At 40.5% G+C, this 72,089-nt stretch overlaps 2 protein-coding genes across 4 annotated transcripts; one reads left to right on the top strand and one right to left on the bottom strand.

The window, feature by feature from the left end:
• Positions 1 to 5,614: 5,614 nt before the first annotated feature.
• Positions 5,615 to 48,455, bottom strand: pax7a (paired box 7a). 3 transcript variants are annotated; one of them, XM_017408815.3, is made up of 9 exons: positions 47,898 to 48,455; positions 46,578 to 46,813; positions 45,703 to 45,832; positions 45,126 to 45,254; positions 27,073 to 27,272; positions 20,328 to 20,493; positions 19,689 to 19,885; positions 8,804 to 9,053; positions 5,615 to 7,704 (listed from the first exon to the last, which is right to left on the bottom strand). In XM_017408815.3, exons 1-9 carry the CDS (start codon positions 47,983 to 47,985, stop codon positions 7,589 to 7,591), a joined length of 1,512 nt encoding a protein of 503 aa, XP_017264304.1. In that variant the 5' UTR covers positions 47,986 to 48,455; the 3' UTR covers positions 5,615 to 7,588. The 3 variants fall into 3 exon arrangements, with proteins under 3 accessions (XP_017264304.1, XP_017264303.1, XP_037831215.1); XM_017408814.3 differs by having other exon boundaries at positions 45,688 to 45,832; positions 47,898 to 48,454; XM_037975287.1 differs by lacking the exon at positions 45,126 to 45,254.
• A 15,457-nt stretch (positions 48,456 to 63,912) lies between these two features.
• Positions 63,913 to 67,068, top strand: mrps16 (mitochondrial ribosomal protein S16). The gene is made up of 4 exons (XM_017408602.3): positions 63,913 to 64,105; positions 64,232 to 64,262; positions 65,464 to 65,730; positions 66,301 to 67,068. The coding sequence occupies exons 2-4, from the start codon at positions 64,250 to 64,252 to the stop codon at positions 66,435 to 66,437; spliced, it is 417 nt and encodes a 138-aa protein (XP_017264091.1). The 5' UTR covers positions 63,913 to 64,105; positions 64,232 to 64,249; the 3' UTR covers positions 66,438 to 67,068.
• Positions 67,069 to 72,089: the final 5,021 nt, after the last annotated feature.

Genomic DNA, 72,089 nt, shown 5'->3' on the forward strand with positions numbered 1-72,089 from the left:
GAAATCGCTGCCGGTGCAGCACTGACCTCAGCATTAAGAGGTCAACTATTGAAATCTGATGTGCGCCTCTCTGGCTGAGGGACTTCAACAGATGGAGGGAAGGAGAAAAGGAGGTAAATCGAAGGACAAAGGAGGTGTTTAGGATTAACAAGTTGTTCCTGATAGCTGCTTTGTCTGGGAAAAAGTTAGTCTTTTGTCTCCCAATGAGGTGAGGATTTATTTTCTGAGCAAACGTGTGAGGATTTCTATTTCTTGTGCTCTTATATTGTTTTAATCACATATCAAGCTTGCTTCTAAAATGCATATATTTGCAAAAACCTTACGCTAGACTTTTAAATTTTCTGCACACTTAAGGCTACTAATAGCAATGACAAACTTCACTCTTTTGGCAGCTCTCTTTAAAAAAAATAAAATAAAAAAAAAATCACAAGCCAGAACTTTCTGCCACTGTGCCTCTCAGAGTTCAGCATTTAAAGTCAATTCGACACCTCATCTCAGTATGAATCCTCTCTGAAAGCATATGCGATACGAAGCGTCAGAGAAGTTTGAGGTCTTGTCTCACATTTCCCATCGGCTACACTTTCATCCGCTCGCTCTCCCTCTTCCTCTCTCTCTCTCTGTAGAAGACCACCCCCCAGCAACCTCGCCCAAATAAGGTGTTCTGCCTTCAATAACTCTCTTCTCTGAAGAATCTAAGGAGTTCAGAATCCGTCCAAACTTTGAATCTCAAACACAAACATCTTTTATTCAAAGGGTGTCTGTAATCACAAATAAATAGCTTTTCTGGCGATGAGCACAAGGCACAAGAGAGAGAAAGAGAGAGGGAGAGGAGCCTATCTCAGGAGCAGATAACTGGTAGATATGATTCCTTAGATAAGGAGCAGTAATTTGGCTTTTAGAGATAGCTCTGGGGGCCGCTGTGCTGAGCTGCGCTGATTTACTCTGTGTATGGGAGGTTGTTTTTTTCCCCCCCTCTACATTTTTATCTCTCCTGTTGAAGAGCTTTTCATCTCTGATGATTTTCTCTCTTTTTTATGTATTTCCCCCAGAAGGTGAGATCACAAACCCGCAGAAGGCAGAGTGGCATGTTTTAAAGCGATGGACAAAATACAAATATTTGAAAATGTATTTCATGGTAATTATGTCAGGTTTCATGGCCCTGGCACAGTACTGAGGCACAGCCTGGATGCCTTAATTTGTATAGAAATTGTAATCATTTGTTCATTTCAAGGTGAAAATTGCATTTTTTAATTTAAATTGTATCCTGCGTGATAGGCTATTATCTAGAAAAATTGTCTGTGTGTATGGCGGTCTATGCCCTGCCGTCACGCCTGTTTGGAGCCCACTTCTCCTGAGAGAAAGGGCTTGTATATGAATCTCCTGACTGAATGCACCCAGCTTGTTCTTCACTTAGGGCTGCCACTGCACTCATTTCCATTTTTGTTATTAATATTAATTAGTTTGAGAATGCAGCTCAGATTTTAAATTGAGCTCAGCTTCACAGTGATTTTTATCTCCCTCTGATTTCTTAGATTTACAACTTTACTCTGACTTTTTCCAGCTTCTTTTCTTTCTTTTTTCCTTCTTATTTTGTTTAAATTGCTCCAAGGGAGGTGTGCAGATTTGCATTTGCAGCATTGGTCAGAAACGTCTAGACTGGTCTTACAAAGTAATACTTAAATGATTGAATGAAACATAGGTGAAAGATTTCATGACAGGGACATATTGATGTCTGATAAATCAGATGACTTCAGTCTAGAACAATACTTATTTGAGCTCTTTTTACTTATACATGGCAGATTAGCTGTCTATAATACCCGAGAGGGGAGAACCATGAAATTCAAAATACCTGAAATATTCTGGAAATAAGATTCTCTCCCAGCACAAAATACCTAGTTGGGAAGGAGATATATGCAGTGCAAGCTGCGCGTCTGTGTCAGGGGGATCCTCGAGGTGACGAGCACAAAGCTGAGGCTCAGGTACACAGCGTATGCTGGCATAATTACAGGATTTGGGGGATTATTATACTGTAAGTACTTTCATGGCGACAGCTGGGAGCTTTTTACTCGCTGTGACACATAATCTCAAAGAATAAAACCAAGACCCCCAGAGCATCTCTTAATCATTTCTTAGCATACCTGCACACGGTTCTGAACTCTTTCTGAAGACAAATTTGTAAAATTAGAATATAATTAACATAACTAGTTTAAATAATTCTAAAGTTATGTTCCTAAACACTGTTTTTTCTTTAAAATGAAAATGTCTTTGGTCTTTTTTTTTCTTTTTCTTGCACGTTGAGCTGTTTATGTTATTCAGATTTTTTTCTTCTTTTTCAGCAGCAGTTTTTTTTTTTTTTTTGCAGCATGTTGAGGTTCAGGAGTCCTAAATTAGATCTAAATCACAGTTTTTCTTCCGTGGCTCATTGTGAAAGTAAGTATGGCCAGGCCAAGATTGTGCGGCTCTTCTGTCGCTGCCTCCTGAGCGATAGGGCCTCCTGGTTTCTGCAGAAAAGGCTCAGGAGTTTCATTTCCATTCCTGTGATCTAAACAAACCCATTACCGTCGGCCATTTATGCTCTGGGGCAGTACGCGAGCCCCCGGGGCCTGAGGACACAGCCCGCAGCTAAGCCACCATGACACAGTGCCACCTTCAATGGCCGTATGTCCGTATAGAGGAAGGAGAGGGAGAACGGAGAGCTCAGGCCTCCACATTTTTATCTAAACCACTCCAGAGAGGCGAGTGGAATGGGCTCTTGTGGGCTCTGTTTATCCTCTGCTCCTGTAGTCAATCAATTAGAGGATCAAAGGAGGAGATGTGGGAAGTGTCAGAGAGCTCTCCCACACAACGCCGCCTGAGCCGCCACCTCGTCCGGTCTGAGTGACAGCACACCGGAGGGAGGCGAAACTCCCAGGCCGGCACCTCAGGAGGCAAACTGGAGCAGAGGGGACAACCATAGCACATGCCAAGGCCTAATCTGGACAAGCAGAACACAAACTTATAGAGGAATATATGAGAAATGACACAGAGGAGGCAAAGAGCCTCCCCACAATACACATTTCATGTCTGTCAGCTGCCTCTAAATATACTCAGAGAAAAAAACTTGCTTTGGATTTTTATGACTGACATGTCACAAAAACACACAGTTTTCTTTTTAAATGTATTTTATGACTGGAAAGTGGAGAATCCTTATTTGCATCAAATGAGCTTGGATGATTTAAACCTATAAAGGATTTTAAGTGATTTTAATCTAAAAGAGAATATGAGTAAATATTCTGCATCCGCTTCTTTCTACTTATAAAATACAAATTACATTTACCTCACAATGCCAGACAAGGATTATGAAATTATTCAGATGAATACTGACTGCTTTAGGCATCAGATTTATTTTGTAAAACTTTTTTTTATGAATGAAATAATAAATGTGATTTGTGATTCTTTGTATGTGATTTTAATGGCAGATCAATGGCCCCTGGTTGTCAATTAGCAGTATGTAAATTGTAAATATATTTCTCATAATGAAACGTTGGTCTTAAGTTTGCTGTTTTTACAAGTTTAGAGAAGATTATGTTTATGTACTGTGTCTGAAGTCACACCCAACGTGCTTGAAATGCTCCTAAAATCAGTCAAAACCATTACAACATACCTAAAGTGTGTTCGACAAATCTCCAGCAGTGCTGCTGGTAAATATATATATATATATATATATATATATATAAATGAGCTCCACTGTTCTGTTGTGTAATATAAAACGCAGCGGATGCAGCCATACCGTACCGGTTAGTTCCCCTACATTCACACCATACCACAGAGATTTGCGGGCGACATTCCCTGACCAGAGGTGGAAGAGACGAGCGCTGCTGGTCAGCAGGCAGGATGAATTACTTCCCCCAGCTGCAGTGAGACGCACTCTCCGCCTGTAACGTCTCTCAGACTTGAACGTCTGCTCTCTCATCGCTCGCTAATCACATCACCAGCGCTCGAGCAGTCAATGGTGCCCCAGTGACTCCACAAATACACTTGGACACACAAAGAGGAACAACCCCGGCACATGGACAGGCTCTGGGTGTACATAGATAAATGATTTGTAGTTGATTTGTTGCAGAATTCACAAGAGGCCTGCAACTAATCTGAAGGTAATATTTCCTTCAGACACGTTTTATTATCTAATGAATCTCAGGAAATTGCATACATACAGTACTTGTTACTTGTCCCAGGGTCCACCACAATATAAACTAAATTAAATATAACAAAAGTTGCAATTACTCATATTCAAATAGCTTGAAACCCTCAGTAATTATTTAAATTATGAATTCGTAATCAAACATCTATTAATTCACCTTTTTCAAAGTGAATAATGAGTTAAATAGGCAGTTTAGATTTTTTGAAGTGGGCTTTTGTGGACAGGATATTAAGAAATAAAAGACTAGTTATTGCATCAAACTAACGAACGGTTAACAAAGTTCATTTTAAACTGACTTTAATCTAAAAAGTTTCATCATGGTTCATAAAAACATTATGTTTTAAACCATTTTACATAGTTATTTACATATAATGTTATAGTATTTACTTTCAGTGCAGTGTGGGGTACTTCCAGCAGAAATACTATCATATTTTTAACAACATACAAAAAACTGAAAGTAGTTCAAAGGTCTATAAAATAAATTTTGTACATATTACTTTAAAATAATTGAGACTGGAGCCATTTTAAGTCTTGACTTTGCTCAAACAAGCACTTATCTTATCAACCAAGTCAGAATTAAACTGTTTCTCCAAACTGAGATCATTCAAAGAGCTGGCTACAACAAAATATTAAATCTTCATACCCTCTCCAAAGAGCCCCACTTCAAAACATCTGAACTATCTCTTTAGGTGACAACACATTACAACCAACAAAAAACACTAAAAGCAATAACAATGGAATTAAAACACAACAAAAAATAAAATAAAAAAAAGGGACAAACAACCAAATCAGTTTTGGATCTTTAATTGATAACAGTTACGCCAGTGTTACATTAAACACACCAACAGGCTGAAGGTAGTAAATACCAATACAAGTTTCCCACTACTCTAATACTTCGTACAGCAGAATAAATTATACCATGATAATATACACACATGCGGAACAGAAAAAGGAGGAAAGCAAAGCACAGATGTCAAAAAGCAACTAAACAGGTTAGGGGTCAAAGAGACGGGAGAAAGGGGAAGGAGCTGTAGCCTTAAATATCCAAATGTTTATTGACGCAAGTGTTAGAAATGAGTTTGATACACTAAAGACAATTCTAAAATTCTTCCTTTTTAAAATATACACAAGTGAGGTGTCTAAGTGGAGCAGGTAAAACTGCTGCCGTTCAGTGCGGAGTCAGCATTATTTTGTTCTCCTTAAAGTCTTATTGGTCCAAAAGTCAAACTTGACTCTTCAGTTTTTGTTGGTTTTTATTTTTTCAAGGAGGAGAGGCTGCTGTCACTCGCATCGTTGCTCGAACCATGGGCAGAGCTGCACCCGAAAGGCTCTGGGTGCAGGAGCGTTGGGTCCGTGGTCCAAGCAGAGCTAAAAGTCAGTCTGTAAAACCAGTTGGTGAAAATTCTCCGTTAGGTGACGATGTCTCCTCCAGCCTTTTTTTTTTTTTTTTTTACTTAATATACATTATCATCCAGGGAGTCTCTGAAAGTTCAGCTCTTGTTGATCCTCTCTAACACAGTTTTACTCAAAACAATTTCATTTTATATTTTACTAATTTATACAAATTCATCATCATGTGGGCCAAAAACCAGAAACAATTCTTTTGACTCAAACAAGATAACCAATTAAATACAGTTAAAACAAACCAAACAGAAAACAAGCCAGTTAAAGAAACTCAAATAAAACATTTACTTTCACAGATCCATTACTTATCTTCCACTCAACGTAGCTTTGTTTTAGTATAAAACATACTCTTTATAAAGAAACAATACACAATCTGCTCCTGTTAATGTACATTGTTTTTAGTTGCAATGGCGACAGAGGACCAAGTCTCGTGTTAACAGCTCTGTGAGCATCGATGTAAAAAAAAAAAAGAAAAAAAAAAAATCACAAACACCTCAAGGGAACAGCTGGTCCTGGGTAATGTCAAAAGTCAACTATGAATGCTACACAAATGTTTCATAGCCCCCATTATTTTAGTCATTTTTTTCCTTTTTTTTGTACTTTTTAGTGAGAATGTCAAAGCTGAGGATTACACTCGGCTCCGGTCCAAAGCTAAGTGGGGGGCCAATCAGTGGTGTTACCTGTGCCCTTTCACGACTGACTGGATTAAATGATTTTTTTCCAGAGTGCATTAGAACGGCACAGCTCTTCTTCTCTTTAATCGCAACAGGTAACTCTGGAACGCTTGTAGTGTGTTTTGTAGACGGAGCCTAAGGAATGCTTCGAAGGAATGCTTATTTAGGCAGAAAGCAGAAATGAACTGAAGGTGCATTTACAAAATGTTTGAATGACAGAGTAAAAACTGAAACACTGGCTGATAATGGAAGGGGTCACTGCGAATTAGCTCTGACATTATATTTGTGTGATTTAATCTGCTTTACACTGTTTAAGTCACCCAGGATTCCCTGACAGATGGGATTTGGTAGGACTGAGGGAGGGGGTTCAGTTAGCCCTCCTTGGCAAGGTCCATATTTCAAAATACATTAATTTCCCCAATCCTGTTTTTGCAAACAATGCCCCCCTCCCTATGGGCCACGGCTAAGGATGGGATGGAGGTTACTAAGGGAAAAGCTATTGGCCGCCAAAACGCTGCTTAAATTCCCTGCAGATCCCATCCAGCCAGACTTCCCACAGAGTGGCCAAGTTCTTTAGGAATGTCAAGAGGAATATGAAAGTGAGAAGGTCAAATCGCTCATGAACATTTGAGCTTGGGGAACAGCAGCTTGGAAAACAATCATCCTCTCGTGTGTGAATGTGCCGACACGCAAACACGCACACGCAACAGACACGCGCGCCCAGATCATCTCAGTCATCCGCTGTTTCTTTTTTTTTTCTTTTTTTTTTTTTTAACGCGCAAACATCTAAAAGATAAAAAGAGATACAAATGGAATCAAAGAACAACAAAAATCACATTAACAATAATCATATAACAGCAACAATAATCTGAACAATATCAAAATGGAACGAGAATAAGAAGAGTTGGTCAAATGATATTTGCTTTGTTAACTACTATGAACAGCAAGGTCGAAGTACACGATGTTGATGGCTCTAAATGTGTGCTGGACTGCAGCCATGACAAACAGGAGTCCAGGCCAGCGGAGATCCACCGTCTATGGGGTCCTATCTGGCCCTCTGAGTGAAATAAACAGAGTTTTGGAATTGGGTAGGAGTACAAGTTGCAGGCGAATGTGCCCAAACGATTAAGAGGAGATGATGTGTAGCCGCCCAGGGGTTTAAAACAGTTTGAAAAGTTTAGCTTTATTCCCCAAAGTGACTTCTTGAACCGACGGGCGTCACTTTTTTCTGATGTCATGGCGAGCAGCAAGAGAGCCGAGCTGGAGCTGATGCAGCGAGGAGCGAGGTGGAAGAGGGCGGGACAGAGAAACGGAGGCGCAGGGCGTAGCTTCAGTAGGCTTGCCCGGTCTCCACCTGCAGCAGCCCCAGCACTGCCGAGTGGTCCCCAAGTTTCATCCTCCTCTGGGTGGACAGGCTTACATTCTTAGCAAGGTAGTCTACAGCAGCTGCACAGAAACAAGGAGACGAGAAAACACACATGAGACTCCAGCGACATATGTCCCAGTCACTCTCATCTCATTCCTCTAATTAAGGCTGAAATAAGTTGTGGCAGGAAAGAATGAGTCAAATAAAAAACAATTCAGACAGCGAGAGTGAAAGATAAAAACCCCTCCCCTGTCACTTGTCTGAGGTTGGCATGCTGCTGGCACTGAGCATGTGCATCCTGGTAAAGTCTCCATGCTGTCAGTCACAAGGGTCCCCGTGTGTGTTCTGTGTGCCAGTCTTCATTACTACTGGCATCTCCGATTTCATGCCCTCCACACTCCACATGGCCGATCATTTTCATCGTCAGACGGCAGCTCCTTCCTCTCCCCTCCATTCATTACCCATCCACTGTGCTCAATCACCATCTTAATTAACCTCACATCAGATCACATCCGCGCTGCCATCAGTTTCTTGCTGCCGACGAAAAAAAAAAAAAAAGCTGAAGTGCGTACTCGAAACGTGACAGACTGGCACGAGCTCGTTTTCATTCATGTGCAACACAGGTTTTTTTTTTTTTCTTTTAAATAAAAGAAAGAAAAATCCCCAGATGCACAAAAGACTGACTGGAACCTACACATAAATACAAACAAATGTCGGCGAAGCTGGTGGCGACTGGATTGGTGGGGAAGTGTGCTTCATTTTACCTCTCATGAATGGCTGTGACAGCATCAGTCAATTATGCTAATCTAATAAAGCAAACTCTTTTCCTGCCCCGGGGGTGTGTGAGTGTGATGGAAACAAGAGAAAAGAGAGGTGGGCAAGAGGACACTGTGGCCCCTGAGGGTGTGCCGTTCTTTTGAAGTGGCCCTCTTCTCTCTCCCGTCCAAGCGAAGTGGGGTGTGACTGAGGCAGCTCTGTACCAGGATGGAGGTGGTAGGGTAAAGAAGAGAGGGGTCGGGGTGGGGGGGGGCTTTATCAAGAGCACGTGTCTGCCTCCAACATCCAGGGTGCAAAGGTCAGGAGGTTCTCCTGCCTGAGAGTTGGGCATCACCTCTTGGATGTTTTTTTTTAAAAGTTTAGTCAATTTCAGTTAAAGATATGAAGAAATAAGTGACTTACTCTGGCCATACTGGCTGTACTGGTAGCCCGCGGTGACGGGGTCCACGCTGTAGCTGGTGGCGCTGTAGGTGGGGGGGCAGTATGACTGGGAGGAAGCCAGGCTGTCCACACTCTTGATGGTGTCAGAGCGCTGGCTACAGCTGGCTGAGATGGGGTTGGAGCTCTCCAGGCTGCTGTGCAGGGGGGAAATGGAAAAGTCGTGCTGAGGCTGAGAGGGTACGGCGCTGGGGTTACTCAGGATACTCATCACCTGGAGGGAGAAGGAGAAAAAGATGTTTGAAACTTGGAAAATTGAGGATCAAAGCACTGACAGGGTTGAGGAATAGTACTTTTCCCCCTCCCCTGCAAGTATAGTTGCCATCCTTGCTCTTCACGGTGCAGACGGCAATAGAAATACACAATTTCAACTTTCAAATGGGGAAAAAGAGAAACTTCCTCTTTTTTCTTTTTTTAGGGGACGAGTTTGAAGAGGTTAAGAAAACTGTAAAAGGGAACAAGAGAGACTGATTCCATTAGCTGGCAATGTCAGTAAACGTTCTACTGTGGGACAGAAGGGTCCCAGTATGATAATAGACCCACCATACTTGCCAGACAGCTTGTGTCCCGGAGCCTGAGGCCTGAGCCCAAGCCTACGGCACAACAAGCACCAAGGGAGTCCCTAATCCCTCGCCCCTAGCCTACCCATCTCATGAATAGTAATGGAGTTGGAACGGGTAAACGATCCCCTCAGATCCCCACACAAAGTCGGCTCCACAAACCAAAGTGAAGGGGCCATTGATACTGCAAGTTTGAGTTTGATTAAACATTACAAAATCCATATAATTCATAATGCATAAACGCTTCAAATTTAATCTAGTAGATTAATGTAATAGCATTCCTCAGAAGAAGGTCTCGAGTTGTGTTGAAACAGAAGAAATTACTGCTGGTGTTCATCCAGTCTGAAGCACAGAAAGGTTTGTGTGTGTGTGTGAGAGTAAGAGAGAAGGTGTGGTTTAAACAAAAAAAGGTAACTGTTCCACACATGCCTCCCTTCGATGAATCCTTCCTTTCAACATCAGGTTCATGTTGAGCTTCGCTATGCTGCACTGGCCTTTGGCCCCTTGGCTGCTAAACCAATTAGCCCATCATGGAGGTAGTTAAACAGGGGGTGATACACACCCACACATATGTTTGTGAGCATGCATGCTCAAACATGCACACTCATACGCACGCTCACATGCAGCAATGCAGGGGCGAGCCAAACAGTCCACAAATGATGCTCTATAGCTCAGAAGTATCCCACAGAGAGAAAATTAACCACATTCTGCAAATGAATCATATCTAAGGGCCTCCCTGGAAATATGAAGCACATCAGAAACACAAAGGCCGGTTCGTAATTTCCACATGTTAATTCTATCAGCGAGGAAACCCCCACCGACCCCCTCCACATCTGCGGACAAAGCATGTGACATTTATCTATAAGAGAGAGATTCATTGCCCTCTTCATGTTGGACACATGTTCTGCTCCCTCACATATGGAGCTGAACGCACTGAGGAGGAAGAGGAGGAAACGTAATGATGGTTTGCTTAAACTGAAGGGAGGAGGAAGTATAATGTCCTGAGAGAGACAGCTGGAGGGCAGCAGTCCATTTTAGTTACTGGTTAATTGAGGCTTGATTACATAGTTTCCTCGTGGAACAGAATAGCCAACATTTGGCTCAATTATTATTCATGCTCATAAAAGTTCTTCAAGAGAAGATGACTTCTTATCACCACAATGATGCAGTTTTGCTATTTTAGCAAAATTGTACTTTAGAGTGTGACAAGTGTTGTGCGAGGATATCCTTGAGTTGTCCTCACAAAAAAAAGAGAAAAAAAATGAGCATTCTGGGTTAATGGTTTAAGTTTTCCTTGAAGTGGGGGAAAAAGTACATTTTATTGTAGAAGTTGGATTTTCATTTGCATTGTGTTCACACTGCTGAATAAAAATCAATACAGTTTCACCTCCATTCTAAGTCTGATTAGGACCCAGATAGAAGGTGAGCTCCAGCCAGATTGGAGTCATGAGTATAAGTCAAGTATAATGTCTTATTTTATTATAGTTTTTCATCTTTGTTGGTCTATTTTAATTGCAGGATTCTGCTGCTTTGATGTTTTCAAATGTTTTTTTTTTCAGCTCAGTTAGCACTTAAGCTAAAAAAATACATATGGATACATTCATACATTTCTGCTGCTTGCTTCTATTTTAATAAATGCTAAATTTCTAAGGCACTATCTTTTTGAGACGCCATCTAAAGAGCATCGCTGCACACAGGAGGTCAAATTACACATTTCAGAGCTTTAAGCAAGAACTGTGACGTTCAAAATGGTGCCAAACTTTGGCGTAGAAATAAAACCTAATTTTCATACATGCAACACACTCTTTTGAGGCGACTTTTCTTTCTGCGGCTCCCTTCCTTATACCCCCCCNCACCACCCCACTCCACCTCCCTTTTCTCAGCCTCCATACAGCGTCCCCAGCAGCCTGCAGTTCGTTTGTTGTTCGACGTTGTGTGAGTGCTGGTTTGGGAGATAATGTGAGCCAGGACCCAGTTTAAAGGACAATGCTCCAGGGCGTTCCCTGCCTCTCTGTGTCTCTCTCTCACACACACACATCCCTTCCCTCACCCTCTCCTCTTTTTTTGCTTTCGCTCTCCACAGATAGATTACTTTATAAATAATAATAAAAACGTAATTAATTCTCTCAACTTCTGAGCCCTCCGGCCTGTGGCAGAGTGAGTGTGGAAGTGTAAATTGATACAATGTGCATCCTTTCAGATAAATAAATAGCACACTTGAGACAAAAAGAGGCCCTTTTCGTATCTCCCTAATTTCTTCAACAGCCAAATTACAATTTTTTGTTGTTGTTATTGTTGTTGTTTGTGTGAACGTTTAACTAGTTGTTCTTTGTTGGTATGTTTGCTAGAATAAAACAATGTGGCACAGACAGAGCAGAGCAGAAAACAATGTTAATTATACAAGGAGAACAAAACTGAAAGAAAGATAAAAATGTTGGAAAAAGAAAAGTTTAAGTGTGCTGCTAACCAAAAGCTTATTTGTTGGTCTTTTTCCACCTTAGCTACTTAAATCCCACCTAAAAGAAATTTACATTATTTACGTCTTTTTAAATTTGACAGAAAGCTCCTCGAAGCTGTCAGTCACAAAAATCTTATTTTAACAACCACAAACGTCATGTTTGCACCTGCTCATTTTCAGTGTGTTGTCTAACACAGGATGAACACAACATAAATTCATGAGTGCAAATAGAGAACACGGGGAGCTGAGAACATGACAGACTATAGAAAGAAAGCAAGGAGGACAGAGGAAAGAGTGATACAGAGTAAGTGAGAGGAAAGTGGAGGCTTTGGGAAGTACAAAGACTCCTGTAGGACTGCGTTGGCCTGAGGGCCAGCCTGCCTGGAGAGCTGATAGGAACCCCTTCTGTTCCATTCCCAGCGCCAGCGCCAACACACCCCGCTCCACAAATACTCTTAATCTGCGCAATACTGGATTAGTTCCTCTGTCACCGATACCTCCCCGTTCTGCCCAAATCAAAATGCCCCCGAGATGTACCTTTAAGTTAGGCGGAGGTCACCGGGGCAGACGGGGAAAAATGAGCACTCCAAATGTCTGTAAGTTATCTGAGTGGTGCAGAATAGCATTGTGCACCTTAGCAGATCTGCCCGGCTGATACTCGCCGAAGCAGCGAGCGATTAAAGATCCACAGTGATGACACTGAATTTTAGATCAATATTTGAAGGCCAGTCCAGAGGGTGTGATTACAGGAGGAGAGCGGTGTTTAATTCTGTGACCCACAAGTGACACAGAAACACCTAGCAGTGTCTAGAAAGTGTCTGACTTTGGGAAAAGACAAATATTTGAAATAAAAAGTCACAGAATGTATTAAAAAGTGTTCAAAACCAGCACCTAATGACATGAAACCCAAACAAGAATCAACTGTGCAAACAAATAAAAATATCAGACTTTCTCCCCTCTAATCAGTTGATTCTTACTCCCACAGCCTCCACCCTTGGCCCCCCATCCCCCATATGAGAGGGCCGGCCCAGCGGCAAGTAAGGCCCCTCATCTGAGCAGACAAAATGACTATTTAAAAATAACAGTGATTGCATAAATTGAATTAAAGCGTTTTGGTCACGGTGGAGGTGGCGCGAGGGGTGGCGTGGGGGCCGCAGCAGACAGCCGGGACGGTGGAAGGCAGCAGATGACGGGCTCTGGCCTGCGTGCCACTGCGTTAATTGGCCGCGGCACATTAATAAAAACTGAAAAGTGTCCTCAACCAGCCGCACAGGATGAGGAGACACAGGCGGAGTGTGAGGAAGCGGTGGTACGGCAGGAAAAGGGGAAGGGTGTGGGGGACGATGCTGGCACTGGAGGGAGAGAAACGGGTCTTTGAAGAATGTAACATGGGGGTTGGGGTGGGGCGCTAATTGTGTTCAATTAAGTGGCTGATTGGCAGTGACAGAATCTGGGCATTGACAAGTCAGGCACAGATGAGGACGATTAGCGGGCACTGGAACAAGCTGTCACTCCTCACAACACGTTATCCACTCTGCGCCTGTCTCCTCTATCTGGAGCTGTTTCTGCATACAAAAGGAAGCATAAATGAGTGAAAATGGAATATCATTCATATTTATGTTCAGCCTGTCCACACCTCCTCCTGCGTCTTCTTACAAATTATTATTAGGCTGAATCCATTCTAGTCCACTTCTGCTCATGTTAGCTTTATTGTTTAAGAAAGCCCAGCTGTTCGAGCTGCAGAAAAGCCCCCTCCCTCTTAAATGTCCCACAGTATCAGCTTTAAACTGGGCCCCGCACTAACCAGAGGTTAATATGCTGTCTATTGGACTGCAATTGGAGAACGTGTGGGGAGCAATCCTCTATTCTCTGCTAGTGATATGCTTGAGTAACTATGGGATGGATTCAGCCACTGGGAACAAGAGACACCCCCCCACCACCGCCCCTTTCCCCTTTTCTTTCAGAGCACACACACACACATTCGCACAAAAACACACGCACACACAGACTCCAACTTTTCGCACCTTGCACAGACGCCTCTGCTAAATTAAACGCCAGATTTTCTGATTCCAGGAGAGTGGTTTCAGCGAGGCAGGGCCTGTGTGTGCGCGAGAGAGCAGCTCCAGGAAGGAGGAGAGGCGGATCGAGGAAGGGAGGGAGGGAGGGGGAGGAGAAGAGGTTGTTTGCTGAAAACAGCAGGGGCCAGGTCTAGTGAAAAATGTCAGGTCAAATTGTTCTTGACAGTGTTAATATCTGCACCTCATAGCCATAATTACATGTAAATAAATAGTGAAATAGCTCTCAGCTGGAGACTGAGAGGGAAGAGCTGCTGCATGAGACAACCAGCTGAGGACCCTTCAGACTCCCATATTCTCATCTTATTGTCAGGAGGGAAAGTACAATGAAGTTGCTGACAATAGTCACGTTTCTGAATTAGCTTTTTTTTCTCCTTTAAAAAAAATGATAAGGAAACTATTTTTAAAAGCTTCAAGAGTGGAAACGTAAAGAAAGCAGAGGCGGCCATGCAGAAAGAGTAAAACAAACAGAAGGAAGGAGGGACAGAACGGGTGAGAGAAGAAGTCAGGGAGTATTAATCACAGCTATGCACCTGTCAGACTGGCATCTGGAACTAACAGGAAACACATGCGGCTGGACAACATCCCGAACCTCCGGCGAGCAGGGCAGGTTCACAGCAGACGGGCCCTTCTTCTTCCCTAGCTGTCCCATAACCCTCCACACCCCACCCTGACCCGAATCCCCGAGAAGACACGTAACATGTCCAGCAGCTTCCACAGAAACATTATTATAATAATAATTATTATTATTAAAATTACAGTCACCTTCGCATTGTGCGCAGGAAGCAGGAAATCTCCACAGATGAGCTTGTGACACAGTGTATGTCTGTGTGTAATAAGTGTTTTATTTCGATAGGATCGATGTCTGTGCACATACTTTAATAAAAGCAGTGGCACTCTCCACCTTATAGGCATTTCAGCTGCGTGGGACACACAGCATGTGAATCAGTCGCAGTCATTTTCCTCCTTAAATCCCCATCTTCTAGGATTTACTGAAATTCATATTGGCTGCCTCTGCAAGATAAATGTAAATCACATTCCCTTATATTTACTATTTATCAGGATGCAGCAGCTCACTTTCAGCGGGGAAATATCTCTCACCCGCACACAAACACCCTTGCATTTAAATAGCATTTTTATTGTCCGCCGTAGCCTTTCATCTGGGCGCAGGGAGAAGAGCTGCCTCTCCAGGGGAGAAAGCTGGAGCAGGAGAGGGAAGGTGGGGAGAGGGAGAGAACGCAAAGCACCATTGGCAAGGCGTCGTTGGATGACAAAAAGCCAAGTGGAGGGAAGCAAGGTTGATAGGTGAAAAAATAGATTATGAATACACCGAGAGCCAACCAGAAATATTTTGGAATGAAAAAGAAAATGGCAGCACTCGGCGGCTCAGGAGACTCAAAAGACAGAGCAACAAATGGCTCAGGTGCACAGATGCTTGCAAACTGCAGCACCACCAGAGGAGGCCTACATTTAAAGCTGCAGCTCCGATCGCAGTACGCTGCATAAAAGTGCTCTGAAACTTCGGCTTCACACTGAGAAGCTAAATTATTAGTTATACTCCGGAACAGCTACAGCTGAAACAGCTGTATCTGCAAGCGGCAAAAAAACAAACTCACTGTGCAGAAGGCCAACGCAACACAACTATGTGTCAAGAAAAGGAACGTTTATGGTGAAAATTTTTCTTCAGAGTTCGAAAGTGCTGCAAAACAACAGCAAACACTAATAATCTGTTCAGAAACAGTATAGCCAGTGGATATGATTTACAGCCCCTGGATTTTCTTGGCAACAGCCGACAGCAGGTTTCTTTTTTCTAAAGCCTCTTACATCTTTTTTTATACTTGCCAAATTGAAACAGTATTTGTTTTAATGGGAGTTCTAATTAACCAGTATGTATTCCCCCACTTGCTCTGCGAGTGGCTGAGCTGTGAATGCAGGCTATGTGCTCATCCCCTTTGATTTGTTGTCAGTGGAGGCTGCCAGCTGACACAGTGCCCGGTGAGAGGCTTAATGCCCAAGTTTTAATAATGTGGGGGACTACATGAATCTCCCCCTCTCATTGGTATTCAGGTGCAGGATGTCTTGTTAGAAGTCAGGGAGGGAGGCGGAATGAAGCCAGAGCCCCAGATTGTTCTGTACATTTTTCCCCTCTCCATTTTTTTTTTTTTTTTGGCAACAGCAGAGCTAGCTTCTTAAAAATAATTCATCCCATTTTTAAAAGAAGCGTCTGCGCTAGCTAATGGAAGAGCAGCAGCACAGTTTGGAGTCTCCCCTGGCTTATCTCTCTCAGACAGTTGTGGGGAGTCGCTGGTGAGCATGGTGTCAGCGTGCGTGGTACGGTGCAGCGCCGCGCGGGCAGGCAGGCCTGGGGACACAGATCAAAGGGAGGCAGGGGTGAGAGCCGCTCTGCCTCTGATCCCGCGTACGTGTGTATGTGTGTGTGTGTGTGTAGGCCCGGCCCACTCACACAGCCCAAAGGCCCTCCTCACATACACACATCCTTACCATTCCAAAACACACAACAGTTTCACAAAACTGCAAAACAGGAAGAAAAAAAAAAGTTTCTTATGAAACTTTAAAACTTCCTTCATCCAAACAGCAATAAAAATCTCACCACCACATCTATCAGGGTAACAGAGATCACCCCATCGTGCCCGCTGATCATCCTATAATACATCTTAACATCTTTCTATACCTACATACACTTTTTTTTCAGCTTCTTAATATTTTATTCCTCTATGTTATTTTTTTAAATTTCTTAGAAGAGTAAAGCGCAAATGATGATCCTAGGTGCTTAAATAAATGTTTTACCTCTCATCTTAAAACAGAGACCATTCTCAGAACTAAAGAAGCCGATTAAATAAAAAGTAAAACATTTTTAAAGTACAAGAAGGACCTCTAGCTACCTTCTGCTTAAGCACACGGAATTGCTGTGACCTCAACGATTGAAAATGGACACTACAATATAAACCAAACGATGCCACTCTGCTTCTCATGCAGTTTTTTATTCAGTGCAGTTCTTTTACCAAGTAAATGTCCCTGTCAAGTACGCTGTAATGAGCAACTGAATCTTAATGTTTTTATTCAAAATGCAATGTCCACAAAGTTTGGTTCAAAAATTGATTTAGTAAGAAATATCTAAAATCTTGTTGGAGCCTCATATTACTTGACTATTTGTTGGCTTGTATTTAGAGTTGATTGAATTGTGCCTCTCAACTCATTAGGGATAAGATGGGTATGAGACCAAAGCCTATATACTTAACAAATAAGGATATGGGTTCCATACTTGTTTGTATTGTGGAAAATGTTAAACTGATGTATAACAGTCCTGTAAAGGAAAGGTGACTGAATTGCCCGCCCTTCATGCCCTTGCTTTTCCCTTTTTTCCCCAACACCTGCTGAGCTGCTAAATGAAACAAGACCAACAACAAAACACACTTCTGGTTTCATACCTTTTGCCCAGCCAGGCACAGCTTCACTCTCACCAGCCCTTAATATACCGCCTCCCTCAACCAGCCAAACATGTTGTACATCCAACAATGACAGCAACCAGTTTGGAGTGCGGATGGCTTTTCCACAGCCTGTAATGGGAAAATGTGCGCTGTCGGGAAGGGTTATGGGATTGGGATGGACGCGAGCTCCTGTCGGGACTGCTGAACACTGCAGGATTCCATTACAGATTTGGCACCTCGCCATCGCAGCCCATTTGCTGCGAATCACAGAATTTTTGTCAATCTTTACAGCAACTGCAAGGCCATCGAAGCCAGACACTTCAAGAAATAGCTCGCACATACCAATGCACAGGCATATCTCCTGCAAACAGATTCAATTCTCATTTCCATCTCGACAGAGTTTCACAGTGTTATTTTTTTTCATAACACGGAAGGAGAACAGGAAAAAAAAAATCTAAAGGTGTAGAATGCCAGTAATTTGCCGTTTGTATAACATTTGGTTAAATGTAAGTTAAGGCTATGAGGGGTCTGAATTGGCCCTGAGTGTTTGTTGGGTGAATTTTCTGTGTTGTGGGTGTTATGTAGCTGCATGCTCGTGGAGTGAGAAGGGCTGCCCAGCTCAGCAGGGTGCTGCACCGGGGAGTGAACTCTGATTTTGCTATCAGTGGGAACACTCATCTCCACGCTGAGAAACTGATAGGAATGCCACACAGCATTCTCTATGCATTCAAACAGAATAAATACTGCTGCAGTCAATGATGTATGCTTAGAAAACACACTTTTACTTAAACTTAAAATAACACACAGAGAATGTGCATAATAAGTGCTTCTGTATAAACAGTTTGGTCAATCACGTTTGATTGAGTAATTGAATAGTGGAAATCCACACTTTGCAGTTGTTCAAAATCTCCTGTCCTAATCCTCACTATGACAGGAAATGTTTAATATCCCGGCACATTCATGAATGCCTCTAAAGCGAGGGGGAGAATGCGACAGTTCACCCCATGCCAGTATTAGAGAGAGCCATTAATGATAATAAAAAAAAGACTGCATGTTCCTGGTGTTTTTTTTTCTGCAGGTTTGCAGTGAGAGCATTAGCAGTTAAAACCCCTGTGCCACGATTAACAATCAAACACGCTGTGAGCCTCCATGTTATCCTCCGTCGCTCCAGCAGGAGAGAAAATCTCTTTTTTGTCACAAAATCCTTAATTCTTTCTTCTCTGAAGAAAGAGGGTAATACCAAGAATGTTTCCAATCTGCTTTGAGAAATATTTGAAAAAAAAAAAAAAAAGAAAAAAACTCCCAATAAAACGTGTGAACGACGGGGTAATTGTGGACAAATGCAGCATTGAAATTCATTTTCAACTCTTTACACACCATTTCAATCTTATTTTCTGCCTGTTAACCACATCTTGTTGGTGAGGGTGGGCAAGACTGGCCAGTATTGATGGGTAATTGTGTATAATTCACTCCGTACACACGATTTGCATCAATACAAATCATTTTTCATTCTGTGCTACTTAAATCTCAACCCTTACCACAGAGTCGCATTTAAACGCTCATTAATGGGGGAGTTCAAAAGATGGCAGCAACTGAAATCTTTCCAGAGAAGGAAGCAAACGATCCTTCTTATATCAATCTGTGCATCGAGACAGAGAAGGAGGAGGGATAAGAGCAGAAATGTAATAACTTATTATGCCAAGAGAGCACGAGAGCAGGTGAAGTGACCAGACGGATGAACAGAGAGCTGTCAGTCTGCACACAGAGCTGCCTAGACATCAGTAAGAAAAATGAGGAAAAAAAAAAAAAAGAAAGAAATCACACAAGGCACTGGAGTCTTCTAGCTGCAGACAATTACGTGAAGAAGATTATGGGTCTACATTTATAAGCTTGAGCTAATTATTTCATCTGCATGTGTTCTCACTGCTCGGTGCAGGATTTAGATGTCCCAGGAAAGTAGAAACCGCTGTTTTGGAGCAGCTTGAGCACTTGTGGTGCTATCAAGATGAATTTTAATTTGTTGATGTTAATCCAATTGTTTTACAAATGTAGCAATTTGAAGTAGCTAAAATAAATCCACAGCTTTGGAAACGGCGAACATAAAAGCCCACACTGGCAGTTATTTTGCTGAACATGCGGTTTCTGAATCTTAATTTCAGTAAAATACAATTACATATCCTCAGCAGTGGGAGGAGGAGGAGGAGGAAGAAGAGGTGGAGAGAAGAATGTTAACGCCACCTATGAAGGAGCATTAGAAAGTGCATTGATGTTGTAATGGCACCGGGACCTAGAGCCTGTTGGTCTGACCTGTGGAGAGAGCCCGTTGCCAACCGGGTTCATGTGGTTGCTGGACGCCGAGGGGCTCATGAAGGTATCGGAGTAGCTGGAGAAGCTGTGGCGATTGGAGGACAGGCCGTAAGCAGAGCTGCTGTCAGCACTCAGACCTCCCTGGTGCATGGAGGATGGAGGCAGGGGCTGGGGTCTGTGCAATGTGCTGCTTCCCTCTAAAACAAACCACACACACACACACAAAAACACACAAAAAAACATGCAGATGAGGCAAAACAAGCATCATCAGGATGTGGCCTAAAAAAAAAAAAATTCAACCTCAGTGAATCATAAGTCATTCATTAAATATCCTTCCTAAAAAAAACTTATAATGTATAAACAACTTTATTTTAAAAAGCACCAATGTGACCCCCTACTCATAATGTAATACTCTCCTTTCCATTGTAACAAAGATGTGATTATAAAGCTAACTACTTGCTGCATGGCTTTTATATGCAGCGCATGACTCACACAACTTTATTAGCATGTACATAAAATATGGAAGGCATACCACAAATAAACAGTTCTAATGCAATCTTTACCACAATTGGATTAAACTTGGAGAGCAGAGCACATTGTATGTTTTAGATGTCAGGCTGCAGGCGGTGTCAATTTTACCCTGCGATAGCGTGGTGCTGGGGTAGCTGGACTCCGGTAGCTGGTATGTGGGTAAAGTCGGCATCCCTGTGGGTGGGAATCCTCCAGGAAGAAGGTGGTTAAAAGCTGCGAGCTGATTGGCGCCAGCCTGCTTGCGCCACCGGGCCCTTCTGTTGCTAAACCACACCTGGAAGAAAAGTTCAAACGTAGACATTTTAACATAACGTAATAGTTTATGCTTTTGAATGTTTTATTTTACTTTATTTTTATTCTTGTCTCAGCTTATTCTCCCAGAGGAGCCCTGCAACCTGTGATTATTCTCCTGGTTGGTGAGTGGTAGCGCCTTGACTGCTGCATGCTGACAGTTTGCAGACCTTGTGGGAGCTCACTGGCCCTTAACTGTTGTTCTTAAGTGGTTGAAGCCGTGATCTGTGTAAACAGGCTCCTCTAAGCTCCCTTCAGAGGGAAGAAGTCACTAAAAGGTCACAGACAGACCACTAACCTGGGCTTCACACTCCCCGAGTATGTTGGTGAAAAAAAAAAACAGGGCATTGTTTTTCTGGATATCCACTGAAACTGTACAAATACACCTCTGTATCATTGTGGCTATTATTAAAGCTTTAAAAGACTATTTTAATAGTAGGAAAAAAAGTGTTTTAACTTCAAAGTGGAGAGGAGTTGTGGCAAAAAAAGCACACAAAATGAGCAGCACCAAAAAATGCAGACACACAATGTCACTTTCCTGAATGAAAGGGGGGAAAATAGGACCCTTTAGAACGGCAAAGATTTACACATTTTAAAAAGGCTTCTGCTTCAACAAAACATGAATATAATCAGGCCCTTTTGAAAAGAGCCAGCAACCTGTTCCATTTAACCAAGACAAGGCTCGGGCTTCGCTGTGTGCTTGGGGTTGAAGGACATTGATCTATGCCTCGCACAGGCAATTCATCAGAGTTTAATACACTGTCAGCGCAGTTCATCTACTGTTGTGTTTCAAACGGCCAGGGCTATTGTGAGAGCACATGAAAGAGGGGGACAAAAGCCCCTCCATACGCCACAGAGAACAGTGGACACAAAGAGGGGGCGTCCCTTTTAAACAGGTCTTAAAGAGGGACACTTTCAAGGGGACTTACACAGCGACATACTCTGCATTTTGGGGGCTGCCTCTTTTTGTACGCACAAACATACATAAAAACGCGTATAGGCCCTACAAGGGATCTCAGTCCAACGGAGATCTTAATTCAAATGTGCTTCTTTTCCCCCCACACAGTTGTTGCTTCTAAAAAGACCTTTTTTTCCTGCCTTTTGCTCAGTTTACAAGGAAGAAAATAAGATGCAACAGGCAATGACTGTGTCAGCGATTGAGAATCGGACAATCTAAGTTGAACAAGTGGAAAACCAACAGGAAATCTTTATCTCAAGCTCGGCTGCTTCTAAAGACCCAGTCTGAACCCTTCAGTCTGCTATTTCTAAACAAACGCAAAGTGTAGATCAGTGAAACTTACTACCATTGGGATGTAGTGGAGCGTGGTCCGATGGTCTGAACTAAGCTCCAACTGGGCCAGACAAACAGCTGCCTGGCTGTGGGGGTGGGGGGGGCGCACCCCTTCCCTCCACACACTCCCGGTCACCCCACCCCGCAGTGCCACTTCACCTCCGACCTCATCCACTCACACCACCCTCTTTTCATGCTCACTTTAACTTCCTTTCCTCTTTGTCATCAGAGCTTATGAGGAGGCGCTTCATCACAGCAAACACAAAAACACTTAAGTTTTTAAGTCACTTTTTGCTTTCATTTGTCTAATGTGGCATTTTAGTTTCTGCCCTTTCTACATAATCCTTGATAAACCCTATAAATTTGGTAATAAAAAGGATGCATCCAATACAGTTTACTGTTGGGTGGTGAATATTAAAACAAGGCCTTAAACGTGGTTATTCATATTCTTGTGTTATTATGTTATAATATTCTGAATAGTGAACTAGTTATATAACTCCTCAATAAATGTGTAGTTTTACACTTCATAACTCAATACACATATTTAACATTGTTTTGTCCTAGTTGAAATAAAAACTCATTCAAGGCTGCATCAATTATTTTATTTTTATTTTTTTGTAAATTGTATTTGCTTTTGCAGGCTTTTACATCTTTCACAAGGATTTCAAGCAGCTAGACGACATTAATGAAAGAAAGTTTGGTTTTTAAAAGTTTACTGTACTGTTTTTTTTTTTATTTAAATGCACTAAATTCTGTAACTTTTATTTAAAAAGCAATAGGAGGCTTGTTTAGTCTAATTTGTGAGGGGGGAAAAAAGGTGGAAAAGACCGAGTGGCTTTCTCCAACCGACATCAGACTCTCAGCACAGAGAGGGATAAACATGAACTCAAGTGGCGCCTCACATGTGCCCAGACGCTATCACACACATGCATATATTACGAGCACACATCTCACACAGCCTAACACACAGCCTGAAGCTGAGGATTTGAGGCTGTGCTCTGGAACCTGATCACAAAGTCACCTTGGAACAGAGATTCTCCTCTGCTCTCCCCAATCCGGTTTAATTCTCCGCAGCGCTTCCTCCATGTCTCCCCGCTTACCTACAAGTGTGCACCCGAATTCACGTGGCTCACGTCTGACTCCTTTCTCATGAACTAAATAAAGGTTCCCCTGCATCTACCGAGTGCTTGGACAGGTCTGCGTCTCTGGATCGCTGTGGAGAAAGTTTTGGCAGTGGGGAGGGGAGAGAAGAGTTGTAAACCCTTCAGAAGTCAAGTTTATTCCCGCTCGAGAAAACAGATGAGGAGCAGAGAAGACTAGAGCTGACGGTGTTTTAGAGGAAAAATCACAGCTAACTTCAAACCTACGATCAGATAAAAACCTAAAATATCTAGATTAGCAACGGAATTTCAGACCCTGGGTCATGTTTGGCTGCGTTTATTGCTTCTTTTGTCTCAATCCTCCATTCAGCTTGAGTCAAAAGAATGGATTCCTATAGCGATTAAGTGGCATTTTCTTCCTGATCAGTGATAACACACGCTCACACCAACATTGTGAAGGCGTGACAGTGCACTGCAGTAAAAGCCCCTCCGTGTTGTTTCTCTTAAACAGGATCATTTATATTTCAGAATTGCCCGTTTAGACAATCCTCCATGAATTCTTTCACCAAAGACAAGTCCTGAATGTGTGACGCCTTTCAGGAGCCAATTTGCAACATTCGGTAGATGAATACCAAGAGCTGAGCGATAATGACAAAACAAAATGTGCTGCTGACTTCATAGCCATAAAAACACAGAGGGGTGATGCAACCGACTTCAACATACAAATCCTCTTCGGTCTCATACCACGCAATACCCTCCCCCTGCCTTACACATTCTCCTCCTCCTCTCTTCTTTCCCCTCTGATTCCCTCCCTGCCTGCCTTCCAGACTGGCACTATGCTAATTAAAGTAGCTAGGAGTGTGAATTTGTGAGGAGAGTGGGATTAGTTTGATAAGTATCAGGAGTACAGAAGCACTGTACCAAAGTCATTTAAATTCTAATAATAAGAAAGTGTTAGAACATTCACACTGATGCATTGCAACAATTTCTCCCCGACAATCTACACAAATCCTATTTATTCCTTTATGAAAAGTAAACCCACACTAGCGGGAATACAGCTGCCTGTTGGGTTTGGTTTTCACTGTATGATTCTACTGGGAATTTGTTTTCTTTTAGTGCTGAAACTTGAGTGACTGCAAAACAATCAGGACGTGTTTGTTACCTGCTCATCAGTTGTTTGAAACCTATTTTTAAAAGTACCCGCATGAGGTTGAACTCAGCTTTCCAGCTCTGTAAAGTACAGCTATAGAGGCTAGCACAAACACTACATTCTTTCAGTGTTCTCTTTCAGGCCACTACAAGGCAGAGATGAAGAAACTTTTTTTTTCTCCTTTTACCAAATTGATTTGCATGCTTTGTAAAAAGCTATGCTTATGCCTTATTAGATTCCACTAACTATTATAGCTACATGGGCAATGTTTATTGGTAATGAAAGAGGACCTATGTGACAGCTTTGGTAAAAGGAGCCAGCTGAGATGATGAGCTTCAGCTCAGGACTCAAGCTCTTAAAAAATTCAGTCTGAAGAGGAGCTGGATGTAATTTACTTCATCTGTGAGAGCTGATTTAGAGTGACCTGCAGCCTACTGCCTGCACATTCCACCCTCCCCAGCGTTCCCCCACCTGGTCCCTCTGAGGGAACAAACAATGCGCTCATAGAATGACTTTGCTGCCTGCTCCTGTTAGTATTGAGGGGTTATCAGATGGAAAGTGGCAGAGCACACTGCATCAGCGGAGGATATAGTGAAGGTAGACTTGGCAGCATCCCCTCCTACGGAGACAGCCTGGAACTAATTGCTGAGAGATATGGATCACATCCCACAATTTGTCAGCTGGGGTGATAAAACCATTGCACGGCTTGTGGTGGTAAAGGAGTACCGGTAGCTCGGCTAAAAAAGGGGCAGCGGGCTGATCAAGATAGATGGGGAGAGGGTCTTAAAATGGCAGGCGAGGGCAGACGCGAGGCAGTTAGCTCTGTTTATGAGTTTAGGTTGTGAGTCAGCGCTAAGCCAAACACTCATCACTTCCAAGAGCATCCAGCCTTTTAATTTACAGCTTTAACTGCCAGGGCGGCCTTGTTTGCAGAGGTGCTACCCACGCAAATTACCTCTGTGCCCAACCTAAAAACTGCTTTCCACATTAGCACCATCTTTAATAACAAATGGGTAACAGTCAACCATGACAGCTCATACAAATCTGAGTTAAAATATGAGAGTGTGGGACCCTTCTGCAGCCCCCACCACCCCCACCTCCCCCCTGCCATTTCTCTCTCAGCCTCAAACCGCGGTCAGCCTCTGAACGACATCTGGAAGATGCGTCATTGCAGCTGCGCTGGAGAAGCTTTGCACTCAGGCCAAAGGGTCTCTTTTCTCTTGCCCTGTGATGGACCATTTGGGCACCCATGTCAAAGCCCAGCTGGTGGACAGCTTCTCATGTACACGCCAGCAAATTTACATTTCATCAACATTCTTCCACATCGAGTTTCATGTCAGCTGTTCACGTCTTTTAAAAACAGGGGTTGAATAAGTGTATGTGGAATTTCCAGTGCTCGTTAGAAATTAGTTTACAAGCTTGGGGTACGTTGGAATAAATGCAAAGAAGGCTTAAACAAAAGTTGGAGCCATGTGTTCCTTGAAACATTGAAACTGCAACACCGTTTTGGGTAATGTTTATTTTAGTCTCCAGAACTCTTTGCTTTGTAACCTTCTCAGAAAATCAAGTTTGAGTTGACCTTTTGAGACTTTCAAAGCCTTACAGAATTAGATTATGAGGAAAACAGCATTAACAAATTATAGCCATGACTCAAATTCCTCAGGTTTTCACATGACATCATTTAAGTCTATTATCTAACTGCAAAGAGACAGCAATGACTCTGATGGCTTTCTTCTCTTGCACTCATTTTTAGTCACTTCTGGCACACTGCTGCGTCAACACACAGGCATTAAAACAGGCAAGAATTAGTCTTTTTTTGGATGAGGTGTCTCTGTCCTCCATAATGACTCAGACTAAACATACACATTTGTTTGTATCATTTATCATAATTCTAAATATGAAGCAAAACACTTGGTTTGTTCACTTCTGCTAAATCTTTATAACTCAATGTATAAAATGCCACTTTTAAAATCACCACTCTGACAGAAATCACTACCTCACTGCATTTATTTCTCACACAAGCAAATGGGAAACAAGCAACTTGGTTGTACATTCTTTTCTTCCCCTCAGAAATACTGCATATGCATGTTGGGGTTTTTTAAGATGGACAGTGACATATGTGGAATCGGTTTCCCAAACTGTGATGAACAGTTAGCATGCGGTGAGAAGTCTGGGCGGTTTTAGAGTGAGTGTGAACGACTGTGGTAAGAAGAGAGGGGTGCCCCAGACTTTTTTTTTTTTTTTTTTCTACTAGCGGCTGATTGATTAATGTTGTTGTCGGGGCATGAGGTCCCTAGAGAGGATGAAGAACTCTGTGTGATATGTGGAAGGTTTTACAAGCAGCGGCGAGCTTGAAAGTGGTGGGATGAGATCCTGGCCAAAGGCCGAAATGAGAAATCCATCAGGAATGCATTCCCTTTCTCTCCTCTTCCCCCCCCCCCTTCCCGTCTTTGGAAGAACAGCTGCTGCTGTAACTCTACTGTACACATCTTCCCTCAATCTTACACACAACTGTAGGGAGCTCGGGCTGTCGGTCTCGGGTGTGAAGTGAGGACGTATCTCTGTCAAAGTACTTGAACATGAAGGATAACATAGTACAGCAAACTCCTTGCATTTCACAGTGAAATATGATTTAAAAAAGGGGAAACATGGTCCTGCTTGATGAATATATTGTTGGGGTTAAAAAAAAAGAAAGAACTTTGTTAAACTTTTGGTGAAAGATGTTGTTTTTGCAAGAGAATAGTGGTATTCTGTATTTCTGCAGCACATGACCCTGTGAACGCTGCACGCTGATGGAGTGAGGTGAAGTTTTATCACTTCAGCATTAGTTTCACATGTGCCTAAAGAGTTAGTACACCCATGTTACAGAGGGAAAAAAAACACACACGACAAATACAGCCTGTAGAGGTTTAAAATTCTGTGGATGTGAGGAGTGGACAAACTTTTTGCCACAACCAGCGAAATGTATCAAAGCATAATGTGTGTGCTTCTTAATTTGTGTGCTGATGCTGATTGTCGAACCTGTACTCTTGCTTCTGTGAGTTTTGTCCTCTGAGCCAGCTCCTCTCTGGTGTAGATATCGGGGTAATGCGTCCTTTCGAAAGCCTTCTCTAGCTCCTCCAGCTGCTCAGCAGTGAAGGTGGTGCGGCTGCGCCTCTGCTTCCTCTTCAGGGGCAAATCGGGCTCTGAATCTACATCCGAACCCTCGTCCGTGCGGTTACCTGCGATAAAAACAAAGAGGCAGATCATGTAATTAAAAGCTAGTTGAAAGGACTTTGAGTATGTTCACTGTTTGTAGGACACAGCAGTGTTATCTGCATTTCTAAACGGCCTCATTTTTCACACTCAGGAGTGCAGGGCTTGCATCAGAGAGGATTCAAATGACAGCTACTCATCTCTAAATACACAACTGGGAGAATATTATCTTAATCTGTGGATATTTATTTAATATAGAAGAGGCCCTGGTATACAATCCTGCTTGAGCGAGGGGCCCCAAAGGCTGTGGAGGCTGAGAGCCCAGGAGGAGAGGGGTGATAGCTGGTAGAGGGGTTAATCTGCAGAGGCCACCTTGCTGCTCCTCACCCTGCTTTCTCTCTGTCATTGGCTCAGGGCACACTGCTCATACACAGCTCAGCCAAAGTGTATAAATCTAAGCACAATATCACACCAAAACCATTCAGTCCCATGTGTTTCCACCTGCTGTCACTGAATGAATTAGAGCACATTTTGCTTTACTTTTTAGGCATTCAACTAAGCTGAATTTTTGCTCGAGGAACATAGATACAAGCACAAAGCTGTACAATCCAGGCCGACAGGGAAATTTTTGACAGCAAATACGCATTACCATTGCACATTACCATTATAACTGAATTTAGAAAATTGCATCATTTTCACCTCCTCTGCATGTCTATTCAAACTACATGGCCCTTTTCATTTCATGTCACAAAATTCTTATTTTCATAATTTCTTCATTGAGACATTGACAAGGCAGAGTGATGTGCCAGTGTTGCTCCAGGCCTAGTTGGATTGCATCATGCACAGTCCAGAAAGTGTGGGAGAAGGGAAATAAAGGGAGATATTGAAGAAGAGGGTGCATGAAGAGATTTCTGTTCCTGACAGAGGCCCTTTGCCATCCTGCTCGGATGAAAATGCTCACCTGAACGTCTCGGCTTCCCCCAACTCATTGTTCCACCGCTCCCAACAGTGTTTGTATTTCACTCTAGTCAAATCTTTCAGCATAAGTGGACAAAAGAACACTCAGACCTTGCCTCCAAATAACAACTGTGAGAACAAAAGAGCAACAGAGCTGGCGGAGTCTCAAGGCCAGCTCCAGAGTTTAATTAAACAAGGAATTATGGGATTATATGGAGACTATCATTACAGGCCACTCTATGAGTCTTCTGCGAACATTTTTTGTCCCCCTGAGCTCGTGCTCAACGATTCTGTGCGGATTACATGTGGCCGCAGGACATGAGGCCGCATTCATTAAATCAATTCTTCAGTCTTATCCTTTTTAATAAAGATTGATTCTTGAAGCACAAGCTCACTCTGCTGTCGAACACCCTTGAACATACAAAGTTGAATATGTACATACACCACATATCCCTTTGTTGGTTTTCATGAGGATGCGTATATCCATTTGCTCTGTAACTCGCCGTGACAACACTTGAGACCAGCCCAGCAGCCTGCAGATCATTTTCCAAAGTCACCTCTGTGTCCCTACAGGGAGATGTTGGGGTCAGAGTCGACACATGCTCAACGGGGTTCTGAGCGAAACTCTTCTCCTCCTCAAATCATTTTCTCGTCCTCTCTTTTTGTTCGAGGCGCTTGCACAGACTTTACTTCGCCAGTAAACCTCTGTGGCAATTTGTGTCACATTTAGCATGCCACCAAGCTAATGACTGATAAACCTCAGCAGACAAAGGCTTGTACTCCTGCTCATCATTAAGCCTGCAGAGCCAACACATCTGCTCTTGTACATGAAGCAGAGGCACAAGGTCAAAGGCGCTGCCTGTAATGAGTAAGGGAAAATGGAACACGACACAAGCCGAATGCAGCCAAATGGGGCCGAGGCTGGGCGTAAAACTCATCTATATGCTGACTATATTTAGGAAACAGAGGGCAGAAAATGTCTTAGAAAAACACATGGCTGTTTTCCTCATAGACACGAGACAGAGCCTGAGACAGAAGCTGAACAAACATCAGCAAAAACTACCATTAAGGTTGTTTTCTGCAACAACAAAAGACTAAATAGGACTAAATGAAATCCCTGCAGGACTGTTAAGGTCTTTAATGTTCTGCTGGGCACAAAAAGGTAAATTCTGATTAGACCTTCGCATAATACGACTGCTGTAATTTCCATTCAAAGGTTCATAAGATATTGATAAACCACTCATGCCTTGTCTCATTACTTATTGTCCAATTAGAATCTAATTATGCGCCATCCACTGGGCACGATTAGTGCTGCGTACTCTCCTCCAGGGGCCCTCCAAGGTTTTACCTCAATATTGATTTAAAATTGTGGCCATTATAAATAGGAATTAATCAGGTTTACACTCTGCTTTGTCAAGGTAAATGCCAGATTAGGCTTTAAATAAAAAAACACCAGAGGCAGTGCAAGCAAAAGCTACTTTAATCCCTGTTTTATTACACCTCATGGCTTCGAAAATATACCATTTCAATACAGAAAAGTTCAACTATTCAGCTGACAAATAATAACATTTTATATCCAATTACAAATCCAAATGATTTTTGCAAACATCAGTTTCAGATGTGCTTTGACTGTTCCCTGAGTAATCCTCAATTTACTAACAGGAAGTGATGAAAATCTTTCAATGTAAATAAGGCCATTTATGAAGAAGAAAAAAAAAGAGAAAAAAACATTTTGTTTAGCTTCTGGAGATGTTTCACAACCTTTTACAATTAGTTTCAAATAACTTTCAGATGTGATAAGCTTTGCTTTTTCTCCTTCATTTCCTATGTGCATTGAAATGTTGGAGAATAGTCCGCCTGCTTGCAATCAGACTGCAGTAAAAACTACAGAACAGCTTCAGCAAAATAAATCATAAAAATAAATCTCTACAGCGCATCGTGAGCTGAGGTTCTGTATGTCCATATGATTGTGCACCAGGTCGATTGTCCTATAACTTGCTAAAAATGTTGTTGTTGTTTTCCCTTCAGCTGCTTACTTCTGCAGAGTCGCCACAGCGAGCAAATTCACATGATAGATTTGGCAATTGTTACGCGCCAGATGCCCTCTCAACCTGGGCTCAAACCACCGCACTGACCACCACACTGACCACCGATCTACTGCGCTCCCCTGTTGCTACATGAAAATAAAAATCATACAACTTACATATGTTTAAAAACGAAATTACTGAGTAACAATTTTAAGTGCTGCACTGACAAGAACAAGCAGCTGACTGTGTTTAATTGGTGCAGAGATCCATACTGCAAATGAACTCCGGTCAAGAAAGCACATCATTTCACCCCGCTGTGATTTTGCTTTAATGACACTTTAAATCTGACCAGACCTTTTAGATAAAACACAGTTCTTGCTCTTGAAGGACCCGAACTGCCAGTTAATAGTTTCGAGGTTGCTGTGAGGTTTAAAAGGCCTTTATCTTCCTTCTTGCTCCTCTGCTGACCTTTCAGACAGACCTCAGGCAGATGGGATCCTCATCACACGACGGTTTCTCCGAAACCAGTCATCATGTGGACCCCCATCTCCCTGCTACTCTTCTTTAGGCCTTAAACTCCTCCAGTTCCCCACCTTTACCCCCCAAGATGCTGAGGTAATGCTAATTAAACGGACAGCTGTGCGCTCAATGTGGCAATTAACCAGCAATCTGTAAACGTGCAGGTTTATGATACGTAACAACACCAATAAACATCATGTCTACCAGGCTGCTGAAACACGCTGGCTAAATTAATGCAATTGATAGTTAACCAGTTATATTTACAAGCAATAATGTCAACAAAAACCACAGAAAAATGTGTTGGATCTTTTTAAGACAAACCGTTACGCAAACAATAAAAGGGGTTTAAAAGGTAATAAAATAGGCAAGATAGTAAAACTATGTTACACAACAAGAGTAAAAAGACAAAAATACTTAAAATAAACTATTAGAAAAGTGAAAAAGAAGCGCTGTTTTACAGGAGTGCAGGTGCTTTAAATCCCTCGTCTCTATCTCCCCTGTAAAAGCTTAGAGTAAAGTAGCTCCCATCACAGTCTCTCTTTAATATCAGAACCCACGGCCTCAATATCAGCGATACCTTTGCAAACTATCCAAGACAGAGGGACAAAAACAGACAGGGCTTTGGCAGTGCAGCATTAGCTCATAATGGCTCATTTTGAAAAGCATATTAGTTCCAGCATAATTACAATCGGGCCTCACGCTCTGTGTTTTGCAGGCATTCACAGGACCAGCCTCTGCGCACCGAGTCACACCAGTTGACTGTGACTGACAGCAGATTTAGTTGAAAATGCTGTTTTTTCCTCCCTCTTTTTTTCCCCACAGGACAAAAATAACACCACATCTTTTCTCCCTATTTGTGTTGACTTGTTTATTTTGTGCCTACCTTTTGTCGTACTTGATACTTCAATTATACTTTTTGTCAGTCAGAGGGGGTGAATATCAAAAGGCCTAATTATGCAAACAGGCCTGTGATAAGAGGCATCTGCCTCAGATGGGATCTGCTATCTCTGACATGCATCTGTCTCTGTGCTGTCTTCTCTGCTCCAGGCCTGCATATAAACACGCCTGCCTGTCCCCGGGACTGCATGCGATTCAACCACCAACACTGGAGTGGAGGGATGTATCGGGGGCGGCTGAGAGGGGAGGGTGGAGGGGGGGGTGGGGGGCNGGGGGGAGTGGGGGGTGGAGGGGGGGGGTTCATGCAGCAACATCAAATAACTAACAACTTCTCAATTTGCATTTTTCCGAGAATGGTGCAGCATCTCTGTTTAATGCACTTGCCTGTTCATCCTGAAGGGGTTGCCGAGTTAAAGAAGCCGTGAGATTCAAGGCATTTACCGAAGGATGTGTGAGATAGGACCCTTATGTGAATACAAGATAGACGACAGCGATAAGCAGAACGGTTTAAAGACAAATTGCCTCTGAATAATCTTTTCCTTTGGATATCTCTGTGCAAATGAAAAAGAAAAGTGTGTGTATATATATATTAAAAAAAATCTAAACTCTAAAAGTGAGCAAAGGCTAAGTTCAGTTAGAATTTATTTCTAAATTTTAGATTAAATTATCTGGCCCAAGATACCAGCTGGATTTGAGAGATCAAGTTAACTGCTCACTTGGTCTGGTAACAAGCCAAAATGCATCATCAATTTCCTTTGGTTGTCAGTGACCTTCTCTTGGTTGTAATTTGACATTTAGCTGAAATTGAATCTGGATGAGATTTGTAACAGTACATAAGGGCATTAAAACTCCACGGTGTATCAGAAATAAAATCATTCTCAGCTCACCTTTATGGACAGATGTCAGTGGTTTCAGTTTTACCTCGTGTCGGTTGGTTTGTAGGAGAGAAAATGTGCTGAAATTTATTTAAAGTGATTAAAGGGGAGAAAAAGCTGTAAGATTATGTTTACAACTTTTACAAGCAGAACTCAGACACATTTAAGGAGACTTCAGTCCTACTTAAAAAAGGATCTGATAAAACTGGAAAAGAGTGCTCTGTTTTTATAAGTAAACACACAGCCTCTTACTGTCAGTTTTAGACTTTCTTACATCTACATTCCTCAGGAAAATTCCAACACTTTTCTTCCCTTGTCTCTCTGACAGAATCACAGTCTTTAGAAAAAGGAGGGCTTAAAAAAAAGAGGAGAAAAAGGCAAGAAGGAAGAAAGATGGGAGGCTCTATAATCTTTGGCTCTCACAACAAACAATTAGCCCCCTTCTCTCTGTTTGAGGTGGGGAGAAAGTGGAAAGGGGGGGGCGCGAGAAAAAGCGGAGGAGACAGAGAGGGAGAAGCAGCGAGAGCGATGCTCTTTTATTGCTCTTGTCATATGGATGAAGGCGCAGCGCGTCCATGAGAGCGCACGCTCACCTTCAACAACAGGGCGTCCACTGGGCCTCCCGGCCTTTTCAGCCCAGAGAGACGAGCACCTCAGGGGGCCATTAGAGCATGAATAGAGGACTGACAGCCCTGTGCAGCTCTGCAGGGCATCCATAAACGCTGACATATTGACTCCCCATGCCTCTGCGCTGCCTGGGTTTGAAAGCGTGAAGGGCTTGAAGGGTGGGATTCTTTCTCTTTAAAATACTACTGGCTAAAAGTGGGATATTAGCAACAATTTAAATGTTTGCTTTTGACTTCGAGTCAGTCTCACCGTCTACGTGAAGCACAGATTGTCTTTTTTCAAAGAACAGTTTTGCACGTTCAGGTTTTAAAATGTAAATTCTTATTTTTCAAAGCCTTCACAGGGTGGAGTTGAACTAAAAATGTGCTTTAAAAATATGTCAGTTAGCAATGCAATATCAGATTTTATTTACAAATCTACCAGATCCTTTCCTGCAGTTTCACTTTTTTTAAAACAAAGTCAGATGGAAGAGGATCTAAAAAGGACCGTGTGGACGGTTTAAGACTTCAGAGGATTCAGAATGTGAACCCTCTTTGAGGCTGCTGCCACCCTTCGCTTCTCTACCACGACCGAACCTCGCATAGGTTTTCTCTCCTCATGAGCACAACGTCCCCGCCTGAGCCAAAGACTTTGCTAATTGAGGTACAAGCAAAAATAATGAAATTAGGAGAGTACTAGAAAGTAAAAAGGAGCCCATGGGGGTCTCTGACAAATGGCACTAGAGCCAGAGTCCCGGTCCCCCAACAAAAAGCTCTAAGAGCCTACGAAGGAAATCAAACAGCTACGTCTCAGGGCTGTGAGCCGAGGTCTCCTGGAGGAACAAATCATTTTTCCAACAAAGCCAAGGAGAGATTACTGGGCAGTGTATAGGAATGCACAGCAGACATTTTTACGAGCCCAAGGGAAGTTTTCTAATTTTCTGGACAAGGATGGGCAGCAAATATTGCAGAAAAAGTTTGTGATATTCAGGACACTATAGGACTACAGGAGGGTGAAGTAGTCTCTAAAAGAGAGAAGGATGGAAAACTTGCCCCGAATCATTTTTATTAGAAAATCTAATAATAATAATAATAATAAAAAGATAATTTGATTTAAAATTTCAGAGAAATGCCACTAATGTTCACACAAATTGCAAAATCTTAAAATACAAATGTCCAAAAAAAGACTTTCATGCAAGTTAGTATTCAACAGTGGCATAGAGGATTGAAAGTAAACTAACTGTTAAGAACTTCTTTATACGCAACAATTGAATAAATATTTCCCATAAAAAGCTTTTTTCTTTTTTTTTTCTGCACACAAACATCACAGTGGATGGCAATAATTTCTGAGAGCCCTCCATAGTGAGTGGTTGTAATGTGCACAGTAGAAAAGCTTTTTATACAGAGGCAACATATTCCCCAAGGAGAGAATGACTGACGATGCAGAAATAAGCCCATTAGTTGAAAAGAGGGGACAACATTTGAAGTTGTTATTTTGTCGGCGAGGACAGGAGCTCCACCCCACTGTTTGGACAAGCGCTTTCACATTTTAACTCGGTAGAAGAAAAACACATTTCTGATTTGCAACACTCGGGGAACATGTTTATTGTCTTTGCAGCTAGGAAAAACATGCGCAATTAAAACAAATGACTATTTCAGCGGCGCAGCCTATCAGGAGCATAAAATTTTAAATGTTCTGGCCCTAAGTAGCATAGGCTAATGGCGATTTTTAAACTAGCAGACCATGGTCAATGTTCCTCATTCATCACTGAGGGAGAGCGCGGGCGCACAGTGCTAAACATAATTACTGTTGCACATTATGTGGGCCATTCCTGTATTGTAATAAAATTAGCCACAAATGCTTTTTGTCTTTTCCAATGCAGCTCCATGGAAACCAGCGGATGGTCGTAACGCAACGCGCCGTCCTGATCTGTGCCAGCTGTCAGAGTTTGACAACCTCAGCTGGCAAGGCAAATTGGAGGAAACTACATTTCTTTCAATAAAAGATGTGGCTCTGACCCGCTTATCTGTCACACAATTTAGCATGGACATAATAAAGCCAACGATGTCATGGTGTACTGTACTCCCATTTTTGTTCCCCTTTATTATTTGACACAATAATGACAGCTTATTTGCCAAGAAAATTATCTCTTTTTGCCAAATGTCTTGCTTATTGTTGTTTTTGTTTTTTGTTTTTTTCTATTACCACACAGGTAGACGATTTACTTAAACTACAGATATTCTACACTCCTTAAATCCAAAATTATATTTTTTAAAAGAGTCTAATTTGATCATTTCTCCCCCTCCAATTCTGTCTTGACAGATAATATTTCTAGGCTAAAAACTACATCTTAAAAAATAATATTACACCCAATCCATTTCAGAAATTTCAAAATAGCACAAGGAGACACAACAAAGCAAATAAATAACTGTTTGTTTTTTATTTTGGCTACAGTGAAAGAGCCAATTTCATCTCAACAGTTTTACTGCATAATAATTACTGATCAAGCTTTCACAAATTTGCAGGCCTTCTGTCATTATGTGATATTATCTGCAGTCTGGCAACGGAATTTATGTATTCTGGTAGATAAAGTAACTTGGAAAATTACGACAATCAGTGAAATTACAGACTTAATTTGATATTTGGAGCTGAAACGACCGCAGACTGCGCCCACTCTAAGGAAGTCCAGCCGTACCATACAAAAAGAGCGACATTATTTTACCAAATAATTCGATTGTGGAGGGTTTTCTGTACATTAAAGCATTAGTTCAAATCTTTAAAAAAACCTTTCAACTTCAGTTCAGAGAGAAGGTTTAATTCTGATGAGCTAAAAGCAGGTCCAAGAACAAACACTACTTTATAAACCTTTCCATCGCCATCAGTTCTGCAGTACAGAGCTGCTTACATGCAGTTTTATGGTTATTCGCAAGTGTAAATAGCTGCAGCAGCTAGCTGTAGCACATCTGGTCCTACAGGAATATAATACTATTTCTGCCAAAATAATTGCGTAAAATAAAACTGACAGTCGTAAATGTGGATAATATAGTGTTTAAAGAAATCTTTTAGATTAAAGTTGTTTTAAGACGTCATTAATCTATTTTGGTCTTGGCCTCACTCGGACTAGCCATTAGCTCATCAGTTCAGTCTGAGTTAAACTATTTCTCCAAACTGAGGTTGTCCAAAGAGTCTATCTACAACAGGTTAGACGCTCACTGTTCATAGTTTTCCACAGAGCCTCCCTCGATAGATCTGAACTATGAGTTTAAATGAAGTCCTGATGCAAAAAATACTGGATGCTGTTTGTTTTACTCTCTAAATTTTAGAGAAGCTAACGTTAATTTTGGCTTATTTTTTGCAGAATAACTTCTCCTATAATGCACAGCTGCACCATCGCGTTTGTTTTCGCTATAGGGTGAAAAAAACAGTCACTAAAATGGACATTTCAAAGCAGTTAAATGAGATTTCTTTCCTCAAATAACACACCATATATGTACCAAATACCACAGGTTTTGCCATTAAAACATTTACAGCTAATATCCCCTGCTGGGAACACTTGTCTTTCCTTGTGGCATGGCTGGGAATCAGCAGTGAGGGATAAATAAATGGCCTTTAAAAAAACATTGGCCATCTTGTCAAGACACATATCCACTCAACAGCGGCAAGAGTGCACATGTCAACTCATTCTCTTCCCATTTCCTCATCTCTCTCCCCTATAAGACACTTCTGTCTAATGAATTAGAAGGATTGCAATCCCACAGGGCCGAGCAGGAGCTCTGCCATCCCCGAGTGTTGTTTTCCCTCCGGACAGCCAGTTCATTGTCCACTATCGAAGGCAGCAGTGGCCCAATCAGGATTCATTACAGCACTAACTCTGTGAATGAGCTGCAAACACACAACTGGCCGAGAGAAGAAACGGACCTCCTTGGCACCCCCCCATCCAAAACTTAATTGGATTGCCAATACGGCCCACAGACGTTTGAGAAGTCGGGGAAAAAAAAACAACAAAAAAAACAATGGAGCAGAAAATAAATACTCTAAAGCCACAATGATGACTCCACTTGGTAAACTAACACAATATTGATCGTCTTCTTCTTTTTTGTTTGTTTAGAAAAGCCTCATCCCGGCTAATAGCTGTCTGAGAATGTAATCTCTCCCTTGTCCCCCCCCCCTCCTCTCCTCCCCTCCATATTCTCCATTATGTGGCTCCTTTTAGCGAGCCTCAAATAGTTTCGGTTCAGCGTCGCACTGGGGTATGGGGCATGGGACCGGGGACCAATTGTTTGCTAATGTTGACACCTGCCAGAGCAGGCTTGGTCTATTTGGGGCCCGCCAAGCTGTAAACTGGATGCTCCCCCTCTTTAGCAAGATTAAGTGTGGGTTGCTGGGGTCACAAATCACTGGACTCCCTCTGATGTTGTGAGGCACAGAGCCAGAGACTAAGAGGACTAAAAAGGGAAAGCTGGAGAAGGAGGGACAGAGGAGGGAAGGAGGATAAAGAGTGACAGTCTATTGTTTCCTAAAAAAAAGGGGGGGGGGAAGAATAATGTATCTTCTTGAGTGAGTGCACATAGCCAGTGTGCCCCATTCAGAAAAAGAAAATCAATAGTGAATAAAGCACACAACAGATTTCAGATGAGAAAACTGATAACTGTTTGTTGGAAATTCAGCTTCAACAGGAAATCATCTGTGCTTTCTTTCTTTTTATGTAAATTTACTGCATTAAACCTCAGCTTTGATAGTAAAATTTTTTTTTTTTAAATTTAAAAAAAATAATGGACCGTCATCTTTCATGTTACCTTGCTAGACAGATTTACTCGGACATAACTTGTGTTTGTTTATTTTGTCTTTTAAAAAAATAAACACAAATAAATAACAAAAAAAAATGGGCTTCTGCTCTAATTGCTTTTGGTAAATCTTCAAGCTCTTGTCTTTTCATTTAAACAAACATAAAGCCAAAGAGAAACCTTTTGACCAGAGCAGACAGTGCCCAACTCCTCCTCCTCCTCTTCTTCTTCTTCCTCCTCCTCCTCCTCCCTTCCTCTGCAGATGTACATTAATGCAAAAAGGCAGAGATCTGAGCAGCAGCAGAAGAAGAACCCTGTCTTCCTTTAAAACTGCTGCTGTCCAGCCTGATCGTGTCAGTTTGAAGGCCCCTATTCAAAAGTATTCATGCATCTGCCTTTGAGGCACAATAGCAGCTAGTTTATAAACTGTCTGCCCAGGCACCCAAAGGCTTTGGTTCTTATTGTTTTCGTCCCCTTAATAAACTTTTTGGAGGAGTTCATCAACTTGCCTGAATAGCCGATGCAGCAAGTCTCAAGACTGAAAATAACAGAGGGGTCTACTCTCCTCCCTCTTCTTTCTCTCTTCCTTTTCTAGTGGCTGTTTGGTTAACAATAGCAAGAGGAGGCTGTCAGACATCACAGGGCCTTTTTTTTGTATCAATACAAAAAGGGAAAAAGCTCTTCAAAAAGGGAATTGAACACAGTTGTGTTTGCAAATTTGCCAAGATCTCTTCAAGATAAGCGACCGAAGCAGCCCAATAAGCTGAGACGTTAAACTACAAATAACACTGATCCTTTATGAAGTGTGCGATTTAAGTGTTTTATTTTCAAATGTAAAAGTTCACAATTAAATTGATGTTAGAAGTAAAAATAAAAACCAACAACTGGACACCTGTTAGACAAGCAGTGCTAAAATGATAGGATGCAATAAAGTGTAATTTTGAATCTAAGCCATTAATCCTCTGTCATACCTTCAAACTCTGCTGAAAAAAAAATAGCCAAACTTAAAGGTCTTTAATAGATGTCTACTCTAATTAATTTCATACCCAATTAAAACAAGGCCATAGTCCATGCACGGCTGGCCTGTTTAGCCCGCTGGAAGGCCATAATTGAAGTAAGAGCGGAAAAAGAGGGCTGCTTAAATACGACAAAAAAAAGCTCACAGCAGTCTAATTCAACAACATTTGCCATCCTACCACGCTGATCTGTCCCCCACCTTCCTCCTCCTGTCCCCCTCTCTCCACCATATGACCCAAAAAAGGCCTCATTGGCTGCCCCTGGACCAACCACCTACAGTTTCCCACCAGCGCGCTGGGTGCACTCTAACACCCTAATTAGATGTGACAAGTTCAACGAGCCGGTTTCAGAGGAGGAAAAGCTGGTCAGGTTATGATTTCCGAGTCAGACTCACAGGGGAATCTGTGGACAGCTGATTCCTGTCAGCCTCATTCATCTTCTTCCAGCCAATTAAACATTAATGCTAACAAAGCGCTGGCAATTTGGGGGAATACATTAAACGCCTGAAGTGGAAATGCAAATGTTTGAGGCAGTGTAAGTAGCACTAATAATAATAATTATTATGTACAGTAAATAAAAACAATAGTTTATTAAATGACAAAAAAACCCCACAAAGGCACGTGAATTTAAAAAGATATCACGTTTAAATCAACCCTAACTTTAATTCCTTTGAGATTAACCACATTTGGATGGTATAAAAACCACCAACCTTCACAAACGCAATGCATACTTTGTCTCCTGCACAAAGCTAAATATCTCTACCTGTTGACATGCATGCGTGGGTGATAGCAAAGGAGGTAGGAAATGGAAAAAGCCAGTCCAACGCCAGCTTAGAAGAAGATGAAACATTGAGATTTTTCTATTTCTTTTGGACCCACAGCCCTGCGGGCAGAGGTGCAGGATCCCAGAGCCCCATAGTGAAAATTGGCGGAATAAAACACAGGCAGAAATGAGAGACGCCCTACTGTTGTGACAGGATACCTGGAGGGCAGCGCTTCCTCTTTAATTTGTCTCGTATGGTTTGAGACCCCCAACCACCAGTCATTCAATCCTCAGAGCCTGTGTAAGCCTGCTGAATATAATTCTCGATGGTGAAATTATATGCTATAATTAAATATCACATAATTTCTATAAAAATATATCTATATGCTGGGTGCAAAGAGGCATCTTATCGACGTTGCTGTTATCACATTAAAAGTAACATCTAAAAATGGGCCTATCAGCATTTGTGAGGAAAATTGCAGGCCAAACAAAGGGCACCTATGGGCTTACAGCTTATTTTCTGATATTTTCGAGCAGGAAATGTTAACCTTGAAATGCTGCTATCTGGGCCTAACAATGTGTGATCATAACCCCATAAATGAGGGGAGAAATTGAATCCTTTTAAGTTATTAAGCAGGAAAGGATTATAAACTCGTCTTTATAAATGAGCTAGAAATCCCCATGTCTTTCTCTGTACACTTTTTAAATTTCCCACAAGAAGCTGGAGAGGGAAGATTGCCCCCTTTTCAAGAGCCCCCCACAAGAGATGGAAAAACCATTTTTGTGCCCAGATAGGAAGTCGTCCCACATGGTAAGAGCGACTTTAATTAATAGACAGCCTTGAGAGGTATCACTGTCAGGCTGGATAATGGTGACAGAGCTAGTGTTTGTGCTTCCATGAATATTTCTCATGTGATCAAAGTCAAATGCCAGCACAGAGTGAATTTAAGCCTACTCCTTTTTTTTTTACGTTGTTGACACTTAAAGCTCCTGACTCTAAAATGTGTCGTCGGGTTGGTAGGTCTACAAGCTTTAAACTGCGCTCTTTTAAAAAAAAACAACGCTCATTACTCACAAGCAGAGGGCTTCGTGTTATTGTGTTGTTCGATTTGCTCACATGACCAAAAGGCCAATTTGTTCCTCCAGAAGTCGCGCAGCTGTCATCAAATCTCGCGAGATGTCAAAAAAAATAAAGAGAAGAAAGGTAACAAATCACGTTTAAAGACTTATCCACTCGAAAAGCTATTAGATGATTTAAATAAAACTAAATATTCAGCTTTAAATCCACTGTTAAGTAAATTGCTGAAACTAAAAGTGAAAATTGTCACGTCTTTTATCTACGCCTTCTGACCAAAAGACCGTTAAAATACAGTCGCCGTTGCTAGGCAACGTCTGCTTAACAACCAACGAGCAGGGCTAAGCTAAGCTAACGGCTAATTAATCAGCTACATGGATATATACTGATATATAGCTGTCTTTTTGACGTGTCACCGATTAATTTTAAATATTATTTTGTGGTTATATAATAAATTAGGCAACCCTGCTGCTCCTATCAACATGTCGCTGTTATTTATTATTTATTTATTTATTTATTGTAGGGAGAAAAAAAACAGGCACCCATCGTTTACCCTGTGCTAAGGAACAAAATTAAACCCCTATTAAAATTAATTGCTAAAACAAAGTCTTACGAGAAAACCAGCAGCAATGTAGGCTACATTTAAATTCAAAAATCAAAGTCACATGTCTAGAAACATTAAAAGGCAGCGTGGTAGCCCAATTCACTGCTCTATTATAGAGGCCTAGCAACCTATATTTTTAAGTATAAAAATAATTAAAAGCAATTAGGTTTAGCCTTCCTTCTTTGTTGTGTTTTGTTCTGTAAACAATGTCATGTTATATATCGCACCTTATTTTATTAGCTGTAAAATAAATATCTATTCACTTTATAGAATTTATCCATCTGGATAATAATAATAATAATAATAATAATAATAATAATAATAATAATAACAACAACAGCTACTATGTCGTGTCTTTTTGCTCCTGCCCCCTTTATAAGAAATGTAGGCCTACCAATGTAAATTCCAGTGAAATGTGGCTTGAGTGGCTGCGGGGACAGGGGAGGTTAATCCGAGTTTAATGCAGTGAAGCACAGCGCAAGGTCTGGGCTATGATGGGTATGTTATCTCTGCCCAACATTTGGGTCTCCCTCAATTTCCACCCAGCCAAATAGCTGCGAGAAAGTGCAGATGGAGTCACTCTCAATGCCTGAGGAAAAAACGTTATTAATAGCTAAATAACTTCCCCATACTTTCACTGAATCTCTCTCACACACTGTTCCAGATGGATTTGTTTGAAGTGGTCTCTCGATTCATTCCCCTGTCCTTCTCATTCAGCGCGGCTTTAGACCCGAAATATAGCTACATTATATTACCATACACTTAGAGACTGGGCGGGCGTGCGCGAGGGTGCGCGCGCACGCCCATGCGTGGAAAGGCACCGAAGTGGCAGCTTTACGCGCGTTTATTAAATATAGGCAGAAACTGTTTTTTTCTTTCTTTCTTTTTTGTGTGTTTCTTGAGGAAAACATGGGTGCATTTGAGTTTTTGTTTATTATTTTTATTTCGTTTTTGGCCTGGTTGGTTATTGTTTTGAAGCAAAATCAGCGTTTGCAGAAGTTACTTGGAGCTAAGCCTGAAGCAAAAACGAAATAAATAAATTTATTAATTAATAAATGTGGAGACAATAAATTTCTGTAAACATTTGCGAGACAAGATGCAACTGAAAGCCTCAGCCTCGCAGCGGTAGACATTTTACGCGCGTCCCCGAGTGGCGCAGCCTCGCTTTTTTTTTTGCCGCGCGCGTGTTTCCGACCCTGAATCTCTGGGCTGCCTCTGTACTTCCTCACACCTCTCCGCCACTCTGTCACTCTCCCTCCCCGGTGCTTTGAAATAATCCCACCTGGCATCTGTTTAATTACACCGAGGACCTGGAGTAATCCCGCGGTTTGCTGAAGTGTCCATCGCCTGTCTGCACCTTGTCTCAGACAGTCGGGCTGCATCTGTGTGGCAAATTAACGCTGCGCAGCTGATTTTAACTGGTGTGGCGCAAAAAAAAAAAAAAAAAAAAAAAAAAAAAAAAAAAAAAAGCTGCATCCGTCTGTGCATCCTTTCCTGTTTTATTTTATTTTTTAATGAAAGCTCCTGCGTAAATTGCGCACGAACCAGGATCTCCGCCTGGAGCTTTATTAACGCCATGAGCTCCTGAATGTGGAACTTTTGTGGATGCACACACGCTCAGTTTTGGTTTGTTTACTACTCACAGTACCCATGTTAAAAAAAACACGTTTTCTCTTTGTGTGCAGCAAAAAAATAAATAAAATAAAATACACATTGTAACATGGTGCAAGTATTTAAATACTAGTTTATAAGAGCCAGATTAGAGCTGAGATAAATCCGTGATGTAACCTCTGGAGGAAAAAAAAATCAAATACGCAGACCTAATAAACAAACAAATAAATAAATAAAGTCTTAAAATCTGAATAAGTAAACGAAAAGAAAAAAAAATCTTATGAATTTTCTGCCCTGGGCGAGCCACGGAGAGCTCCGCTCTGAGATGAAAGTGAAAAGAAATAAAAGGCTCTATTTAATCTGCTTTAAAACCCCTCTCCACATATAAGGGCCGCGCTTCAAACTCGGGGAGTGAGGGGCTGATTGGGGATAAATACATTTCTTACCATGCCTCCAAGCTATTACACCCGGCACGAACACAGCCACCTATTCAGCAACCATCGTTTCCACTGCTTACTCTAATAAGTATTAACATTATTAAACGCCATCCGGATGCAAACTGCATTACGCGCGGAGTGAGTCTCTTTTTATAGCAACCTAATTCAATCCCAATTTAAAACACAAGCAGCACTAAAAGGGGGGACGACGGAGCTGCGACATGACGGATGTTTTGCTGCGACAGTTAAAAGTCAAATAAAAAATAAATAAATAAATAACAATGAGAGCGGCGCCTCTGCGGTCGGAGCACCCAAAGGATCCCACCGTCCCAGCAGGCGCCGCTGTGCGTAAAAATCCAACTCCAGCACAACACGGCGGCTGTTTTCAACCAGCAGGGTTCGCAGCCCATCTGTGTGGATACAGGAGATATTTGCCAAAAAAAGGAAAAAAAAAAGGGGTGACATTTTCCTCCTAACATTAACGCGTGGTGTGACCGAAAAAAGAGACCGTTTTCACGCTATATACCGATTCTTCTCCAACGAGCCATTATACAAAATTACAAAACTATCTAGCAGCGGGGCGTACTGAATAATTCATCTCCTTTTATGTTTCTCCTCGCCTTTTGTCCAAAGTTTTTCTCTCTCTTTTTTTTTCTTCTTTTACCAGCTTTTTAAATGTGAATGGACGGGACCATAGTCGTTTTTTATTTTATTTTTTTTCCGTGGCTGTGCTTTCCAGGATTTGCTTTTGTGCCTCGGACTCTTCACTTTAGAATAGCTTCAATAGAGAGGAGGTTTTGTTCCTGAAGTTCATCTTCAAGTTTGAAAAATATTTTTTGGCAGTGTTCTTTTGAGGTGGGGGTTTAGGGGTGGAAAAAAGGAGGCTTTTGTGGTTTAAATCCAGAATTTATTCTCACGTTTTATCATCAAAAGGAGAAGCGTTTCTATCGTTTGCACCTCTCACTTTGTGGCCAACAGTCACGCATTAAACCAATAAAAAAACGACACTTAAATCACGCGTTTTTGTATCATCTCATATTTAAATAATAATAAAAAAAGAACACTAACATAATAGCAATCATCTACGCGTTTTATATTTCATGGAAATAATATAAAAAATGCTGCAAACACATAATGAAATTGACCACATGAGATTATCACTCATTTATGATTATTTAGGGGCAAATACCTGCACACTTTCCTCTACCTTTTCTTCCCTAATGGGGCAAATAATAATAATACGAACATTGATTTCCACTTTAAGTGACAAGTGGTGAAAATGTCAGCGGAGTGACATCGATTGTGAAATGGGTCAACTGTCAGCTGTCAGTTTAGGGCTCCTGGAATGAGCGAGTGAACGAGAAGGGGAACGTGGGCACCCCCCAAATTAATTTTCAGCAGTTAAATACCTTCTGCCAAGGCTCTCATAAATAATGGAGTGGGATGAACAACTGCTGGCTCGGAGTTAAAAGCAGGAAAGAAGAAGAAGAAGAAAAAAAAACCAAATAAATAAATAAATAAATAAATAAAACCAAACAATTTGTCTGCGTTTAGCTGCAGCTCGGATGTGGGAGAGTTTCCCAAGAGGCCGTGAGGTAGGAAGGAAATTTAAAAACATTTGCTTCTAGTTTACAAGACTAATAATAATAATGATAATAATAATAATAATATTTTTTTGGAAAAAATAGGCTTTTTGGAGTTAACTTACATTTATCACCGAGGATGCCATCGATGCTATGCTTTGTTTTCTTTTCTCCATCTTCATCCTTCTTATCACAGTCATCCTCGTCATCTTTTTTGCCAAATCGGGCCCTCAAAACGCGGCTGATGGAACTCACTAATGGCAACAAAAAGGTAAATGGGTGATTAGCCCTAAAACCCATAAAAGAACCATAGTAATCCTATCATGCAGTTTTAGAAGGAGACAGAAATGGCACAAGGAAAAAAAAAAAGAAAAAAGTTTTTACATGAAGCAGCAAAGCCTACTGAGAAAATAGTTCCTATGGATTTCTAAATTAAAAGGAGGAAGAAGAAATGTGTAAACACAGTTATATGAGGTATCTTGAACACTGAAGCCACATTTCAACAGGATTTGTCTTTTTCTTTTTTCTTTCTGGGTCAAACAGCTGCAGGTGCGCTCACTGAGGCGTTTTATTATCAGTAACTGCGGCTTAAACGTGTTGAATTCCTAGTGCTGCTCATTCTGAGGTGCTGCTGCAGTGTTCGCTGGGAGTAAAAAAGGGGGGTAAAAAAATAAAAGTGCAGCTTACCAGATGAAGCCTCACCTGAAGGAACTGTGCTTCTGTCGCACACCCCGTCCTTCAGCAGCTTATCCCGGATCTCCCAGCTGAACATACCCGGGTTCTCGCGCTTGTACTCCTCGATTCGCTTCTCCACGTCTGGGGTTGCCACCTGCTTCAGGTTCGAAGGGTTTGATGGGAGGAGAGGAAAAAAGGCAAGAGAGAGAGAGAGAGAGAGAGAGGGAGAGACAGAAACAAATAATTTTAATATTAATTGAAATGATGTTAAATCGAAAATAAATCAAAGGTCAAGACTTTAATAATAGTGTGTTTAAATGCAGATAAATTAAAAACAATCAGGCAAACCAGGATTTAATGGCCTTTAGGCGACCCCTCCCCAACAAATAAATAAATAAACAAACAAAAAAAAAAACATGTAAAAATAAAATCAAACATTAAATTAGAATTTAATACAACCTGTGGAGGAATGGTATGAATAAAAGTTTTATTATAAAATACATAACTCAGTTTAAATTCAATATTTTTGGACATATTATAAATGTACTATTTGAGCTACAGAAATTTATTTTTCCCACGGTTTTTTTTTGTTTGTTTTGTTTTTATTTATTTGTGCTTGAAATTATTTAATAATTTTATTATTTAAATAGTTTTTTGAAAATAGTGAAATGTAAAATTATTTGGTAAATAACAATATAAACATATAAAATGACATCAACAAAAAAAAATATGTGGACTATTATGAGGGGAAATAAGGTTACAGATGTGGTTGGAATTTAAAATTTAAGAGCAGGAAAACAACTACTAGAAGGCCATTTATTATTATTATTATTACAGGTGTTGACATTGTGTTGGACCACAGCTCGGTGCCTCGTGGCCCCTGAGCTCGGAGCGCCACTCACTCTGGGTTTGCTGCCTCCTATGGCCCCCGGACGTATCGAGCCGGTCTCCTGGTACCGGCACAGGATCTTGGACACGCAGCCGTGGGAGACCCGCAGCTGTCGCGAGATCACGCAGGGTCGGATGCCGTGGTGGGCCATTTCCACTATCTTGTGCCGGATGTGGTTCGGCAGCGGCCTCCCGTTGATGAACACTCCGCCAAGCTGGTTGACTCGGCCCTGGCCCAGAGGGGTGGACACTGCGCCGCCACAACACAAACACAAGCATCTTAAAAACAACAACAACAGCAATAACAACAGAAAACTATCAAGCATTCTGATGATTTATTCATCTGAAGGTGGATCAGGCTGCGGCTTGCCTGGACGCAGCGGCACATTTGTTGCTGATTTGAAACTGGGGCACATTTACGCACATTATCATCTCATCCATTTCCCAAGGAGCCTCGTGCCAAATTCATGCAGCCTCGCTCTGGCTGCCGGGCTCGGGCTGCATCCGAGGCCACTCCAGGATGCAATTTCACATTCAAGAGACACTAAAGAGGGCGACGCTCCCCACCTTGATTATTCCTAGTCATGCTGTACAAATATTGATGTGATCCTTTGAGCCGTCTCTTTGCCGTGTGTGTTATGGCCGTTTCCAGCAGCAGGACACTTCAACAAATCCCGCAGCTCGAGGAACTTGGGAGCTACGTGGTTTTTGCGCATTTCGGTCCAGAGCACTTGAGCACGAAGCAGGGTGTAATGGAGTGGGGTGTGGGGGAGCAGGTTCCAAGAACGCATGCAAATATAATGATCTTTTTTTCCGCCCATATGTACAGACTTATTCAGCCTAATGAGCATCTAAGTGTGGGGGAAAAAAGATTACTAACAATCGAAATTGGATTATAAGTGGCGTTTCTTTCATGCAGCATTTGTGGATAAAAAAATAATTCACATTTGAAGTGAATTTCTGTGCTTTGAGCTCAAACAGATCACGGTTAAAATGTAGATATTTCCGGCAAGAAGTGGCCTGAACGCACTGAAAGCAGCTGCAAAATGAAACAGCTTGAATCTGTTTCGAACCTAATAAAATAAATTAACATTTGGGAGGCTTTTAAGAGGCCACAGCCTGATTTCCTGCAACTCTAATTCCCCTCTGACCATGACAGGAGGTTAACTTTAATCATCCTAACTGCGGAGCGCATCGTTCACCCAGCTGTTTGCTCCCCCCAGCGTGTCGCCGACAACAAACTGTGCCCAGTTGGTTTCTTTTTTCTTTTTTTTTTTTCTTTTTCTACCAGCACAAGTTCAGACATGGAAACAGCCTCGCGTCCTTCCTCTCACCTTCCAAGGGGAAGCCGGTTCGGGGGTAGTTCTGGCCTGGCGCGGGGCGCACCATCCGAGGCACTGTTCCCGGCAGAGTAGCCATCATCTAGCTACACAAATAAGGTAAGAAAAGCCCTCGACCAGGCTTCTCTTAGAAAGTCCAAGCAAAAACAAAATAATAAAATAAAAAAATAGTATAATTATAAAGAAACCCGGAATGAATTCAGAGAAAAAGATGCTGTCAAATCCCAATCCTAGACGGAGAATCTGGACAAACCCTTTCCTCCACTGCAGGGGGAAAACAAAAAATGATGCTTCTCCTCTGGCGTGATGAAATGACCAAGAATATATATTTTTTTAAAAACTAAAACATGAAAAGAAAAACCCTCTGCAGAGGTGAAGCTGCGCTACGGAGGAGGCTCAGCTAAATGATCTTTGCGCTGGGAGGAGATAAAAAAAATGCCGCGTTTTGTCTTTTTCCCCTGGTGTAGTTTGGGTTCAGTATAATGTCTGCTGGCTGGATGGAAGTAGTTTAAGTGGCCAACTTTCGTGCATGTCGTAGGAGGAGACAGCCGCGCGCTCCCATAGGCTCTCTGCCCTTTTCTTTTATGGATGAAAGAGAGTGGGTTTAGCCAGGAGCCGGCCGACCAATCAGATCCGCGCATTCCACTTTTAATTCACTGCTGCCTCCCGCGTGAGACCCCAAACATGTTATTCTGACTTTCTTTTCTTTCTTTTTTTTTCCACTTTAAATATTTAGCAAGTTAAACCTGTGGAGTTTAACGTTTTATATAAAACTTGTTTTTCCGTCTTTCTTATTGTTTTCTTCCTTTTTGCTTGCTTGTTTCTCTCTTTACATAAATAAATAATATCCTGGAAGAAAAAAAACAACAAAACCAAACACTTATGGTAACTAACAAAAGTTCAAACTCTGGTTTCAGGTTCAAATATTCTATTTACAACATCTGTTTAACATATTCGTTTGAGTTTAACCCGCAGTTAGTTCTCCTTTCACGTCCAGAGCTTCATCTCCAACTTGCAAAAACGAAATAAATAATCAGAAAACACCCCCAAACAGAGCCCAGAAGTGTCTGAAATATGACCGAATCCGGCCTGACAGGGAATGGTTAAACTATAGGATGTCTTCAGCTTGTCAACCTTTCAATTAAACTAATTGCGCGCCGCAGGAACGATCCAAATCGCCTCCGACCGCTTTTTCTCCCCCCCCCCCCTGCTAATTAGACCCAACATTTGGATCTAAGCGATATTGATGACAACAGGTCGACTTGCCCGATGCTTAAAGGTAATTGTTAAAAGGGGTGTGTGGGGTGCGGGTGTGGGGAATAATGCGTCACTATTCAACCTAAACCACAAAGAGCGCATATGGCAGGAGAGGAGAGGTGCGCGTGTTAAACTCTGCGGGCCCGCCGCGCATTTCGAATCGTGTGACAATTGCCGTGGAAAACACTCCTGGTGGAAGGCAATTTCACAAATAATTTTAGCAACAATTAGGGAGTGTGGAGGGGTGAAATGGCGATTTCACATGCAGATGCGCCGGTGGGAAGGATGTACCCTGCCGAATGGCTGTGACCCTCGCTCCCCCGCTTTGGTTCGCCTCACATGGGGACAGAGGAGCACAAAGAGCGCGCCTCAACCTCCTGGGAAGGCTGCAAAGACCGCCGGATTAAGTCGAGCATCAATCATGTGGGATCCAAACAGCCGATTTTTTTTTTTTTTTTTTTTTTTTTTTTTTTGGAAAAAAAAAAAAAAAAAAAAAAAAAAAGACGCAAATATTTTCCCCCTCTCTTTGGTTCTCAACAGGTTTGGGAAACGCGCAGACACGCAAATGAAGCTAATAAGCCACGAATATTCCTAAAAACATCATTGGTTCAGCACCATCAAGTCTGTTATCCTAATCATTACAAGCCTGATATCCATTTGGTATGCATCTGTTTAGAATTACACCCCAAATGGAAAAGCATTAGCAGTGTGCAGAAAAACCAGCATTAGGATGAATTAAAGAGATGCAGAGTGGAGATTATGACATAGGTGGCTTTTATTAGGCAGTTATTAAACAAATAAAATATAAATTTTAGGGTGATTTTAGAGTTAAAGTTTTGGTTGGCCATTTTTCATAATAAGAGACGAAACAATTCTCGTGAAAAAATAAACTTGCAAGCAAAAATAAAATCAACTTCCAACATGAACAAAAAGAAGAAGAAAGCTTTAAGCAGCAAGACTTTAAGACTTGGTTTAACAGACAACTGATCAATACATGTAAAAAAAAGATTTCAGTCTTTTTTGTTTTAGTTTTACATGTAAAACTAAGATCTCAAAGCAATAAACAATTACTTTGAGTGTTAAAATGGCCTTTAGTCAGTCTTTCGCACTCAAACTGCTTTTTTCTAATTTTATCCAACGTAAAAGAGACGTACAATAAAGATTATTGTTTTGTATTTCATTCTTTTCAGATGGTGACAAACAGACTACACCTTCTTGTGCCTCATTATGATTAAAGTTGAAAAAGTCCCCCTTCATAGGGAGTTCTGTGTCACCTCAAACATTACTTCAGGACGGCCGCTCGTCCTCGTTCCACTCTGAGACACAATCTGAGTTCTTTCTGCGGGGTTCTCCTCTCCCCATAAAGAGCTGAAGGTTCCTCTCAGTGGCAGCAGACAGAACAACTCTTCCTCCCTCACATGATGCCAGTTTCCAACCTTATCTTGATCAGGACGCCTCTTCAAACACTTCCCTGCTTATAGCCTCTCATTATTTGTGTTATGGTGATTACCTAAGTTTCCTTTTGTTTGAAATTCTGCTTGTAGGTGAACACTCCACCCTGCCTCTCATATCACCGTGTATTTTTTAAAGTGTTCTCACTGAGAAACACAAAGGAGAAAACACTTTTGATGAGAGGCCTTATGAACTAAAGCAAGATTTAAAAAAGTGCATGTTTGTAAGTTTTTTTCATCACTTTTAATATCCCAAATTGACATATTAAACGTTCAACTGTGACAAAACTGCAACAAAATATGTTTCAGTTGTTGTTGCAAAGAATATAAAGCAAGCATTTTGCTTTCTGAAAGATGTCTGTGATTTTTCACTAAATACACTCTTTTAATAAGAGCAGTAAGTTTTCTTTTTTAAGTTATGTCCCATTCACAAGAAGAGGAAAGCTAAAATCTGTAAAATAGTTTAAAACATTTGGCCCCTAAGAGCAAGCATCCAAACTAATCCTCAGAACAGGAGCAAAAACAATTCATGCATCCAATTTATTTTTTTCCTAAAGCTTCTTTCTTTTGTGCCCAACACTTAGAGCGTTATGTTATTTTTTTTAGGGGGGGGTGAAATGACAGATGCTTCGAAAAATGATCTTAAATCTCCAAGAGTGGTCAGCACATCAATCAGCTGCTTTCCTCTCCAGCGATGGCTGCTCGATCTCGTGTTGTGCTTTAAAGCATTTCATGCAAAATCTCAAAGCATTTGAAACAGATGTCTTAAAGACAAGACCGAGATCTGAATGGGTTCAGCGCATGAAACCAAAAATAGTGACCGCAGTTTTATGACCAGCCCACATTTCTTTGTGTTTTACCTTCGGATCAGAGCTGTGGTGGATGTTTAATGCCGGTTCAACAGCAGCAAAGTCTGTGCTTGTTAACGTGGTGAGACGTTTTCACATCTGCTCAGAATTAGAAATGTGTAATTACCTCCTTATGGGAATTACTTTATCGTGACAGAGAGGCAGCGTATAAAACACACTCTCAGTAATTAAAAGCTACCTGTACTGACAGAAAGCTTGATCTGAGATATTCATCAGATCATGTGCGGCGCAGGAAGGAGCTCTGGTGTAGGCTCTGACAGGGTGACGTTTGGTTAATAAGGGAGAGCGAGGATTCAGGAACTCTTCACACTCATTTGGAAGAAGTTAGCCGACATGTGAACCTCAGCTGACATTTCAGTGTTCAGTCTCCTGCAGTTGGCTCCACACATGTGCAGGAAACACAAATGGGAAGTAAAAAAGGGAGAGAGGTGAAGGCAATTGGTTTGGAAAATGTTATAAATTCTCCAAAGAACAACAGAGAAACCCCCACTCTGGACAGCCGTGAAGATTATACGCAGCATGGAGGCCTCTGAGGATTTTTGAATCTTCTTTTTTTTCAAATCCTCTTTCAAGAAAGACCAACTCCCAACCTGGAGATAAAGAAAATTTAAACACCAAGGACAAGAATAAAATGTTCTGTTCTTATAATAAAAAAAATGAAAAGTTTAACCTCTTTAAAAAAGAAAAAAAAAAACAGATGAAAGGATAAAGTTCCTTTTTTATGATTCTAGAAACCATATATTGACTAAATATATGGTCTCATGATAAATTGTGAAACAGGCACAAAATAATAAAAAAAAATCTTAGCATTGACTAAGATGGAAGGCAAAAGGTTTTTATTTTCCGTGACACTCTGTTTGACTCTCAGGCTTCCTCCGTGCCTGAATCAGGTTTGTGTTATTAGCAGACATAGGTCTGGACTTATCAGCTCTGTCCAGCTAGACAAAGAGGATTGCTAAAATCTGTGAAACGGTTATTATAGGGCTGGCTAAGATCTTTAACCAAGAAAGGAGTGTCTGAGAAATGGAAACAAAGATGAGGTTTAAATTGAAACAAAGTAGGAAAAGCACTGGGTGGGACGGAGGGTCCTATGTATGACAGTCATGTGTGGAACAACACTAAAGCGCCTCCGAAAAGAGACTTGTTTAACTCCTAAAAAACAAGCTGGCACTTCTTTTGTGCGAGGTGCACGAGGCTGAGGAAGACTGTGTTATGAAATTGAAGTATTTTTATGGCTATCTTGTTAAAAAGTGAACTTTCTCAATGCAAAACACCTTACAAACCTTTTAACAAGTCTGTGTTTTAGTGCACTTTTATCTAGTCTAAAAATCTAGCACATAAAATTCTCTTAAATGATCCTGTTTCTTCAGCATTGCACTCATTTTGTGAAGAAATATTAAAGCTATTTGTCATTCCTAAAAACGGAACATGGCATTGCATTGGAGAATCAAACCTTCCCCAGTCCAACTCATCGTCTAAATCACAAGTTCTCTCTGTTTAATTTTTAGGGCGTTTTAAGCCAAAAGGAGTCACTGCTTCAGAGCGAAAGACATCCCGTAAACCCCGATCATCCCTGCAGCATCATGAGCCCTGCTCACACACAATGCGTTAAAGTGGAGCAGGGAAAAACAACACATGTTAGGTTGACATCTGAGTTACGAGTCCTGCAGAAATCTATAACTCAGCCGGTGATCAAACACACTTACAGGCCATTTCAGAAGGGGGCAGCTCTCCTTGGATTTACGAAGAGTTCAGAGGACCGGACAGGGATGTGGGAGGCATAAAGAATGGTAAAACTTTGGAGGAAAATGAGAGAACAGCGCTGTTATGTGTGGCCAAGTGACGAGAAGGTGAACGTTGCCTTTTTCTCGCGGTTGCATCAGCCAAAACGAGGTTTGCGGGTGACATCTCACCAACAGGCGGACTCAGCTGGATGGGTGCAGGTGGGTACAGGGGTGGAAGGCACGGCGGCTAGGGTTTTGATTTGTGTCAGAGTGGGTGACATCTTGTCACTGCTCATTAAAGTGTGAATTCTGTTGATCCTGAGTAACACCTTCTCTTGGCAGGAGAGCCACAAACTCGTGACTCTGGATCTGGGGCCTGAAAAAGGGGAAGACGGAAATTTCAAATCGAGCTCTGGGAGTTCACTCGCAGAGAGCGGGCTCACACTTTGAAGCCTGGGATCCAATAAGCGGAAAATACAAGACGCTGATTCTGACTGTTTTCTCCTCACTGTCTCAGGAAGTGAAACAGTGCTTCTTTATCCCGCTTAAACAAAAAGCTAAGAAATCTGTTGTTTGAACATCCCGAGGCTCTTATCACCCTGCAGCAGGGCTCACCTGCCCTCTTCCGTTTAACGCAACAGAACTCCAACAAACCTTCTCCTTTTGGGCTCCACTTCATATAGAACTACACTTCCACTTCAAACACACCAGTTTGTCTCACATTTATTTACATAAGGATGATGTGAGAGTTTAATGCGAAGCCTGCTTTGCCTAAGTTGCACATAAACAAGGTACCATATCATAGCCAACCGCTGATTTCATGTCTTTGATGATTTGCTTCAGACCGGCACAAACGCGTTGAGATAATGCAACATTTTAAATGGTGTGTAACTTGTCATGGCCGCCTACAATGTCCCTAAGATAAGTCTGTTCTGGGTTTAGTGTCAGTATCCGCAGAGACGGGCGTTTTTACAGTTACGCACTTGGAGGAAGAAAAAAAAAAGAGAGAAAAATCTCTGCATTTTGCTACTGGGGTGTTGAACAAACAGGTTGCACGAACACCTAAAGATCACAGATGAACAGATTTCCCCGAGGCGTGCTCGAGACTAAATCAGTCAACCAGCATTTTAGAAAAATTTATCCTTGATGATATCCGTCACTAGCCTCAAAATCCCTTCAAAGCTCTGACTAGAACACAACCAGAAGGGCTTTTCTAGTGATTAGAATGTTTACTGATCTAATTTAACTAAACACATTTGTCAAATCTGAGCTTATTTGCGTTTGTCCACATAAGGATGAGCGGCTGTGTTACCATCTCAAGCAGGCACAAACTTTCCAATGTAAAGATAGCGGCGGTAGTAAAACGGCTCCTTTTTAGTGCCATAACAGCAGCACCGGACAATGAAATACACTCAAACCTTTGGTGAGTCGGCTGTAAAGGAATACTGCGGGTTGCTGGCATCATTTCATTACAGTGGCCAGTGTTGCAATCCATTTTACACGACCAGAAATGCTTTTGTGTGTGCTGCTGTGTGAGTACGAATGTGTGTGTGGCATGTGATAGGACCAAAATGCTTGGGTATCACGCTCTGATGTGCATGCCAAATCCGCTTGTCCTCTCACACAACCTACCAGTGTGGCTCCTCCGTTTCAGCTCAGCCAGCAGAGGTCTGGAGAGAGCAGCATCATAGGAAGCAGGTCGTGACCTCTTATAACAAAAAATCACAACGTGGCTTGTTGGCTGAGCTACAAATATTACCTGCTACTGTCTACGGCGGCTTTGCCCATTTACACTGGCGGCTAATTGGTTTACAATCTCCACCAGGAGGGCGATATCTAAGCAGTTATTTTTTTTAGTGTTGTCTGTCTGCATGTAATTTAAAAGGATTATGGGGGGGAACCTGAGCCAATTTTTAATAAAACCTCGAGGTGAAGCATGGACAAAAGGCATTTCCTTTCATTTTTGGACAAATAATCAGATGGTTACATGGGATTTTTTTCTATATTTGAGGATTTGAAGCTTGTTGTTTATTAATCTTACAGGACAATGCACAGATCATGTGTTACTAACTAGATGCTTATTTTCCACTCATTTGGCCTCTCACTGAGCAGAGGCCAAAATGTGCAGAATATGGAGATAAAAGTTCTTTATCTGTAATTAAGACAGTTTTACTCCTTTAAAAAACAATAAAACAACAACAAATGAAAAAAATAGCAGTAAACACTGGAGAAACTATAGAAGTCTGTGATGCCTAAATGTGCTTTTTAACTCCTCCAAAGGTCTGTTTTGGTGCAGTTATTGTTTTTTGTCTATGATTGAGAGGACGCAAAAAACATACATGTGAATTTTCACAACTCAGTGGACACATTAAGCACAAGTTAAAAGACAAAAACATCAAGCGTTTTGATGCATATTTAGCAACTGTGCTCCAATAATACACTGTTTTATATTATTTCAATGTAGCTTCTAAGTAAAGCTGATCAAATTAAATCAAGTATCTCCTTTCAAAACCTAATGAGCTCATTTCATATATTTTATGTCTAATCCTTTCTTCAGAAACAGCTTAATGTAGAAAAGAAGTAAAACTAGAAGAATGCATGAAGAATCTGCACATTTTATTTATTTGTTATCGACCACAGAAGTTTCTCCTCAGCGAGTCGAACTGTCCTGGTCCGTATCAAAAAGAAACAAAGAAACTGTAATTATTACACAGAAGGAGAGGATGAAAAGTCTAAATTGAAGAAACATTCTTATGGATTCATGTGAAATCCTTTATCACTTATTGGACTTTGACATCAGGGGAAGAAACATTCAGTTTATTCTACACCAAGCTAAAACAACACACTAATAATTATTATTAGCAAAGTGCAAGTTAAAATGCATTTAAACTTTTATATTTGTTATGATTGTTAGCATTTATAACTGATCCATTATTATGAAAGAAGTGTTTTAATAAAGGAGCCGAAGCGACATAAAGTTACATTGATCTGTAGCAACAGTTCATATTCTGTGCAATCATTTTATGGTTTTTGCACACACATATATTTATACTTCTCTGGATTGCTTGCAGGCTTTAAAAAATGCCTAACTAGGTCCCTTAGGACATATACAAATATATATATATATATATATATATTTTTAACTGTATGCTATTTTTTCTGGTCACAAGACCTATTATTGGTGTTTTTGGCTCAGCTCTTGTTCTCAGCGCTGATGTCACGATCCACTAAAATAGAAAACACATTAAAATAATCTGGTTACAGAATAGGTTTCGGTTTATGAAGTTTAATTTAGGTATTTTAAGGTTTAAAAAATGGTTGAATTCAAGATTAAGTAAGTGGAGCATGTGGTGAAACTGCTTTTTGCAGACAATGAAGATAATATTTCAATAAAAACCAAGGACGTTTTAAAGATTGCATACTGAAAGTCAAAACAAAGTATTGATAATAAACTCTGTTTTTGAACAAAATGGGTTGTTTTTTACCGGCATGTATTGCTCCCATTCACAAAGAACACAGAACATTTTTGCTTCAATCAAGACAAATCTTAAAGAGCAAAAAAAAAGCAGAAAAAGAAATAGCCTCTTTGTTAATGAAGATAAAAGTAATGGCTCCATTTTGCATGCTATCAGAATTAGTCTCACCACAATCATCTGAAAGATCCTCCCAGAATAGGGAGATCACTTGACCCTCCATCTGTGACCGAATCCCATCTTCCCATTAGGTGATCTCTGCAACCATAACATCTATCTGCACTCATGCTGGACACAGATGCTTAAAAAAGACGAAGGCATCACAAAGAGCTGACAGTGTCAAAGTCACACGGCGCCTGTGATTGAAAAGATCCTTTATTCTGACCAACTGAGCCGAAGAAGCTTATGAATATGCTGCTCCTTTTAAGAGCAAACATGAAACAGCATAAAGCTGCCACGTGGCTGGAAGTTGAAAACATCAACCCTTGAAGTGAATTTACGTGCACGCTTTCTTGATGGAAATCAACGGAGGATCTGAAGTTTTGCAACATGAAAGCAGCGTGCTCATTTAAAAAAATCTCCTGTTCGGAGAAAATAACTTTCCTAAATGAGATCAATACTGAGGTCAAGTGCTTGTTTAAATCACGAAGGTGTGGAGAGCATGAGGAAAGCTGCATTGTGTACTATTATTGAAACCAACCAATATTTAATTGGGTGAATTTAGAAAACTATCTGCGACAGTAATCTCCGAATAATAAAATGTGTATTTCTTGGACGAAGAATGCCCTCAGAGCCTCTCTTTTTGGATGTGGTTAATCACAGGACCTGGATATTTGCTTGCACAAATTTGTGTTTTGCGCGTTGAATCCACTCCCAGTGAGCATGTGGGGTTCTTATGCCCACTCATATGACTTTATCTCACATTTTAAAAGACGAACAACTGAATTGCAAAGATAAAAGTTCATACTGTATTTATGTGGCAGTGAGTCCTGACCAAGGTGTCTGCTTATGGTTCAAGTGCCTTCAACACACCAATAAAGCTTTATACTTTTACATTTTAAATCAATGGACTTCTAAATAATGCCACACGACAATTATATTTCATGCCAGGGCAATTTCTTTAACTTTATTGTGACACAAGCCCATTATGCATGTTAGCAGAAACCCATCCATCCTTGTATGGCATAATTCCTAAGGCACAGCTGAATTTAAGGGCTTCACCAACATCTGGAAGAGTCGCCATTGTGAAGAGATAAAGCTATCACCATGCATGCACCATGATGGTAAAACTCTTCTAGTTAACACAAACATAAATAGCATTAATATGACTCATGCCCACTCATGTGGTGTGTTATGATTGTGAGAGAAAATTATGTTCTTTTTTAATGATAACCAAAGGAAATCACAGGTCGGTAATTCAAAGATTTATATTTGTGTTGGTGCAGATCTAATCAGAGAGCCTTTTGCATCAACATAAATGTAAATGAACCTCTCTGAGCATGTCGGTAACACTGTTGACAAACTTGCTCACTCTTTCTGATTCATCTCACCAAGGGCTGAAACCATTGGAGGTGAGGTGCACCCTGAGAGGTTCCCAGTTCAAGACAGAGGCACACAATTAAGCTTGCTCACAGTCCTAAGGTCAGTTCAGAATCATGTTTGCATTTTTTTTTTTGAACTGTGACAAAAACTTTTTGCATCAATGAGGGAGACCACGCCACATAAAATCACCTTGATGACTACACTAACGCATTTAACATTCATGTCAAATAAACAAAAACAAGTTTCTTTCTCATGGAGGGCCTTTACTTCAGCTAAAAGGAGTGAGTTTTTGTGGAGTTATGAGCAGTCAGTGTCTTACCTCAGTGTCAGAGAGCGAGAGTCCTGGCAAAAAAGATGAGGGAGACAGGAAAAACTCCAGCTTGTTGTGAAGCAGAAAATCCCCAGGGATGAGACGATTCCATGCAGCAGAATCTGTCTAAGATAGTAAGAGAATTCATTTTAGATTAATCTCATCGGCACAAGTCTCACCTGGACTGGAGGGCAGCATGTCTCAGCATCGAACTGTAAACAATTCTGTCACCTCCTGATGAAGACATATCAGAAGAATCACTAATAAACCTTCTTTTCCATAACAGCTCACATGGAGATGTCGAGCCAGCAGTGAGTCAGACTGGAGCGTTCTCCGGAGGGCATTTCAGCCACCTAAAACAACTCAAACCTCAACAATTATAGTGCAGCTCAGTTTGTGGATAAGATATAATGAACTGGAAGGTTTTGCAACATGTTTCACACGGACCGCTCCTCACATTCCAACAGACAAATTCCACATATCAGTGCAAATACCTGTTTGTGGTAAAAATGACAGTGAAGCATTTACTTGAACTGCTATGAAAGATTTGAGTTGTACTAGCCATGAATTTTATTCCTTCATGAGACTTTCTGAGCAATCTGACTGCTGTCTACTGCAGGCAAGATACTGACTATTGATAACTACCCCACTTTTAAAATTTGCGATAACTTTAATGTTTCTAACAAAGACTGGAGATGGATAAAATAGCTTTGCTTGATTTGCTGCACGAGGCCACATCTAAAGCTCTTTCCCTTTACAATATATTGACACATCGGCATGCCTTTGTTTTTCAAAAGTGAGATAATTAAATGTACTGTAAAGTAAATTTTGTAAGATTTAGAACCACTCAAGGGTTGCTCATGTCATCTTCGGCATTTTGGCTGAGCGGCCCGTGACTTGCGCGAGGAAGATGGATGCAAGAATGACAAAACAGTCTGTTTGCTGTTTGTGACTGAAACAGATGTTTGGATGAATCAGGATCCCGTACAGCACAGCTCAGAGTAACTGTCTGCCTCTGATAGGGACATTCTGCAGGATAATCTACATAACACTGTTATACATAAACGTTTCTACATTGATTTAAAACACAGTCTTATCTGAGCTGAGTAAACAAAAAAAGAGCATTTTCTTCTTACATTATGCAAACAGTTAAAGACATGCATGTTTATTTATCTGAAATCTTTTTTTAAATAAAGCTATTAAAGAAAACCATACAATTAGGATTATTTAATAGAGCAAAAAAAAAAAATGAAAAGATTTAGCGTTACTTTAGCGCACAAAGGCAGAGACAGAGGAAGCTCAGTGTTCAGAAAGAACCAGAAGCAGCTTCCAGATAATCAAATTAAATTCATACATGTTTGACTAAAATGTTTGGAGCAGCCTTCGTCATTAAGAGCCGGCTCGCCTTTTTTTTTTCCAAGTAAAATATCTGGTCATCTGAGCGTCGCTAACTGAACTGTCACAGACGATTAGAGGAGGAACAGCTCATCTTGGTTTCCCAAAGAGCATGAGGTCCTCACGAGAGAGTGAGCCACAACTAGAATCAATGTCATCGTTCAGATAATCATGCATCACCGATTCACCATGTAAGATGCATTTTGTTTGCTGCCTAACTGTGTAAAGCCTCTATTCATTTTGAGCATTTTTCACAGAAATAACGTGGTCAGCCCCAGCAATTATGTTTTTCTCTTGAAATTCCAGCCTCGCTCGTTGAGAAGAAAGCATTTTGTGCTGCGTTTTGAGTCTGGTTGCTGAAATTTATTCTTGTGACAAGCCAGACTGTCAAAATTTTCAAATCTTTTTAAACTAATACACCCTGTAATCTTGTTATTCTTCCCAATTAAAGATGTGTGGGAGCCAATTAGATTTGTTTGAAATACATTAAGTACTTCTCATTCTTCAAATTAAAGCACTTTGTCTTTACAATTTTGCATGTTTCCTGTGTAAATTGTTAAGATAATTTGTAATACACACATCTGCAACGGTGTAAGAATGATTTACAAATTTGTCAAGTCACTTAGATGATTAGAGAAGAAGTTGTTTGGCATTAAGTGTCAATCTTGTCTTTTTGGCCATGAAAAACATGTAGCAATGCCTCCGAAGAAACCGAATAAAGACCAGAGTAAGTAACAGAAACTAAAGGAGGAATAATAATTAAAAAAAAAAAAAGGAGTAACTGGTTAACCATTAACATTTAGCTCCCGATAAAATAAATTGTAAGATTAACCACTCAGTGAGTAAATTGTCAGGTTTAGTGGAGAGTGAGGCAAACCCAATGCGCAGACTCATGATGAGATTCAGGAAAAACTAATTTCTTTAAAATAAGAAGAAAAACAAAAGCTGACGTGGCAGCAAAACAAAACTAAATACAAAACCATTAACAGAATCCAAACTGCTCAAACACGAGAGGCAAGACATGAAACCAGAATTGAGAAGATGAGCGGGTTTTAAAGACAGCAGGTAATTAGGGGAAGTGGGCACAGGTGTGTGATTACAAACTTGGGACAGGTGAAGATGGGCGTGGCAGGTAAACAAGTGACAAGCTGAGGATGAGTAAATATGACAAAGAACACGGGGAGGAAAAAACCAAACACAGGAACTACCAAAAACAGAAGAGAAACAATAAACCCAATACAAAATAAACTTAAAGAATAACATAAATATGTGAGGTTAAAACCAGGAACAAACTGTGTAGAACTTCCTACTTAAGAATTGTTTGGTGTGTCATGTTTTTATGGCCTTTCCAAATAATAATCCTTAAATTTAACTTAAATCCCCAATAAAAACAGCTCAAACATGACACAGTCTCCACCAGCCTGTTAGATCTGAGGAAGATCAGGAAAGATGAAGCCCTGTTGCTCTGGTTTAAATACAACTAGCATAAAGGCCCGGTACATAACCAGTTAACATGGATTAATTGATCTGATCAGCTTCAGAGGAATTAATAGACAGAATTCTGAAACAGTTATTTATTAGGCTTTTATAGATGTGTTGATCGTTCACAAGCACTGATTGATAACATTAATTTGTGCAGATAAGAAGGAGAGAAACTGAAATGAGCATTCTTTCCAACCTAACCTTAACAAGGATGTTGAGTGATCTGTTAGGGATGACTCTCAGCTACTACCACACCAAATTTGAGCTCAGTATTTGTGAAACGTACTGAGTTATGACTGTTTTTGTGTTTGTTAAAGTTGATTAAATGTGATGGTCAGCTTGATTCAGGTTGACTTCAATGAAGGTGGGTGATTATCAACAAAGAAGTCCTTCAGAAGTGTTTCTTATGGATGTAAAAATGGTTAATTGAATGTATTTAATTGAATAACTGATGGTTAACCTGCATTTGTTACATTTCTCGTGCTGTAAGCGTTATGAAATGGTCATGTGGATCTTTTTTTTTCCCTTTCTTTTCACAATAAATCATAAATTATTTCTGGCCTAATATGCCAAAAGTCACAAAGGGACTTTTAGATATTTTCAGAATCAAAGACAAGGGCCCATCTCTTTTGTGTCTTTAGTGACCTCTCCTCACAGAAAACCATGTGTTTGTCACACACTGAAAAACAAGCTTTACGCAACAGGACTGTGAAATCACCATGTTCCAAGACTGAGTGGTGCAGCGGCCTTCTGGCTCCCAGTGGGCTAAAAAAAAAAATCCCAGCGTTCGGACAGGATCGGGCCGAGCAATGACCACAGAATTTATGATCGGCTTCAGGAAATCTTTACGTTCATCTCTGCCGGGGTCAGCAAAGGAAACTGATCTGAAACTGTTTATTCAGGACATGTAAACCAGAGTGGAAGTTTCAAACAAGACAAATTACGTGCATGATTGATAAAAAGCATCAATGAAACATTCTGAGGTGTTTTAATTTAAAGTGTATGTTCTTTTAGACCAGCGGTGCCCAATCCTGATCCTGGAGGACCACTATTCTGCAGGTTTTAGTTGTTTCCCTGATTTGACTCACCTGATTGGAGTGTCTGAGTTATTAACAGGTTTCTGAAGAACTTGAAGACCTGCTGAGGAGCAGGGAAACATCTAAAACATGCAGGATAGTGGCCGTCCAGGACCAGGGTTGGACACCACGGCAGTTTAGCCGAACTAAACCAAGATGTTTAGTTTAGTAATCAAGAATTTAAAAAATTAGGCTTTAGGTTCATTTGAGGAAATGTGCCTGAGCTAAATAAACTGAGTCTACCACTATTTTAGAATAATCTTTGGTCAAAGAAGAACTAAATATGAGCCTAAAAATGCTTTTCTTGAGTGGAAATCCATATAACTAAAACCATATACCTCTGTTTCAGCAGAATTATTTATTAATGTATTATTTAAATTAATTATTCAAGTATTTTATTGGAATTGCATGAATAAATGACAAAAGAAAGCAACAATCATACATCTACATTACAGAAACAGAACAAAAACAACCAAAGCTGTGCATTCAGTAACATGTAAGCCTTAATTCCAAAAGATAATTTGATTTTATCAGTTTTGCTGTAAATGCTGAAAAGTATAAAAACTTACTATGTCATAGTAAGTTTTTTTTCCTTTTCTCAGTCGTGACTTTAATGTTTGTTTTTGTTTTGTGAGGATGATTTCATGGTTCGTAAAGTTTTTGTTTCCTTTTAAATTGCATCGAAAATGAAGTCTGAATATCACGAGTAAACGCTCCTTTCGCATCGCAGAAGCAATATCTTCCATGATGACATTTAGTGAAAAACAGCTACTAGAAATAAAAAACACAGCATTCATGGTTCAGGCTTGTATCCTGATTCTAAAAGTCTGGGATTCACAAACAGTAGATCCTTGATTATAAAAATGTTTTTTTATTGGCACAAAATTAGATTGAAAAGAAAATAAACATGCTGTTTGTTGCACCAGGTTGAACCTATTCAGTGCCAGATTTGAAAGAACTTAATGTAATTTAAAATCTGAAGTGGGATTTACTACTTGTTAAAAAATAAAAGAAAGAAAAAGCTTATAATATTTTTATAAGAGACTGACAAAATTTGGAAAATATCTGAACCTATAGGGTATAAAAGTGAGACATTAGGATATTAGTATTAATTCATAAAGCTGAAGAGGCTTTATAAATCCTAATTTTAAAATGTGTTGTTGTTTTTTTGTTTTGGAAACTACTTTTTCCTGCTGCTTATCTGTCAGGTTATAGATAATTTATTTTCATTTATAAAGATTTAAAGGAGCTCAGCGTCTCCTATTTTAAAGTAACTCTTCTTAAACTTGTTAGAAATGTTTGTACTTCATGAATACTGAGTTCTCGGCATATTATCAGAGTTAATTTCAGTCAGAAACACGAACACCGGAGCCTCGGCAAAGCTGGCCCGACGGTGCAGCAGCACCATCTAGCGTCACGACGGTGAAACGACGGCACCTCTGCGTCACTTCCGGTTCAAACATGGCTGCGCCCTGACTAATGTCACATTATCTGTTTCGGCTAAAAACACACGGCTACCATCTGATTTTCTTTTTGATTTTCTGATTTTTGCAGCCGTGCAGCGAATAATAAAGAGACGAGATTTGAGAAGTCTTAAACTGCGACATTTTGTCTTTCACGAAGGTATTTGTTTTCATTTTTCCTTTTTTTTGTTTTCGTGTAAGAAAGGCGTTCAGCGGGTTTACAATAAGCTTTAAAGTGCTTTAAACTCTTATTGCATTTGGCTAAAACATGACTCCTTTGTTACAGGATAACCCAGCGGACATCATGGTGCATTTATGTGAGTAAAAAAATGAAAAGAACATATTGGCAACATTAGTTTTAATATAGCGTTGATTTCCACAGGAAATGGGTTTGTTTTGATAAAAGAAACTGTACTGTAAAAATCACCCTTGTGGTTTATGTAAGTTCACATATTGTACAGTTGAAGAAAAGGGTTTAGATAAGTGGATAAATGCTGTTCATTGAAATCAGGTGAGCTAAAATAAGGAGGTAGGGTTACATCAAATGCACATATAGGAAATAAGCCTCACATTTTATCTGATTGTTTTATGTTTTGTTACTTTTATTTTAATTTAAACTTGGTCTTTGTGTCTTTAATGTTGTTTTGAAAGGCACTGAATGAATAAAATCACCTTACTTTGGGGATAAAACTGGCCCTGATTATGTCAGGAAAATATAAAACAGATCAATCAAGTCATAAATAAACAAATACTCCAGTAAAAATAAAAAAATAAATATTTATCCTTTTACTTTTGTATTATACCATTTCAGATTTACAAACAAACTGTAGGAATTTGTCATTATTACTGCTTAATTACATTTAAAGGCTTAGCGTTCCTTGAAGGAATGCATATCGCCCGCCAGCTATGGATTAAGTTCCTTTTATGTTGAGGAGTTTTGGTCAAACCTTGAAAATAACATTGTGCACAATCACATCACATTTGGCAAAAATGCAAGTATGCAAGAGTACATGCATTTTACACATAATCTCTTCAAAACTAAAGAAAAAATGTAAATGTGCGTAATTTACATTTACTCTTGGCTAATGTCAAGTGTGTTAAAATTAAAACTCACGGCTTTGGTCTGTAGGTTGCTGATTAATCTCCTTATCTGGGAAATACTAAAATGCAGTGTTGAATCTCAGTCACTAAATTGTGAGACGGACAGCCCAGAATATAAAGATATTCCACAGAAACGACTATAAAATAGATAAAAGGGAGGACTCTCTTTAATCTGAAGCACTATGCCCCGTTTTTGCTTGTTAAAGTGTACTGATTTGTAAATCATTAAGAATCTTTTGACAATTCGGCCTGACCCTGAGGTTAGTTTGTCAGCTGCGAGTCATTTTGTTCAAGAAAGGGCTTTTAATGTTGGCAACGACAGAATCAGAAATGTTGACATTATTGTCTGACAGAAGATGTTTGTGAGTGTAAACCAGAATAACCGGACCATGTTATCTCACTGATTTCCTCCTGCAGCGTCTCTCCTCCTGAAGCAGTACCACGGGGGTTACGTTGTCATCCGAATGGCTCTCGCGGGCCACAAACAGGCCAACAGACCCTTTTATCGCATCGTGGCGGCGTTCAACAAAAAAGCAAGAGATGGCAAATACATCGAGCAGCTGGGAACGTACGACCCGCTTCCCAACAACCACAACGAGAAGCTCGTCAGCTTCAACTTCGACCGGCTCAAGTACTGGATCGGTTGTGGCGCGCACCCTACAAAATCGGTGGCCAAACTTCTAGGTGTGTCTTCAGGTTCTCAGGGTAGATCAACATCACACAGTTTCTATTGTCGGCATTTCCAGGGCATTCCGTTGCTCGTAAAAACGTGTTTGATCAAGGAGGTCCTTCTGAGACATTTATGAGCTCACTGCACATTTTAAACGATATTCATTCATTTTTTATTGACTCCTTTTAGATCTTTGATTAACTCTTTATATGAACTACAGTAAGGAGCAGCACGGAGTAATAAATATCCTTTATTTTATCCTCAAGCATCTTGCTGCCCTCTGGTTCCTGGCTCCGGTAGATATAAAATGCACATTATTTCAAATGTTTCTAGTATTAGTGATTAACAAAAAACAGCAACATTATTTTGATGGGCAGGAATGACTTCATGCGCCACGCCTAAAGAAGCCTTCAGCTGACAACACTGTGCTGTTTGATTCTTCTAAGTTGTGTTGTTAGACATTAATGCATAATAAGAGTTTTGAAATAACGTGCTGCTTCTGTTGATTGTAGCTAAATGACCTCGTCTAAAACCGATGCCGCACCAGCCCCTCAGGTTTCAAAACGTGTCCTGTCTGTCTGCAGGGCTGGCGGGATTTTTCCCCCTGCACCCCATGACGATAACGGAGGCAGAGCGTCGCAAAGCGAAGCTGGAGCAGACAGAAAACGAAACGGGAACAGAGGATTCTCCGGTGGAGGGGCAGGAGCAGACCCCAGCATGAAGCGTTCTGATAGTTTTCTCCTGTAGTTGGACTTCTGACGGCAACTAATGAGGTGACGCGTTGTCGCCTCAGAGTTGCTACTCTTGCTTCAGCAGTGTGTGTGAGCAGCTCCTCTTCCACTGTGTGTTTAGGTTTAAGTTACAGACTGTTTCTATTATTTGTCTGGGCTTTATGTTTTTTTTTTAAGTAAACAATTTCATTTTCTTTTGCAGTTGACTCATAAACCTCTCCTTTTGTATCAAACTTCTGGACACTTGAGTCAACAGTGAACGTCGGCAATGTGAAACAGGAGAAAATAAAAGGATAAGAAGTGTGAGTTTGTTCATATGATTGATTACAAGCTTTATAACACTTTTAATAAGTTCAACAGAAAACTCCACCCTTAATAGGAATATTGGGCGTTATTGCAACCTTTGTAAACCATACTTGGGTCGCTGACAGACATCACGGCATGTTTTAAGTTTGGACTCATAATCCAGCTAATCTGATTTTAGCTATATTTTCTCACAACCAGGCCAGTATTTTCAGCCATGTTAAAAAGTGAGCATACAGCCATTTTTTGTTTATATCAGGGTGTAATAAAAAAGGTCTTTACAAATCTGAAAATTGAGGGTAAACTATCTCAGAAGTGCAACCGTATAAAAAAAGAGCTAAGATGGAGAAGGATTGGTGCATCCCATAATTCAGTGCTTAGAGAATAAACTGTAAAAAGATCTTTTTTGTATAACGTTATCACTCATCTACATCATTGTGAAGAAAATGAATTTTGCTTTTACGACATTAGACCGTTAGGATTTGTTTATTCATTCCTTTACTTCTTGCCGCACACTTTTCATTTTGAGGTCTGGACTTTAATCTTTGCAACGCCTTTATTTTTTTTAATTAGTCCCTCTGTTGTTGATTTGACTCGTGACCTGTCCGGGGTGTACCGCGCCGTCCGCACGATGACCGCTGGAGGAAGGCACCAGCTCCTCGTGACCCTGCACGGAAGAAACGGGGAAAGAAAAGTGGATGGATGTTGATTTGTTCCTGTGTTTGGGCCAAGCTTCATTTTAATGATTAATTTGGGATATGGAGGATTTCACAGTCAACTACAAGGTGCCCATTTGTTGACGTGTCCACCACTGTGCTGCACAGAGTCCGAACGGCAGCTGACTGCAAACATTTGGCTGACAAGTGTTTCTCACTATCATTTTGAACTCTGTAATCCTTCCCAGATTAATGGACAACTACAACAAGTTTTTTTTTGTTGTTTTTTTTTCTCTGTCATTGTGATATCATGCACCAAAATGCTCAACACCAACAAACTACCGAACCTTGTGCTTTTAGAGGCATTCCCACTTGCAGGTAATCAATGTTTCGGATTAGCAGCACCTGGCTGCTGGTTTCCCGCTTAATTATTATGGGAGCAGTAAAAAAAGAAATGTAGCTGTAGTTTTCAGACTGTTTTCTGAACTTTTGTGGAATAAAAAATGTCAGTTTACTGAACCTGAAGTTGTATTTACCTAATCTAAAGACATAATTTAAGACTGATCCTATCCTGGTTTCATCAATGGTTCACTCAAAGCACTAACTTATAATACTGCACAGTTGGACATGCAGCAAATAAGTCCTTTCAAACTATATTTGAGCGTGTCAAGACAGGGTAAAAAACAAACAATCAGATTTTGTTATTATAAACTTTAAAAAGCTCACTGAACATGTTGGCTTTTGGCTCAGAAAGAAAGAGCACTCACAATGTGATTTAGTTTGTCCTCTGCAAAAAACAACAACACCAACAAAAAGATAGTAAATGAACTAAGGTTTAAGTTATTTAGATAATCGCCCAGTTTCATATTTTGTCTTGACAAACATGTTGCTCCACGAGTGAGGTTTGTGTTAAAGCAAAGGAGATAATATCAGTCAGAGCACTCGGGTCTTTACATCAAACTTTATTTAAAAACTAATGCTCAAGATAAATATTTGTTAAATTAGATTCCTGATAATTACAACGTACCTCTGTAGTTGTAAAAAGAATGATGTAGTTAAGTGGAAACACTTCTGTTGTGAAACATTTCAATAATGATTTTCTAATAAGCAAACAGAGGTGTGGAGGATTTCCCACAGAAATATTTGATGTTTAACCTTGTCGCACCTCGTTTCTTGTTTTATATTGTTTACGCAGGTTGTAATAATGTGCACTAGGCTATTTACAAAATGGCTTTTGAAATTATTTAATCATTAACTCAGGATACTGTATGTTTCACCATATTCCTGAGGTAAAAGTTATCTGACTCCTTATTTCTGTCGCTACAACGTTTGAGTACAGAACAGGAACAAATGTCACAACTACAGGCTTAAATTTGTTGTTTTTGAGATACAAGAGCGAATTCAGTTAAATGACAAACCAATCAATTTATGTGGCAGTAAATAAAGCTCTACTTTATTATATATATATATATATATATATATATAGTATATATCAGACTATTACATTTTTTTTGCTTTAATAATTGCCAGGTGGATCTACAATAATATAGACAAAAAGCTAAATATTTGAAGACTAAAAATGGGATTGCTCACAGTACAAAAAATAAATCTCAGTTTAGAGCTTGAAGAGGACTTGACAACCATGGTCTCTGTTCCTTCAGACAGCACGGATAAAAAACTGTCATTTACTGAAATCTGACAAGAGAACTGGGTCAGAAATGCATTTTGGAAACCTTTTTATCAGGCACTACAATCCAAAGTTACAATAACAAATGCCTCATGAAACTTTACTGTGCAAAAAAACACCTTAGTTTTATTTTTGACATCAATTTTCTTAAGGCTGGGGGGCTTCTGGAAGGATAAAAGACTATATAAACATGGTGGTCATAATAATCTTTATTGTTTTGGAAGAAATGGATGCTTTGAGCTCTACATCCAAGACTGAAGAGACCCAAACTGGAAATAGCAAAAAGTTTTAAAGCTAGTGATGATGATGATGCAGGGTTGTTGGATGTGTCGATGGTTTCAGCAGAAGTCTCCATTTCTGTGATGACAGCATTAATGTATAAATGGAGATTTAAAATGGTGCCTGTGGAGAGTTTTGAAAAAGAAGTTCTTCTCTGCTTTGTAATCCTAATGACAGCATTACAAAAGGTTGAAAGCTTTATTGTTGTGTTTCCCTCAGAAATGATTTTTTTTACTAAATAAAGTTGATCAGACAAAACATAATAAGCATATAGTGTCACAAATCAAAAGAAAAGTCAAAGTAGGAATCACAGCATTTTTATAATCTTAATAATAAGATAATATAACACCTGACATGCCTTCACTGTGTGAGTTTAAGCAGCTGTTCGACATCTGCAGTATCAAAGGTGTCAGTATAATGGAAAATTTTGTACTTTGCTTTTTGACATCTTAAGGTCTAAAACCAGACAGGCAGCCTGACACTTGTTCCTATTTCTAATTCAACACACGATCTACATTTGAGCTGTTGCTGTACATAAAACAAGACATATGAGTCCACAGAAGTTTAAGTCAAAGGTTAATAGTTTTAGTTCTTCGTTGCATGATACGTTTTTTTATTTTATCATGTTTTCACTTCCTGGAGACTGTGTATAAAGCTGAAGGTGACAGTGCACTCATGCAGACTGCCTGTCACTCTGTTTGACCTTCGCTCATTTTTATTGCAATAAAAAAAACCTCAAAGACCTTTTCTGTGAAGACACTTTATTGATCACGTATTTCTGTGCGGTTATTTAATAATAAGATATATTGTTTCCCCAACATCAGCGAGGCCGAGTAATGGGTGATAATGTAAACCTTTCTTACTTCTATCACACCCACCTCAGCATCAACGTGATGTGGACCTTCGTATTAACTATGTGCAGGGTGCGATGAAGCGTATTCTCAGAGCAATCTTCGCAGCGACTCACAGCAAGTTTGCTCAGGGTGGGCACTGCGTCAGTAACAACTTGTGTTTATCAGCTATGATCGTTGATGACATAGAGTCAATCTGACACTCGAGAAAAAATGCTTAAAGGAGCTGAAGTCGACCACAGGATCCAAACTGTGCTCTTGGCTCACAGCAACATTAAAGATTATTACGTATTCTGAAGGTGAAAGATATTTCAGCACTTCTTGAAGCTCAGTATCTGAATGTAGAGGAAAATGAAAAAGTGGATTTACAAGGAAAATTTTAGGAGGCTTTCCGCCGTTCTTCTTGTCCTTACTGTGGTTGTCATTCTGCTGATTGCTTTCATTGCACAAAACAGAGGTAAGACGGTGATTTTTTTAAATTTAAACAGATATGTTCACCTAAACCTCTTGAAGAATGCAGAATTCTTGACATTGGCAGAATTGTCTGTTGATGCAGAAGTTTTATTTCAATCTTCTTACAATAATTGTTTTGAACAAAATGTGTTTTAATTTGGTTGCATTTAATTGTGAAATCCAAACCACTATTGACTTGCTGCCCAGTTTTCAGCTGTACGTTTTAAACTTTTTCTTTAACACAGATAGCCTAAAATAGTTTCAATACAGACTTTTTTTTCCCCAAAGGTGAAACTTAAACTCCATAAAAGCAATAAATGTATCAGAGAACAAATATAAGGCATACTGAGAGTGAAATGATTGCCAGGTTCTCTTAATAATTAAAGAAAGTGAATGGTAAGAAAACAATAATTACACAGCCACTAGATATGTTCCAGAGATTAGTATAATATATCAATGATGAAGGAAGTGGAATTTTCTTTTTGTTACTTTAGTTTATATTATACATTTTTTTTGAACATATAAGCTTTAAAAGTGATACTAAAAAGTAACTGAATTGAACAAATGGTTGAGCTGCTTCTGGAAGCGAATACAGTGAGGAGGACTGAACAAAAAGATGCTGACGTGCTCTTTCTACAAAGAAAAACAAGATGTTTGCAAAAAATGCTGAATTTGGTGCTTTTAGGCAACAACAAAGAACAGAGTTAGAAAAAGCTTAGAAATTCTGAAACTAAAAAGTATAATTTACCTGTTTTATACAGTCTAATGGTTTGGTGTGCACACATTAAATTCACTTCTGGGCTCTGCAATCAAGAGATTTTCAAAGCTTTCAGTATTTCAACATGAGTTTTCCTCCACAGAAAACTTCATCATGTTAGACAATACAAAATCCCCCAAATTTATGTTCCTTTTTTATCTTTCTATATTTTCAGATGCAGGAAATGTTTCATATAATCTCCTTTTCTTAAGAAGAAAAAAAAAAACAAACTTCAACCACTTAGTCCAAAAAGATATTATGTGTCTGAATATATAAAAATATAAAACATGCATGAATAAATATAGATAATCGATATAAATGTTATTTAGTTTGTGATGTCGTCCTAATGTTATGTTTACAAACACTTTCGATAAATTCAAGCACTCATGCTTGTTTGTAACTCGTGGTAGTATTTTTTCAAAACTAGTTTTATGTTCTACTTTACTTTGAGTTAATCTAAGTTAGTCATGTTGAATTTTAATTACTTCTACTTTCATAAAAAAACCTCTTGTTTTGAACATTTATAGTTTTGTTTTACATCTAAGGTGAAATCAGAGATCCCTCGTTTCTTTATTCCACTCCTGGACTTGTTCATCCAGTTTTTCTGAATAAACTTGCAAGCTCCTTTTTATGTAGGAGCATTACCAAAAGCCAAC

The sequence above is a fragment of the Kryptolebias marmoratus genome, linkage group LG4, assembly GCF_001649575.2.
Source record: "Kryptolebias marmoratus isolate JLee-2015 linkage group LG4, ASM164957v2, whole genome shotgun sequence".
NCBI classification, from domain to species: Eukaryota; Metazoa; Chordata; class Actinopteri; order Cyprinodontiformes; family Rivulidae; genus Kryptolebias; species Kryptolebias marmoratus.

Coding starts and splice junctions, on each gene's coding strand:
- mrps16 (XM_017408602.3), top strand. Junction 65,731..66,300: donor ATCGGTGGCCAAACTTCTAG/GTGTGTCTTCAG, acceptor GTCTGTCTGCAG/GGCTGGCGGGATTTTTCCCC.
- pax7a (XM_017408814.3), bottom strand. CDS start 47,985: ATGATGGCTACTCTGCCGGGAACAGTGCCTCGGATGGTGCGCCCCGCG. Junction 45,833..46,577: donor TAGGAGGCAGCAAACCCAGA/GTGAGTGGCGCT, acceptor TCGAACCTGAAG/CAGGTGGCAACCCCAGACGT. Junction 19,886..20,327: donor CAGCACCACGCTATCGCAGG/GTAAAATTGACA, acceptor GGTTTGTTTTAG/AGGGAAGCAGCACATTGCAC.